Source organism: Vanessa tameamea, chromosome 5 (assembly GCF_037043105.1).
Source record: "Vanessa tameamea isolate UH-Manoa-2023 chromosome 5, ilVanTame1 primary haplotype, whole genome shotgun sequence".
NCBI lineage: Eukaryota > Metazoa > Arthropoda > Insecta > Lepidoptera > Nymphalidae > Vanessa > Vanessa tameamea.
Genome location: NC_087313.1, coordinates 10,038,141 through 10,099,088, shown reverse-complemented (window position 1 = coordinate 10,099,088; position 60,948 = coordinate 10,038,141). Strand labels below are relative to the sequence as shown.

The following is a 60,948-nucleotide window of genomic DNA, read 5'->3' as shown; positions in this document are numbered from 1 at the left end:
TAATAGATTAAAAAGATTCCCTTATAATCTAAATTCGAATAAAAATCGTCAATATCAACTATATTGTAGAACTATAAAAATAAGACACTGAGATATTGAAAATAAGAATGATATACTTGAAAAATGTGCAAATTCGTCACCGTTATCAATGAAATGTTATGAAATATAAAAACTTTTTTGTGTGTGTGTTTTTTTTAGTATAGTAGTTTAAAATTATAATAGGGTTTAAAATAACGGTCGGATAAAATATGCGAATTTTTTAAACAAGAACTTACGAGAATTACGTAATCTATAAAACCGATTAAGTCTAAACTATGCGTTTCAAATAATTTGATATTTCTTTCAAAATATTTAAATTTTGTATACCCGTCAAAAGAACTTTTGCTCAGACACCTACTACTGTTTAAGCAGTGACAACTAGTATACTCCCGAGGTAAATCCACAAGAGGAAGCCTTAAACATTATTCATTTCCCGAAGGGGAGCGCGGGTGTTGTAGCAAGGGTAAGTAGTTCCACTTAATTTTTTCCAAGAAAACCAGCAATTTTTTATCATATTAATTAGGCGCTACATTACATGAAACTCGTAATTATTTTGCCGCGCATCGCATCCATTGTGCTTCGTATCTGAACGTTATTGAAAAAAATAAATATTCGTGATTTATTAATTTTTGGTAATCCATTACAATCATTTAACTGTTTTAATAATAGAAAATGGTAAATAATTTCCCATAACTCTTTTTGTTTTTCAATCTAAGTTTGTGTGAGAAAACAGCCCGTGAGGCAAGTTAGGTTGTCTTAGGTTTCGAAATCAAATCGTCAAAGCCTTCAAAAATTAGACCTCTATTAGGGAAAAATAAGGAATTCGTTTATTTCGTAGATAAGCAAAATGCACCATTGTAACAGATACACTGGAAGAGGAATACCAGATATCCGGTTTCATTTGCCTTGTGATGAACCTTATGATGATTATATTAAAGAAGAATTATAAATTATATCATGTAAAATACGCGGCAGGAGATATCTCATTTATATGTTTTATTTGTAATTCAGATTAATTTTATATATTGTTTTAAAAACATGTATTTTATGCGGGTAGGTATACCGAGATGGTTGAGGTTATGATGGTTGTTATTACAAAATAAATATATGAAGTGACGGAAATGGTAACTGGAAGACTGATTTAATATTCTATAATTATTATTGTTAAGACTACTAAGGGCTTTGTGTAGAATTATATGACCTTTTTACGATTTCAAATAATAACAACAACTCTACATTTCCATTGAGATAATGTCATCTATTTTTAACAATATATGGGTATTATATATATTTTTTTCTATTACACCTTATAATAATTAAGATGATATAGAAATTCGTTACAATTGCCTCTCTTAGACCGAACTCTTTGATACCTATAAATATTGTAACGCCAGTTTCATACAGTATGCGTATTGGATAGGTCACTATGATTGGATTGACAAAGAACCCTCCATTTACGTGCCTTGACAAAATTGTTTGTTGAAAAAAAATGCATTTAAAGTATAATATGTTTCGCAAACATAACTAGATAGTAGAAATAATTAAAATAAAAACTTTTTTCAACAAGATTTTAAATTAAGAATACAAAAGTCGGTTACAATAGCATAGTGCTGTACTTATTTACAATATGTCGTGCGAATATTACACTAGATACTTGTAAAATAAGCGAATATATTCATTTCCTCAAGCGAGGAGCGGGAAAAAAATATTTTTCGACGTTACGATACATTTGTAAAGTGGATCGTTTCCGAGCTTTTGAGGTGATCAAATCGCGCTGTGCCAATTATAGCCAGGCAATTTTACCTAAACTTTAATTTTACCATTATTCTTCGAGTTTATCCAAAATAAAACATTATTTTACTGACATCTTCTATTTATTTTGAAGTAGGTTCCAAAACTAAAATACTAAATAATATATATAAAAAATATATTATATTCGTTTATCATATTTACTTATGACTATAATATTACAGTAAATACTCTTTGTACTTAAGGTATAGTAGGCATTCGTTTATCAACCATTACTAAACAGTAAAGTTTATTTAACTTTAATATATCCATATGTCATTTAAACGAGTGAACTTTATCCATATTTCAGACATACAAATTGCTGAGTATGGAACACGCTAGCCTCAATTTGGCCGAAGCGAACCAATTACGAGTGTATAGTGTCGCCAACTTTCAGTAAAGCGCATCGTAAAGCGCGATATCCCGCAGCGAGATCGCTTTATTTCGCTATAAAAGCGTTTTATCCACGTATAAAAGCTTAAATCCGCGCTTTCTCCCGCGGCGAGGCAAAAAGAGCATTAGCGCGGCCCTGAGCAACATGGCAGCGGCACGCCCCGAGCGCGCCGTCGCGCCGTTGGCCGCCGCCGCGCCCACCCGCCCAGCGCCCGCCTCCGCCGAGTCGGCCGCGCGCGCCCGCCTCAGTCGCAGCCGACACCTCGCGCCGAACGCTTGCGCGTCGCTAGCTATTACGAATCTTTACTTCCCCGCGTACACTGATCGCAGCGTCGGATCACCGCCGTTTTCCACGTGATCTGCAACGAATAAATTTAGAGTTTTGTGTGTTACAAATATTTTGGAAACCGTACTTACTGTTTTAAAGGGTGAACATTAAAGTGAGGTGAAGGACGGCGATGGTTAATCGGACAATCGGCGAGTATTAAAGTTATAAGACCTAGCGTCAAACGGGTGTCGTGTGATGTGCCGTGTGCGGTGACGGGCGTCGACAGCAGCGGCGGAGACGTCGGTTCGGACGTCGAGCTGGGGGCTAGCGAGGTGGAGGTAGCGGTGGGCGGGCGGTGGCGCGCGCGGGCGCTGGATGCAGCAGGAGCGGCGGCGGCGGGCCAGGGCCCCGGCGCCGTGGCGATGACGGTGCAGCGCGACGAGCGCGACGCGCGCGCTCCACGAACTCGCTTCATGATAACAGACATACTCGACGCTGCGCCTAGGGACCTAAGCGCACATAGAGATTCCGATTCGGACAGATCGGCTACAGACTCACCAGGTTAGTTATTATATAATTATAATAAAACTTACGCTACTCTTGTACCGATGCATATATTTTTGACGAAAGGATTAGAATATGAACTTGTAACAACTTTGGATTATTTAAAAGTGTTTTAATAAAAGGTTGAATGAAACTATTGATACTTATATTTTAGTATTGAGTATAAATGATTAAGTATGTAATTATTAATAATCAATACTTAATTATGGAGGCTTTCTATGGAATATATTTACAAATGCAAAATTATTTTAATTATAAATATTATCGTAAGATAGAGGCACGTACCCGCTGCGTCTAAGAAAAGACTTCAACGGGTCTGACGGCATTAATAACATAGAGTTTGCATAATGTAATAGTAGCGTTCTAATTAGAAAAACGGCCTAGACATATTTAATTGTTATTCATACTATATTATTTAAATATTATAATCTATTAATTGCTTACACCGGCTGTTTGATAATGCCGAGAAAGACGATAATGATCGTCACGCAAATGAATTCGTTTAGAATTTTCTCAGAATTTTGCAACAATGCGCTGTTTTCTAAGCTATTAAATTATTGAGTGACAATTATATAACAGTTAACTGGAGCAGCCTCCGCATAGACTTACTCACGCCTTGAAATAATCACTCATTGTTACGAATTCAATGATATTAAATAATGAAAAGACACATATCTGCGTATGAAGAAATCACTGATAGAGAGAGATATCTTATTTAATAAGGATACATATATTTCTAAGTATCATGGCATTATGCGATTTATTAAACATTGTATTCTGGTTCATTTTTAGCCAAAAGCATACGAATTGGGATTTAACGAAGTCATGATATGTACAGTAGGCAATAATATTTTTCTACTTGTATAATTAAGGCTTTCATGTTAATAATTCTTGTGTAAATATAAAAGAAGTATCCTATTGATAAATATGAATATATAAACAGCAAATATAATCACGTCGTAGTTGCGACTCGTAATTAGAAATCGTCCACTCCGACAATACCAGTTCTTCTTAAGGTCTACAAAGCATGTGTTCAACGCTTGACGTGAGGAAGTTCTTTATACAAAACTTCTATTGAATCTGAAATGACGCGCCATCGTGTGTAATGAATTTGTAACTTTCCAAACAATGACAAAATTATACAATGAAAATTCTAACTGTTTTGTATTAGTTTTCTAATTACATTTTATTATATAAAAACTATTGTTTGAGTACATTAAAAGTTTAATTCCGCTTAATTAAGTGGAAGTCATACTAACATTATAAATTTAATGAATAAAATATTCGTTAACTTAAAAGATTATCTCTTCATACCAAGAGAAATGACATTTTATTGTTAATTTATAGCATACATTACCATATTTAGTTATGCTAGAAATTAGGAGTTAAAAAATAAAAATTACTATTAAACAAACAAATGAATGTCGGCAATTAATTATTGAGACAAATTGTTGATACCACCCAGCGTCTACAAAAACAACAAATGCTTACTTTTGTTATGGAGATTAAATCGAAGTTGTGTGCCCGCGGGCCGCGGTCGGATCGCACTAAATGTATTATGACAAACGTTAGCGACATTAGCTAGAACTTAGAATATTGATTAAACTGCTATCTACAATTTGCGATGATATACATATGTTTATTACAGTAAATAGTCTGAGATAATACAGAAAAAATTGTGAATAAAGACAAACAAAAAAAAAATAGATGCTATAAACTGTAAATGTATTCAACACGGACCACAACTAAAGTAAATCTATATCATAAAAACAGTCGAGTTGAATCGACATCACAGCCGATTGTGTATGGGACGGTATCCGACCTACAAAAGGTCTTGCGTCGGCTACGGATGCAATTTCATCCGAAATAAAGGTTTGTCACAACGAGCGTCGGGCAATCACTTGTAACAAATGCTGTGCGACTTGTTCATGGATAAACTTTAAGATTTGATGTGATTGATTTAATCACTATTAATAATTAATAGTACTCAATGTTATATTTTACAATAGATTTATTTATTTAATTTTGATATTTCTTTTTTGTATTATAAGCAAAAGAGATAATATATTTTGTTTAAATCGTGCATGATGCCCTAATCTGTCTGTTCTGTTGAACTCATGATGCGTTTAGTTTTTTAAATTTATCATGATTATTACTTAAAGTTTTATAAAGTAATTGTATTAAAGTTGAAAAAAGGATCGTTTTATTACATGCACTAATTTACAAACAAAACCATGAATTAGTTCTCTATGAGGTTTTAATAGCAAAAATATTTTTATAATAACTACCTTCTCTATATTTGAAGATTACTTAAATATTAATGGCCTATTGCCTGCAGCTTTATTCGCTTCTAATTCGTACTTCTGGTTCTGTTTTGATCAGGGTTCCAGTAGTCGTAGTATCCGTATAATTTTCTATTGGTTTTAGTTTTTTTGTTACTATCAAATTTAACAAAGCGGTGAGCCATGAAAGCAGAACGGACGAATAAACAAAAAAAAATTACTTAGAAATAGTTGTACAAACAGACTGTTTAATAAACTTAAGAGATATAATTTACATATAAGCATAAAACAGCAATAGGATATAATATAATTTATAAATTATCATTGAAATAATAATAGAATTCATATTAGGTATTTGAATAAACATATTTCTTAATTTTTTACCACGTACTCACGGCTTAAAACATTTTGGTTAATATTATAATAAAAAGATTGTAAGCATGATTCAATCTCCTTATATAATAAATTTAAAAGATAAAAATATATCTCTGGTATATTATAATCACATAGTCAATTCATCATTATCCTTTTTAAAATCAGATTTATATAATTGTATATCAATTTAGCATGACACATTTGTTAAATATATTTGTAGGTGCTTATTTTTACGAAGGATTAAAATGAACAGAAATAATCACAAACTACACAAGACTTTAATTTGAAAATAAACTATAAATCCAGCTTGTCTAGAAAAACAAAAACGTTAACTTAAAAATAATAGTCAATTGAATGCTAATGTTTGATAAATAAATGACTATTAACGTGAGTGTTAAACAAATCGACTCTATATTTTATCGTAAAAAAAACATCTGAATAGCTGACCCGTTGTCCGTCTAGGTTCGCCTTGACTACATTAAGATAGCAACACACTAAACTACTCAATATTTCTTTATTCTAATATTATACACGATAACACGTAATGAAAGTAAATTTTACGTATTTGATTAGACATAATAGATGCAAGTGATCTTGCGGTTGAATGTGGTACTGTCCTAAATACTATGAATAACATTTAGAACGATAAGACAAATGCAAAACACATGATCATAATTTATATTCAAGAATTTCAATAGGTACTTAATATAATCAATGAACTATCGAACAAGTATTGTAATTAATAATATTCAATATCCAATTTAATTACAAACAATATTGTGATAACACAGATAACAAGACATTGTTTTATTTAACATTGTCCTTTATTGTACCTAAGTATGCGTGGTTGTATATATGTTACGCGTAATGTCGCAATTCTTGTAATATGTAATTCGGGTATATACATCTATCCTATGATAAAACCGGATTCAAATTCGTCACACTCAATATATTTGTATAGACGTGCTCGAAAAGCCACTATGTAACGGTTTCAATGAAACGTAATTTTAATTTATTTTTTAATTGCCCTTATCAACTAACTGAAATAGTGGCACTAATAAATAAAACGTCAGAATATTATGAAAAAAAAAACTAATTGTCGCATAATTTACGTCTAAGTTTTTTAATAATTTCTGATGAAACTTCAAGAGCATTGAATATGATTTTCATTAATTAAATGGCTGCGTGTAATCTCTATTGTGATATAACTTCTCATTATTTTATATTTATCCGAACTCGTAACTAATTATTAGTATCTAAGGTAATTTATCAGGAATTCGTTTGTAAACCTCATGTTTAAAAATGTATTATAAATGCATTTATTTTTGAGATAAATATACAACAAACATAAAGTGAAGTAGGTACTATTATTCATAATAGTGTTACTTAGTCAAATTTAAATGATAAAGTAATTTATTTTATCTCAATGATTTCGTTTATGATTATGATTTAAATTATTTGTAATTTATTTTAAAATAGACTTTGACATAAATTGTACATAATCTTTAAAATAAAATCATTTTCACACAAAACAGGTTCGAAATATCGGCTCTCTCGCTCTAATGTGTGGTATTAAAAGTATAGCGATATTGTTATTTCTATCAAATTCGTTTAAGAGATCGGCATTAATGTTTCTTCTCCTGCTAAAAAAATGTAGATCTTAATCATCCTCGCTGCTACACTGCGGATGTACATACATACGTTAAGAGCCCAGAATTTCTTTCTTCCCACGCAGGCTCTTTCACGTTTTTTTCTTCCATCGCCGATCGTAAGATAAATTTGTAAACACCAACTCGCGACCGTCAACTATGTTCCACTTGTTCTGTATTACACCTCTCAGATGTTCGTCTCGTTTCGTATTATATTTAAAGAAAAACTTTCAGATTTGTTTTAAACTTAAAACTGATTTACTGACGAATACTTTCGATTTTTAAATATTCACATTCATTTTATCTCTATTTATATAGATATATATATTCTAACATTTTGGCACAATAATTCTTAGATAATCTCTCGAGATACATTATACAGATAATACAGATACCATTAAACTAACGGTATCGTTAATAGAACTGTATAATTGTTTGAGTTGAGTCATTTCAATTAATTTAAATAATTATTTCAAAACACTTTAGCCTTTTATTTATATTTAATGTTTGTGTATCAATTGAGAGAATTTATGTGTATTTAAATAGTTCACACACACATAAATTACTTTAAATATCTCGAATGAATGTTTAGTTTTCAATCGCATTATCCCGTCGACGATTTAATAGACAAGCTGATAAACTCGAAGCGTTAAATAAATTAAATAATAAAACGTATAATGGCCACGATAAATACAACTCGTTCGGAACACTCGGTTCCGAGATAAGTAAGCCCTTATAAAACGGACCAAATTAATCCTGGCTGAAAAGCCTCTCCTGGGCCCGAGGGAAGAGAAAAAAAATGACGTCATAATCAGCTTTTTGTCAAATGTCAAGTTCAGTTCGCTTTTTAAACTTTAAATAGCTCACCTAATTCATAAATGTTCGTGCGATTTACAGTTGGTACAGTTGCGTGCAAAAGTCGGTATTAAGTGCATATAAAGAAATTGCATAATATGAAAAGTCATTATATTCGGAAATGATCGTTAATAACGTTAATCTTTCCGACTATATGCCTTATTTAATGATTTTAAACCTGTCAATTACTGTACTCAACCTCCGCCGGCAGCAATTAAAATGTCTACGTACAACTGTAAATACAAAGCTTCTTGCATTGTAATTTAAAAAACCCATTTACTGAGAATGTGAAAAATACAGCGTTTATAGCAATTAGTGTTCATAATATAAACTGACTGACAATTTACTAAAGTAATTAATCTCCACTTAATAATAGAGACGCGGTCACACAATTAAATCGATTACACAGTAAAAAATATTACTTTGATTTTAGCGCTTGTCAAACGCGATTTCCTTGACACTCCCTTGACACTTGTAATTTTATAAGGTAATATGCACATTTAAAAAAAATGGTAGCAAATAGCGTTTTGCCATTAAGTATACCTTTACGAAGCCACTGGTTCGTTACTTGAAACGTCAAACCTTACTTCAAGCGAACACCATCGTTAAGCTGCTTAGCATACCTTGTTTTGGATCAATTTATGTTATACAAGATTATACTCTATATTAAAGGCCATAAAGTTCATTTTACCAAATTGGACACCGTCGTGACTTTTGGCATCTCGATAAGCGTGAGGTGACAATTCTTTCATCGCACCAAATGATAAAATCAAAACTTTTTAGTGTGACAATAAATAGATTATCATTGATATAAATAGGCCCAGTTGAAATCTCTCATAATACGGCTCCTATTCGCGGCTTTGTGTCGCATTTGACAGGCGATGTGAGCTGTGAAATTGAGTTCGATTTAAAATATAAAAGTTCGTCTTAAGACTTTGTGATTAAAGTTTTTTTTTTTTGTTAGGGATTATTTACAGTCTTATTTGTTGTACTAATGTTGAATTTTCAAGCCACTGGTTTGTTTACTGAGCCAAATTTTAATGAAAAAAAAACTTCTTAATTTTCAAAACACATTTATAATGTGTGTATATACATTAAATAGTAAATTTCTTGTTGTTATTTTAAATAAATCAGTCAGTGACTCAAGTTTTGTAAGCATATCATATTTTTGGGTAAAGTCATGTGAAGAGACCGTGTAATAGCTTCTGAAATCTGAATGTCGACTTGAGCGGTTTCACATAGAGTAACGGAAATAGTATAATTTTTCATACGATTTCACATTGATATACCCGAAATCGTCAACTTATAAGTTTGATCTATTTTATCCGATACATTTAATTTTATATGCTACTTTTAAAATAAACGTTATACTTTTTAAGAAATTCACATTTAATAAAATCAATTATCCATAAGTACGTACCTCATAGGACAGTGTGTTAATATGTTGTGTACTAAAATCTTAAATTAAGAAGTTATATATTACGGATTACTCGAGTGAAACAAACATAAAATCGGTCGTGTAATCCCTATTAAATAATTTACGTAGAAAATCTTAAATGTCAATTAAATAGCTTTTAAGACTTCGTACAAAAATATGAATAGTTTGTGCTAACCCTAAGAGATAGTCATTATATGAATTAAAGAAATCGTTGTATTGTAATCTTGTTTACGTAAACATATAATTACACAGATTTTCTAATTGCTATCGTGGCAAAAATCAGGCAGCTCGTTCCAGTATTGTTTTACGATTAAAGTGAATGCAAAGATTAATTACGGGAAAACTTATGTTGAATTCATAACTAACGCTTCTTAGAATGTTATTTAGATGATTGTTCATTGATAAATTATTTTTACATTTATAATTTTTAAATTGAATTCGAAACATCTCACAGATAGTATTAAAATAAATAATTAACTTACAATTTGAAAAGGAAAAATAACGATTTTACATTTTACATTACAGCCGTAATTTTATATTATTACGTAAATATTGGCATAATACAATTTAATTTACGAAAAAATTATATTCAGTGTAACAGAACCTTATAAGTATCACACTTTAATTAAGTCATTTAACATAGTGAGCAAAGCCCAAAATGTAGCAAATTAAAATGACATAAAATGAAAATATCATTCATAAATAAGTAAATGTTCATATTATAATATATATTTCGTAAAGGTATATTACAAAAAAAAAGTACCAATATAAATTTTAAAATATTAACATTATGCATATATACGTATGTTAAGGACAATGTTGGGATACTAAATAAAAAACCTATTATGGTTTATGATTTATAATTCGTGAGTTTTGTTAGTGAATTATATCAATAATATTATCTGTGAAGTGTATTACGACACACTTATGATATAACGCCATCTCATTGAGCGCATTGTTCACTGCGCTCGCGCATCTAACATGGCTTCCACTTACACGATCATCATTAATTATATCACTGCGTGAAACAAATTATTGTCTTTAAAAGGTATGTGTGAGTAATTTTATTATTAGTTAAAACCACAATTTATTTTAATATTTAGAATATAAATATTCTTTATGTAACATACTAGCTGTGCCCGCGACTTTGGAATTTGACAAAAAAGTTATTTTGTTGTAGCCTTAGTTACTCCTTCTTACATCAGCTATTTGCCAGTGAAAGTCCCGTTAAAATCGGTGCAGTCGTTCCAGAGATTAGCAGGAACAAACAGATAGACAAAATTTGAATAAAATTTTATTTTGTCATATGTACATATGCATTTATTAAAAAGCGGTTATTTTAATTTTACAAACAGACACTCCAATTTTATTAAATGTAATCGATAATAATAGATAGGCCCGACTATATGAATTTATCTTAAAAATTTCTTTTATTAAAAACAGTAAGGCTACATAGCAATTGTAGGTCATTTAATAAACATTATCCGTTTAAACAATGATTTGGTGCATTTCTCTGCTCAGAGCGTAGAAGTTTTCTATAGGTATGTATCGCCATGAGGAACTGTTAGTTCGATACATCGTAGTGTAGTTGACATTTATATATTTTGTATTATTAATAATAAAGACAAAACAAATAAAACATTAAATATGATTTACAGGACATAACAAAGCAACGATGCTTCACGTAATTACGAAACGAACTTTAACTGGAACGATAACATATAGTTAAATTTATTAAGTTTTTAACGCAATTGTTACGTGTTTTTGTTCAAGTAATTATAAACTAATAAATGAAAATTTTGCGTTGGAAGTTTTTATTTCGTAATTATGACGGACATATTTTATCTACGCTGGCTACTTGTATTAAAAATGTTTTACATGATTTTCCTTATTGAAGAAAATGTACATGAATCATTAGAACATAAGCTAACTTGAGAAGCTACTTAACAAATGTATATACAAAATAAGAATGATAGCATCTATTCAAAAAATACCTAGGAAATAAACGCAACGAGGGTATGACGCAAATATGCTTAAAAAAGTTTGCTAAAAGAGATCGACACTCAGATCCATTGCTTAAAATATAATACGAACTATTATTATAATAATCAATACGAATATATTTAAAGCCTGTTTTATAAATTAAACTTTCGTATAAAAAGTCAATGTCAAATAAACTACACTTTTTTGTTATTAAATTTAAATGAATGATATTACTTAAATTTAAATTAATAATTTAGTTAAAATATAAGTACACATTATTTTTTCCGAAACAAATAATGTGCTTTATCTTAAAATGACTTTGATAGAGTTAAGATATTTATGTAATTATTGTGATATGTTTCATGAATTAATTAACCATTTTGGTAAGGAATAATAATGCCATTTTAGGCGCTAAAGCTCGTTGTAGTATAAAGAGGTTTTATTGTTTAACTATGTAGAGGTATTTTCTTAATTATAAAATAATTGATGAAGGCTGTGAAAATAATGGTCTCCCTGATCAAATCTTTATCAAGAAGGTTAATCTCAAAGAGCCAAATTGCACGCACGCTCTCGATATTACCCTCATAGTTCGATTGCAATTCCAATAAGATTTTGAAGAGATCAGACGCAAAACATCGTCGAGGAGATTCATCGACGTGTGTATAGCACCGGGCTGCTATTACAATTTTTTCACAAATTCCCAATATTTGTGAAAAATATCACTAGACGGTCCCGGAAGAATTGCCTGGAATTCGGCATCTTTAGCTTTTTAAGGCATAATTATAAGTACTGGTAACCAATTGCTTAATTTACTTATTATTATTTTAAAAAAGACCCATTATACTATCGAGTTGTGTTGACTTCAATCACAACGCTCCCCCGGGACGCATACCTTATATGTAAACCCAATTTATGCATCTCGAATTTCAAAATTGCCTTTGAATTGAAACCATTGATCGAGACTATAACAATATTACGTAGATAATGTTGTAAAAAGCATAAAATATTACTAAAAAGACTTGCTTCTAATGTATATAATTGTTCTCGATAGAATTATTTCTTCGTGGGTTAAAAAAGTAACTCTTAATGTATTTTTTGAAATTCATTTCGGTCAAATATTTAAATATTTGACCGATTTTCAAAGCACCTGTTTATACAAGTTTATTTAGTGCATGGTATTTAAGTCGTTTGAATAAAACTAACCTTCGCAACAAAGACAAGCCAAATCACAGAGTGTTAAATTAAATAAAGCGATATCTATTCATGAGGTCACCTTGTAAATAAATACTATTAAAATTGTATAAGCGTTTGACACATTAAGGTCATTTAGATACGCAATTGTAAATGTAATTGGATGAAAGTATTGAATTATTTTAAATCTATTAAAATATTAGCATATTTTTTTCTGAACTATATTTTGCCCTCAATAAAAAGGAAATCCAGATGAGGGAATTTTTCAAGCTATATCGTATTTTGACGAGTAAGTGTTAGATTTTATTTTAAGGTTTCTTTAATTAGTTAAACGTTTAGAATTTATACCACCACGCTGGTGCAATGCGGATGCATTTTTTATTTACAATTTTGAGCATGAGATAAACGTAAATACATGATACCGCACTTATGCTATCTCGGCTTCAAACTATATTTTTTTGAACTAACAATACCTTTAATTGTTTTATAATTATGCTTTAATTGTGATTTTTGTTATTTAAGATAAGATTTATGTATTTTTTAATTTGGTACTTATTGAGGACATATTAAAATATGTTTGAGAGAAAAAGGCGTGGGGCGTGATGTATTAACATTGGGAGCGGGCGGAGAGATCCCTTGAACTGATAGTGAGAGGCTGTGTTATAATATTCTAGTAGTATCTATATTTGAAGAAATATGAATACGACTGATCAGATGAGTTATTTATAATAAACCTAACTTTAAAATAATTATCATGTTCTTTCTATAAAACATTGCTTAGATAGCTAATTGATGTGAGAGGACTTTAAAAATATAATTACATAACTAGATAAATATATATTTTTTAAATATAAAAAAATAAATAAAATAATTTCGCCATTCTTGTATGGACGCTCATATCTGGTTCTCCTCGCTACTTATAATAATCGGTAGCCACATAACCGAGTACTGACCTTAATCTTACAGATTTATTCTTGTAGCGATTGGAGTGTTTATTAATCAATTAAATATTCTCCGAATCAATCAAGCGCTCATAAGTAACTTAATATTCAATTAACGGCTTAACATATCTAATAGATACGTGGGATGTCCTTTGGGAGTTATTGCGGTGACAAACGAACGAGGTCGGTAACGTGTTGCTCGATTATAAATACATTAGACAATCTAGCACGTGTATTATAAGCATTCATTATCTTTTTTAATCCTCGTTAAATAAAATCGAAATGAAAAGTCTAAACGTAATTTATAGGTCGTAAAGTTCATTAGAGTTCTTTATATTCGGAAACGGTAGTGGTTCTTAATCGAATCGTAAATTATCAAGTTTAATTCGTAATTAGGTATGTATGTTATGTTATACCTTGAAAATAAATATCGTTAATTAATTTAACAATTACATTGTAATTATAATAAATTATGTTTTTTTTTATAATGAAACAGTTTAATTACTATGTTTACAAAATAGTTTCGTATCGGAATAACCCTTTGATATTTAATAATTATTTTAGTTTTATTTACAATTCATTTTAAATAAATTAAAAAAATAACATATTATCATTATATATTATAATATTATTAGGTAAATTTTTAAATTAATTTAAATTATATTCTATAAAATGATAATGAGCTCATACACGTATACACAATGCACTTTTAATATCATTTTTTTCTACATTGAATGTAATTAATCCTTTTTTGTTTTTATGAACAAGCAGACTGAATAATAATAAATTGATTACATTACACGCTTTATATAAGCTTCACTATAAATAACTAAGTTGATATTAATATACTTATACTTGTTTTTATTTTACTTTGCATGATGTTAGGTTTACTATGTAATTCTGGCGACAAAAGATACAAGTCATGTAAATCTGATCTGTGTAACGGTTGAACTCTTGATTGACTATTATATTAATAAACCTAAAACATAATATAAATATAAACCTGAGTCTGGGCTCTCTCATGATTTCAACAAATCCGTAACACTGAAAAAACGTTTTTGTTTTAATTTATTTACAATATTCTGGTTTTATATAATAAGTCGTATAGCTAAGAGCTGTAATGTTTTTCGATTTGATAGAAAAGGCTTATTAATAAAAGTTTTTTCTTGATATATGATTAGGATATTATTTCATGATTCACATTATACATAAGATTGTTTATGGAAACGATATTTTTAAAAAGTAATTAAAGAAATCTATGATACAGATACAATACATTATGCTTAACATTATTATATATGTCGAAAGCTATGCCAACATAGAACCTGTCATAATTAGTATTTTATTTATTGAAATTCGATAAAGAATAATGAATCAACACTCAATTAAAATTAAGCGAGCACTTGAAAGCCGCGAGTCCGTTGATATAGACATCTCATAGAACTGTTATCATTTATTAGGACAAATCTTCATTTCTCACATTAGGAACTCATTTTTGAAATCGTATTGATAAGGTTAATGGTAGTTTGACGTTTTATGGTAACATTATTGCCCACTAATGATAATAATTTTCACGGTCGAGCAAATGCAGTTGGCAGTTGGACCTTATTATAATAAATTAATGGCGGCGAACCCTAATGGGCCTCGCTCGGTCATAATTACACTCGATATTACAAACTGGAGGGGCGTTAAAAAAATCGCCACTTCGTAGCGTTCCGACAATTTGTAGTCAAGGTTGTTATGTGAATTTGTAAGGAAAATGTTTACATTAAATACTTTTCCAAGGGTTGCTTCGCGATTTTCGTTGTAAAAAAATTGTACCATATATACTAAATTATACTATTGTTTTTAGAGGAAATAAAAATATTCAACCGTAAATATGTTATAAGAAACGCTCTATTCATACAATCTTTTCAAGTTTATAAAGCATTTGTTTGTTTTGAATGAAAATCTCGAATGGTATAGGAATTCAGTTAACGTAAAGTACAACATCAGATTATATGTATAATGCGAAGGAATTAGCGCAGCCGAGTGTAGAAGTTGCGGTTTACCACCCAGGCACTAAGCGCTCAGACTGCTTACTGTCCCCCTATTAACTAACATGCTTGCGAATTGTGAAATACTTATAATATTACATTACTAGGTGTCTAGATTTTACTTAAAAGTAATGTCTTTGAGAATTCATAAAACGGATTCGTGGAATACAACATTGCTTTAATATTTAATTCCGATGAAACGCTGCTTCTATAATTCTATAATACTTTCTCGAAGAATACTAAGATTATAATAATACTATTACAATACTTTATAAATATAATAGTAAAAAATTTAATTGAGCCTGCTTTAGACAGTGATAAGTTTAAGTAATTTTAACTTGTAAAATGATATATTTGTTTAATTTTAAAGGGTTTTTCGTTTACCTAATATGGTAAAGGTCAATATAATTAAAAGACAACAAATGAAACATGAATCGAATCTCCTGATCACTAATAACCTAATTTGATCTTTACATTTCGTCTCGTACCTGAATTGCTTTTAAATTTTGCCGAATTATCTTTCAAGATATGAAAACCACTTTAATTAAGAGTCATTTTACGATAAACGTGTTAATATGTTTGGGTCGATAATAACCATCAAATATTGAACACCTTAATTCAAGATAAAATTACTTCAAATGAAATTTTTGTTTCTGATATTGATATTCTTTTAAAATTAAAATGTATGTAGTGAATAAATAAATAAGAAAAATTCGACACATGTAGTTTGTTCTAATTGCACGATTAGTACTCGTTCAATCTATTATTTGTAAAATAATTGTGCACCGAAAAAATCTCGTTTGCAAGGTAAGTGATCAACGTCCGTGTAAGGAAGCGGTGCTGACCGCAGAAGCCTTACAACAGGGCTTCATTCGAGACAACTTGCTTGAGTTACAAAGCTCTAGATAACCCTGTTAATATGACTGACTAACTTTATTTATAACTTGTTTAATGTATAATGTTTATGATATTACTAGTCTAAAGAGTAAAGTATTCAGTTAATTAAAAAAAACCCAATCATCAAAGTTCAGTCTTCAAATTCTAATCCTTTCGTAAGATGTATGTATAAAATTTCAAAGTGTATATTTTATATAACAATGTATAAGATTAGTATAAGATTTTTCAATCGTTCCTTATAAAATCTATTTCAATATTATTAAAAAAACTATAAATTTCAGAAATACATTTCACAATAAACTCATTTATTGATATGTTTTTCTACGTCCTGTCCAGGAGGTTTATAATTTAAATAAAATATTTATATTAACATTATAAGATCAACAAATTAATTAATTGTCAATACGATTATAGGTGTGAAAGATGATTCGGACGACGTATCCAGTAAATCCTGCGGCGGGGACGCATCAGGTCTTGCGAAGAAACAAAGGAAAGCGCGCACTGCGTTCACAGACCACCAACTCCAGACCTTGGAGAAATCATTTGAGAGACAGAAGTATCTCAGCGTGCAAGACAGGATGGAGCTAGCAGCAAAACTTGGTCTCACCGACACGCAAGTTAAGACGTGGTATCAGAACAGACGGTGAGTTTATTTTTTCATATTTTAATTATTTCTTACTTGCAAAAACAGAATTTAGTAACAATGTTAACTACGTAGCCTGTGTTAGCGCACCCACTTATGGACTATAATATCTATTGTGCAGTTTGTAAGTTTTCGACATTAGTCACCGGTCAAAATTCGCTTGAAAGACACATTTTGACTCCTCTATATATATATGTACCATTAGTCAATCTATTTCGTTACTAAGTTATCGTATGATATTATATTAAATATACAGGGTTATTGGTAATTCGACGTATTCCCGTTAAGAGGTGAGGGGGGTGACTATTTGCGATAATTTTAACCCCCATATGCATTATGCAAAAGTGAACCATTTTTGAGTTATCGCGTTTTTTAGATTTTTTCAAAATAAGTCAAAAATGCAACTTCAAAAATTTATTTAAAAAAAAGTATCAATTAAAACCTATTTTTTTCTTCTGATTTATAAAAACGATTTAACACTGGATATTTTCAATATTTAAACAATAATTATCGGTCCTAATTTAAAAATGCGAGACGGAAAACGATATTATTTCAATATATTTTTTATTTTTTCACTCAAATATGCCAGAAAAACAAAAAAAAACATTATGAAACTTGTTCTGCAGATTATTTTAAATACATAATCGTTTATTTAGCTTTCCGAAAATGTATAAAAACTAGGAATTTATTTCAAAGCAACCGAAATAAAATGATCAGAAAGGACGCTGGTGGAAATTCGTATTCGAACATGACCGAATTCGTACTAAGGGTCGCTCTTTAAAATTCCTACAAAATTGATTTAAAATAATAACCAATGTAAAAAAACTTACATATTTACTTAACTTACTTACTTAATACAAATTTAAAATAAAATTTAGATACATAAACAGTTCAGTAGCTAAGTTACAATTAAGATATTTTGTATTATCATTTTAATCCTGTGCACGTTATTTACGAAGAGGATGCTGAAAGAAGAGTTGCTTTCTGTAGATTCATGCTTAATGAGGATTTAGAAGATGCATCTTATTTGAAAAAAATCCTCTGGACCGACGAATTCAAATTTTATCAAAATGGTATTACTAACTACCACAATAAATATTATTGGAGTGAAAAAGTGGACAAAAATCCTAATAAAAAGAGGCCAAAAGGATCACAACGCCGTTTTTCGGTCAATGTCTGGATGGCAATAATTGACGACAATTTAATTGGACCATATTTTTTACCAAGCAATCTAAATACTGCAACTTACGAAGATTTTTTGGCAAATAAAATGTTTGGCCTCCTCGAAGACGTACCTTTGGCTACTAGGCAAAATATAATATACCAGCAAGACGGATGTCCTACATTTTGGTATCAATGCTAGGCGATGGCTTAATAGCCATTTTCCTAATCGTTGGATAGGCCGAAATGGACCCATCCCGTGGCTCACGAGGAGTCCGGACTTAACGCCGGTTGATTTCTATATTTGGGGTCACATGAAATCCCTAGTTTATGACGTCTCGCCTGTGTCATCCGCGGAAGAAATCAAAATAAGAATTATGAACGCTTCAAATATAATGCGGAATAATTTGACTAGTTCGGTAGTTAAGTCACAACTTAGAAAAAGAATGCGACTTTGCGTTCACAATAGGGGAAGTCACTTCGAGCAAGAACTAGGCTAAATTACAAAATATCTTAATTGTAACTTAGCTACTGAACTGTTTATGTATCTAAATTTTATTTTAAATTTGTATTAAGTAAGTAAGTTAAGTAAATATGTAAGTTTTTTTACATTGGTTATTATTTTAAATCAATTTTGTGGGAATTTTAAAGACCTTTAGTACGAATTCGGTCATGTTCGAATACGAATTTCCACCAGCGTCCTTTCTGATCATTTTATTTCGGTTGCTTTGAAATAAATTCCTAGTTTTTGTACATTTTCGGAAAGCTAAGTAAACGATTATGTTTTTAAAATAATCTGCAGAACAAGTTTCATAATGTTTTTTTTTGTTTTCTGGCACATTTGAGTGAAAAAAATAAAAAATATATTGAAATAATATCGTTTTCCGTCTCGCATTTTTAAATTAGGACCGATAATTATTGTTTAAATATTGAAAAATATCCAGTGTTTAATCGTTTTTATAAATCAGAAGAAAAAAATAGATTTTAATTGATACTTTTTTTTTAAATAAATTTTTGAAGTTACATTTTTTATTTATTTTGAAAAAATCTAAAAAACGCGATAACTAAAAAATGGTTCACTTTTGCATAATGCATATGGGGGTTAAAATTATCACAAATAGTCACCCCTATCACCTCCTAACGGGAATACGTCGAATTACATATAACCCTGTATATGGATATTTCAATGAATTAATAATTTTCACGTAATCATTAAATTAATTATTGAATTAATTCAATTTACGGTAGGGCCGAAGATATGATACGTGTAAGGCATTTCAGTGTTGTTTAAAAAAGTTTCACCAAAAGGCACTCATTTAATTTAGGGATAAAAAAAATCGCTCAAAAAAATATATAAACAGAAAATTATAAAACAACAAAAATATTTTATAGTGTAGTAAAAAATGCTAGTAACATTTCGAAATATTTATTTTCAAACAGTTAAAGAATTCTTTTGAGAGCTCGCGTATTGGTCGAAATTTATTCATAATCAATATTGAAAACTTGAGAAAGCGTTTATGAATTTGCATTGATTAATTATCAATTTATTTTGTGGTAACACTTAAGTTCGTCAATACCAAGAAAAAGGTACTAAACTCTCTGCCTTTGTCTTATTATAGAGATTAACGAGTCAAACCACAAAGTTCATAGTTTAGGACTATCAAAGTGATTGAGTTAGAGAGTGAGTCCTAAACTATGAACTGTGTGGTGGACTGTTAGAACATCATAACGAAAATCGATTCCGACAGATCGGTTGTCATTTTCTCCATTCGCTTTATATATTATAGAATATCCATCGTAACGAATATATTAATTATGATCTAGGCATTAAGGAAATGTGATAGCTGATGCTGAAACAACTTAAAAACTTTTAAATATATATCAGACCGTATCAACCGTGGCCGTATAGAGTATAAAAAACCAAGTATTGAATATGGTATTTGAGGAATAGCTCAAAATTATGAAGAGAAAATAAAGTCAAGATCAAATAAATAAGCCAGTTATGTTTTATATTACGATAATGATATATTATTTCCTATAAATGCGATCTGAAAAAAATCCGTCTCCTGACTACAAATTTCCTTCGAGTTACATGATAATTGTGAAGAAATGCTATTAAGTATTCCTACCTCCCACATCGTAATGGGTTTATAAGACTGAATACGTGTAAGACGGCTCGAATGAAGAAAGCAATTATAGCTCGCTACTTGATAACGGTCTAAGTGACAAGAGAAGTAATTGAAAGAAATTAAATGACATTTTTTATTACTATAAACGAAAATAATATTTCGTATGAAGTGCAATATTAATACGTTATTACTTATTGTTTTTACGTACTATTGAAATATTGCAGCTGATTTTTAAGCCGAGTTTCTGGATGGAAACGGTTTAACTGTTGAATTGAAATAAACCTAAGAATATAATTTTTTCGATATAACCAATCGTAATATCTTCGTTTGGCAAATAGAATAATATATTACTATGCTATAACATATTGGTTTATGCGCTATTAGTGACCGTGTAGGTCGGATAGGTGACGCTGTAGACAAGATTTATAATTTTGGCCCAAAATACTTATATTTACTGTATGCGTAGTGGCTAAAAAGAAAAATGCTAATTATTGAAACTGATAAATGGATGAACCGTTGTGGTCGAGTGAATAATAAATTTTGTCATTCTTATATTTTCTAAGTTGATATAACTATATAGGTAGATATATATGTATATAATATTAAGCTGCTTCAAGGTAATAAGTAAGATATTTGAGTCGACATTTTAATTCGCATTCGCTTTCAGTTATAAATTAAGACAACAGTAACTTGATGTACTTCGTGAGATAGTCGGCGAGTCACACACAGACAACGCTGAGTCAGCGTATTGTCATACTGTAGCCGCTACTCGCTCGGTGTATGGATCTCGATTAGCCACAATGATATATATTACGAATAACGTTACCTTCGCGTAATAAATCAATGTTAATTTTAACAATGTTCATATTTTATTTATTCGTAATATAGCTATTACACATCTGTCTTTTAAATGAGTGTTATTTAGAAGGTTTATTGAGTTATGTCTACGGCTTTTTCGTAAACATTTTGAGAATAATATTAGTTTATATGATAACAATCATATAAACTATAAACATGATCAAACTATAAAAGGTTCCACTGATGTTTTTTTAATAAAAACAGTGCTTACTCTATACAAACAAAAATAAAAATGTGTTATTATACTTTTATAAACTGGGTATCTTCTTGGTATTTTTTATTAATAAAAATATACAAATAATAAAACATTATTTACCTAATGCTAAAATAAATAAATAATTTAAACAATAAATATACTCTCAATATTCAGTTAAAAACACATGATGTTAATCATCTTAAATCACTTAACGAGTTTCGTCGTCGGCTGTACCAAAGCGGTTATTTCAAAAACAAACGTCAGTAATTAGACCTTAGCTGCCGCCGACCATGCCACCTCTAGACGCTTCATAAAAACGATGGCAGCCAAAAAACTGACAATCTCTAGTTTTCTATTACGATATATTTTTTATAATAAATAATTGTTGTTTTACGTACATGCATTTATTTCGTATGGTAGCATTTAATGATTATTATGTATAGTTAGTATCTAGTGTCTGAATAAAACGAGTAATTTAATTGTTGATTGATTAAACTAGTTTTGTGAAATCGCACTATTAATATATTTGCATAAATTAATGCTCACGCGCATTGGTCCAAGATTTTATGGAAAAATTTATAATAAATGTCATATAGGTACATATGTATCATAGACATAGACGATCAATGATAATGGTTACATGAGGTGTTGCGCAGGCGCCGCGCCGCACAAGTTGTCGCCCGCCCCGTCTGGTGCTTTTTTCTATCGATGTAATTTTTTGCTTATTCTTTGTTGGTTTTCTATAATTTCGGTGAAACCAATGTTTGGTCTTCGATTTTTCGGTTCGTGAGAGGGTGTGAAATTGGAGTTAATTGAAGATTTAATAGCTTTTGTGTGCGGTCATTTTCTTATCTTCTTAAACATTTCATGGAACCCGTCTATGTGCATGTGTCGACGCTTTATGTTTATAATTGAAAGATACCTTTAATTTTATTGGCAGGATACAGAATTTTATTAGCAATGATAAAGATTTTAAGACATTATGATCTTTATTACATTAAAATCATATATTTCTTTTGCGTTTAACCAAATTAAAATACAAAGCTGTTGTTAAAAATAATTTTCTGGACGTTTAACATTAAACGATTCTTATCAATCAATAGTAGACTCGTTACAAAAAAGTTAAATATTTTTAAAATTAACTATATTTTTGTCCTAAGTTGACATGACAAAACTCCAAAACATACAAGACATGATATTGCAAATAAAATCGATATTGCAAAGAACAAATGCTTCGGATTAGGATTGAGGACCAGATTGTTGGTACGTGTGAATCGAAGACGGTCGGCACTTGACCATCCACAGAGCGCCTGCAAGTCATGGCCCAGCCGGCGCCGACGCACCGTTTATTATAAAGCTTCCGCCGACCAAATTGATACTTTTTTACAACCATTCAACGGTTTATTTACTTAATTGTTTTTAAATGATTTCTTGTGTGATCACATCAGAGCGATGTTTCTGTCCCTTTTTGGACAAAACGAGAAGCACTCGTGTTTTGGCCGTTTTCCATCATTGATACCAACTTGTAATTACATTTTTTTCAATTTAGTACAATTTTCAGTGGCTGTGAAATGAAACTAAAAGCTTTGTTAATATCCTGGAAATAATTATGTATCTACTGTTGGTTCATAACACTTTTTTAAATTTGGTTCATTAGTGGATCATTGGTAGATAATGTTGTTTGTTCTAATGATTTATTATGTCTAATACATATATTATATTGTATATATAGGTATATGACATTATATATTTTATTTTGACTTGTTAATTTGAGTTCAGTTAAAAATCCCGTCACAGCATATTACGAAAAAAATTGTCCAAAATATTATAAAAATGTTTATTACCAAATTTAATATGTAGGTATAATTTACGTTTTATGATAAATACATAATAATAAAATAGTATAACATGTCTATATAGTATTTGTATATATTTACACGGAATTATTATTTTGAATCCAAAAAATCACTTTGCCGTTTTAAATGAATCATTAAATGAGAAATATTATTTCGCTTGTCCGTCGTGCACATATAATAGGCCGGGGGCTCTCGAACAACGTTTATCGCCGTTTAGTCGTCGGCGACGTGTAATCCCCGCCGATTACCTAATGACGCATCGTATAATGCCACACTTATAAACGTACATTCGCAAAGGAAAAACGTAGAAATCGATCACAAAATGTTATAAAAAATATATTTTACGTTTGATCAAATTCATTATAATATTGTGAATGGAACTTTTGCTATGAACATTTCCCGATTAATTGTGTTAAATACATGAATTTCATAATTTATCTAAGACAGTATCCACACGTACTACAAGTTCCTCCATCCATCTTCCATACAGCAGTAAAAACGGTTCCGAGTTTGTTCTTATATAATGCTTCTACAATTTCCTCGTATCCGTCTCGCAAATACTTAGCACCATAATACTGTAAGTCGATTTTCAACATTTTACGATCAGGTCGACCATCAAGGGTCCAATTTGTTTATCATAAATAACTCTCTTGATTAGTTCAAGTACTTCTGTATCATTACCGACTAAAATTGTTATGATAAGTGGCAGTTACAGATATAGTAAAGATATGTATTTATAAACAATAATTCTAGATCCTAGCAGATGACAGAATTCCACAGTGATTGCAAATTGTAGGAATCAAAGTTTTTCATGCGGACCTAACTAAATGGAAATTTAATTTTATCAAATTAACTTTAATTGAGTAATGGTATAAATTGTAGTCCTAGTTTTTATGATTAACACAGCCGATTTGTTTTGCTATTTTGATAATGAAATGAAATGATATGAAAAAGTATTAAGTGTTCTTTCGAGTAAGCTTCCCAAAAGCCAGTACACACAGTGTGAAATACAACACTTTACACAATATGGCAATACACAACAACACCTAAGCTACAAATAATAGTAGATGTGTTTATGTATAGTAGATACAATAAAATTCACATACAGACACATACCTACATATGAGCTAGATTTTGTTTAAAAACGATGGAAGAGATTTTTTTTTTTAAACTGGACCAATTTTATGTTTTATTAACTACTATTTTCTTCTCGTAATGACAGCTTTTTACAAAAATCTTATGTATGATGTAGTGTATGCCTATATACCATATACCATAAAATGTTTCTTCTCACTGAATCGCATTTACCTTAACCTTTATAGTTACGGAGAGGTAGGCAAATGTATTTAGTAATAAAGTATTTAAAAAAAAATGAATAATGCTCTATTTGAAAAGTTATGTTAAATTATAAAAAAACAGAAACAAAAAAGAAAACATAACAGAAAAAAAAATTGTATTAGGAACATATAATAGTTAATAACAATTTTTTCATTTAATAATAGAAGTAAATCGTACAAATTCTTAAATAAGCATTTGGAATGTTTTCTGACTCAGATACTGTTTTATTATATAAATATTTCCCATTGAATCATTTTATTACCCTAATTGTTGAAATATTTGTATTGATAAGAGGAAAAAACGTGTGGAAAGGCAGCTTTGTATCATTTATTTAATTTGCCTGTAGATAAATCCGCTAAAATGTGATTGCTTGCTGTTTTGTGCTCAGACACACTGGTGGAAAAAGATACGCAACCGCGATAAATACCGTTTAGGTAATTATTTCCTTAAACGAAAGTAATAAATAAATGATTATAAACTTATTAGGATACCTTGTGTATATATAGTGTCATATATATTTTAAATCAAGTTAGTAGTATATCATAAGTTAACCTTTTTCTTATTTATTGAAACTTTTTTAATCGCAATGAGAACAACATTTCGAATTAATTATTTTTCTTATGCGTTAATTTCCCATCGTTTTAATCTTATCACGTGTGTTATGTTTACCTTTTTATTATCTGTATTTAATTTAAAATTGTCAAAAGAGTTTTTACAAGTAAATGTAACCACAATCATGTGGTACATTTGATATATTTCTTTTAATTGATGTTTTATTTATTTATAATTGTATGTATGTTTAATCTTACTGTTCTAAAAATCATATCTGAAATGCAATACGTGTGAGTGCACGTCCCTAATGACATAATGTAAGGGTTGCGCGGGAGCTACCAAGAAGCACTAATCGCTTATAGCGAACCACTAAATTACACCTCCAGAGACACGGGAATCGAACCAAGGACGCGGAGGTCGCCTGCTTTATCATTTAGAAACTAATCATTATACTGCAGATGCCATTTCAGTTTTGGCCGGTTCATAATATAGGATTTCTCGTCCTTTTAATTCGTAGTATGCAATTTATTGTTCTAATTTGGATATGCCGTTCAAAACGTCAATTTAGTATAGACATTTGCGACCAAATACGGTCTGTCTGTCAAAAGTAGTCATAAATTAGACTGTAATTTGTGTATTTAATTTAATTATAGCACATGTATGTGCGGTCCGTTTTTATGAAACGTATTTGCATCATGACAAATCATTTATTATTAAGGACTATTAAACTAATTTCGAGGAACCGTATTTATTATTATCAGTTTTTTTGCGAAGTATTAAAATTATTTTCCATTGAATTCTATTATCCCACCAGATGTAGTTTTTTGTTATAATTAATATAGTAACGACTACGATGTATTTGTCTTCAGTATCATTCAAGATTTCTTAGAAATGAAAAGTATATAAGTAAAGTTGTACCGTTGAAATGTTCCTTTGATCGCAACTAAGTCGCTAAACAATTCCCATAAGAACATTCATACAAGCGCGTCTTGAAAGTTTCTAAACAGCGTATAAGTAACGTTCGAACAACAATCAAATTGAGCCCAACGCCCCACAACTTAAGAAGCTTAAGCACCAAGTGTAAACGCAAACAGTTTGGATCGATGAATGTATTCCTTGTTTGTCGACTATACAAGCGGAATTCGCATCACGTCTTCCAAAAACTTAAATCGAGATAAACAACCTCCTCCTCGGAGAGGTCGTAAGCAAGATCGTTTTAATGGACGATTTTCGTCTCTAAGTTAAACACTTAAGGCCCGTTTTAGAGCGAACATCCACGAATAACAATTGAATCAGTTCACGCAGCATCAAATCACTAAACCACTGGGCGGAGCGTAGACAGACTCCACCGGGGGACCGAGGAACAGAGACAGTGAAGACTCGTTCTTATGACGTTACGTGCGTGTGGGAAAGAGAAAAAGTATCGTCTGTTAAGAAGTCTCGAGATGGCAGGCCGAATTTAAGTGCGCTCGGAGAGCTTTTTGTTCGTCGTCCGCGGTAATAATAAAAAGAATAGTGTCACTGAGCAGATTGCCTCTCTTTCAGCACTTGACAATTAAATAAGAGCTCTTGAGTGTTCACTCCTCAGTCCGACCCGTCATAAACATGATTAATGTAAGCGAAGCCTCTTTCTATTCATCAAATGTCGGCTACTGATAATTACGGAGCGGTATTTAAAACAAAACAACTTATCTCAGGTTGCATTAAAGCTTCCAACACTAGATATTTACTACAGATATGATTTTTATTTTATTTAGTAAAATATATATGTACTTCAATTTAATATATTTGCATATTAATAACGGATCCAACTAATGGCTTAGTATTAGATAAAAACATAAAGCGAAATATTTCACATTGTTTTGAACTTTTATTTCATACATATCGAAACTAGCTTTACAGAATAAACATTAATTTCCCACAATAACAACAAGTTATAACAATTAGTCACAAAAAAATTAACGAAATTCAAAACTATTAAATTCTCAAACTACGTACAAAAAATAGTTTAAATAAAATATTTAATGACATACCATAAATAATTTTATGAAAGACGAGCAATAAAGCATTCGAACTCCCCCTCATTTACATTTAATAAAATTAAATGATCCATTTAAAGAAATTAATTAACGAGGTAACCAGTGAAGCGTCTTCTAACAACCACATCAAACCACACAAAGGGCTCTTCCCTAACAAAATAATAATAGCAATGATAATAACTCCCTTCGTATTAATATAAAACTCACTCGATGACAATAACGGCTCTTCAACTAATCGACAACTGCAAAATGAAATTAAATTTCACAATTGGGGATGTTTTCGGTCCTTTTCAATTTTGTGGGTGAATAAAAATTACTTGTTTTTTAAATATTTTATAACGTTGCTTAATTAAATATATAACGAAAGCGCTCACATTAAGAAATAATAATAATAATATATTATGATGATACGGAAACACATTAAAGTGATAATACTGTCTCTTTAGACAAATACTCTTCTAAGAGTTCTCACAGTTCCCCTAACTTATCATGTCGATTCTCTTCTTCTTTATTTCAATGTCTTTACCTAAATGCTTATATGTAAATGATACATAGGAATTCGTATCATGTTGTTTGCATCCTACAAATTGAATATGTCTAAATTGAAATTAAGAACGATGGAATAGATCATTTTTGAAGTATGTTTTATCCCCATTGCGATATCTTGTAATTTATACTGGCTTACCCTTTTCGAATGAAGCAAATAAATCAAATTAAATCACTAGACGACGCTTCGGTGAACATACGAGTGCCCAAGACGTTTTGTCAAATTTATTATTTTATTTATATTTTTTTATTACTAACTCTATTGTGGTTGTCTCATTGTATTCTGGAGTGGTCTGTGACAAATTTGATGACGATTGGGGTCACAGCGCTGAATAGGGTTAGTGATCTATAGGTTTAGGGTTCGTAAACGACAGTTTCAAAAATTTTAGAGTTGATTTTTAGAGTCGTTTTGAGCTCGTAATGTGACGTAAAGTGCTCGGCAAAGTTTCTTATGGTATTTGCAATAGATCAAAACGATTTATTTGATGATTCAATGAACCGATATAAACCGAAGTTTAGTAATATTTTTCGATAATAGTTTTCCGTAGCCCCATTTCACGCTTAATAAAATACTTAACAAAAAGTTTTTGCTGTATACATGATTTATAGTGCTATTAGAAATACCAAATCAGTTGAATTAATTATTAAATATTCTTCAACAGAACGAAATGGAAACGTCAGACGGCAGTTGGTTTAGAGCTACTAGCCGAGGCCGGTAATTACGCAGCGTTCCAGAGACTATACGGTGGATACTGGGCGGGAGTACCGGCTTACCCCGCACAGCCTACACCTACTGCCGACCTGTATTACCGACAAGCTGCTGCTACTGCTGCTGCTGCCGCGTCAGCCTCTGCTAACACGTTGCAGAAACCCTTGCCTTATCGGTGAGTAGTATTAATAATAAAATATTATTGTTATCTATTTTTTGTTGATTAAACTCCAATATCAAACCAACTGATCATATTTTTGAATTAAATAAATTTACCCTTGATCGTAAAAATCGTAAAACATTTTCAGATCATGTCGTTCTAGCTAAAATGAGTTACATTTACAGGCTGTATCCAGGCGCGCCTTTAGGGGGCGTTCCACCTCTAGGCTTGGGGTTACCCGGTCCTTCGGCTCACCTCGGCTCCCTTGGGGCTCCGGGGCTTGGAGCTCTAGGTTATTATGCACAAGCAAGACGTACACCCTCCCCTGACGTCGACCCGGGGAGTCCAGCCCCTCCACCCCGCTCTCCTCGAGAGCCTTCTATAGAACAGCGTTCTGACGACGAAGATGACGATGAAACCATACACGTGTAAAGTCAGTGAATAAAAGACAACAAAGACATAATTTTGCAAGTTTGGTTCGTGTAAAAATCTCAGTTGTGGTCGCAAGAAATGACTTACAAGTGACTATCGCAACTGCCAAGACGTACAAGTGCGTAACTAAAAGTTATCCTGTGAAGTGAAAGTCACGATTGAGTTTCGTTACCTTTTGTTGAAATTCAGAAGAGACAGTGCATATTTATTAGTTGCGTTTAAAACATTTCTCGAAGAGACGGTTCGTTGTGATGTTGAGAATTGTTTCGAAGTGGACAATGCTTGTCCGTAATAATTATGTGATATTATAAGCTCGGATAAATATTATTAATAGTAGTGACAAGTTATGTATAATATAAATACATTTGATGTCGTATAACTCTTGCTATAAATATTAATTATAATGCTTTCGGAGTTCAAAATTAGCAGCAAGCTGGTCTTGATCATATAATCTTATTGTTTACAAAGATGGGATACTTAATTTGTATAAAACTATTGATTTTACAAAAAATATATAAATCTAAATTCATTTTATGAGCCTATGAAACCTGTATGTATTTTGTTTCGTATAAATTGCCACTATTTAAATTAACAGATTATAACAAACGCATAAAACATTTTTATAATAATTTATCTATGTATACTAAACAGTATTAACTTCTTAAAAACAAATAAATAATATATCAACATTAATTTCAAACAATTGATACAACGTGCAAATAAATTGTGTATAAATATAAATGTATAATTATTATTATAATGTACGTATTGTTAGTATTAAATACACAAGTAAAAAATAAGATTAGGTATACAGTATTGTACCTAAAGCTACTATAGATATATGGCAATGTACTTAAGCAATCTAAAATGTGGCATTTTATGTCAAATAGATTTTGTGGTGTTTTGTAATTAAAATGTTGTCAATTAACTCAGCGGCTTTTATTGTTTGAACATAACGCTATTCCTTTTTTTAACTGAAATCATTGAAATGTCAGTTGACTGATATATAATGAGAACTATGAAAATGAAATCAACTTTTTACCATTCAAAAAACGTAGTTCGTTGCTAGTTAACTAAGATGTAATCTACCAACATGGGATTTGCAACCTTCTCAGGTCGGAAAATAACTGTGTGCTTTATTTTTTTATGACCGGGCTACATAAAATTATTTTTTCAATGTGCTACTGTTATTTTTTACATCACAATATAATCAAATTAATAATATAATGATTATGCGTATTTTATATTACAGATGGTCAAATTACAAAAATGGAAGTCTTTACAACTAGTTTTGTATTATTCGACTGAAGAATTGCACTTACAGCAATTTGGTAGTTAGTATCCGTAACAAAAACGGTAGAAGCTAACACCCAACAGTCACGCTAACGCGAGCTATTAGACCATTGTTAAATCGTGTGTACTATCTCCATTCGCCGCTCGGACAAGCCGTTGGCTACTGAGAATTAAAAAATTGTGTAAAGTAAACTTAGTTGCAAAAACATCTGTAATGACTGCTTACATTAGTCTCAAGTCTACTGGAGTCTTAGACACGTTTTTATGCTCCGTGCATGTGCTTCGAAAACATGTGATAACTTCACGAAGATTTAATGATTTATATTACTTTTACAATGTCTATAAAGAGAGTAATTACAAGCTTACGTCATAGATTCCGGACGAAAAGGCGGCTATTTGAGTAATTATGTTATTAAATTCAACGATTGCATGATTTTAATTATTGAAAAGTAAACGGGAACGAGTGAATAATTACGACCGATGTAAGCAAACGAGGTTGCAAACGAATCGACTAAATTTAAGTTATTACGAAGGCCTATTCTTCAAAAATTCTGTGCTTCATTTTTATAAGTCACGCTCGTCAAATAAAAATAACGTTCATTCTCACAATCATATTGGTGGGACTCGTGTTCGGGGCTTTTCTTTGATTTCCTTCAATTTTAGTAGGCATAAAACCTATTTAAAAAGCAATCAGTCAGAGTTCGCTGATTACTCGCGTAGCACGCCACTGACCGTGTTCACAAAACGGAGCAATTAACATCCCCTTACCCTCTCGCGGCCGCTGCCGTGCTGATCTAATCATAAAACGACCGTTTTCTGGAATCGCCTTTACAAACTATTGCGTGTTTTATCGCGAGGGCGATGTGGTCAAGCTTCGACGACAAGAAATACGAATAATGTTTAGACTACACAAGTCCTTTTTATTTATTCACGTATTTCATGTTAACGCTTTTTGCAAGAAAAATTAAACAAATTTACACTCGCTTAAATTAATATTTAGACTTAAATTTAATCTTAAGCTTTTTGTCGGTGGAAATTTTCTAGTAACAATTATGCATATCGTTAATTTATTAATCAATATTTAATGTCAAATAGCACTATCAGTATTTAATATTTTTATTTACATATAGTTGTTTGGTGTTCCAAGGAGGTTAACAAGACACGAATTTATTGTACATTATCACAAATAATTGCAATAATAATTGTATCATTATTGATACAAAAGCCAAAATAATTATACTTCTTACCTTTTGTAACATAACCGTTTTTTAGCGATAGTACATTTTATACGTGTAAGATATAACAAAAAGTTAAACACTTCGGTAACACGCTAGAACATTGTCAGTATAAATATTTATTTAAGTAAAACTATTCTTAATGGCCGGTCTCAGGGTTTGTTTTTCAAGAGCTCTTGACTTCGTGTTTGTAAGCAATACCTATCAATAAATGTATTATTCCTTAATTACGAACTTCTATATTAACGTTACATTTTATGAAATGCCGCGCCGCCTGTCCGTTTAAAAGAAAACAAAGTAATTAATTTGTTTGTACAGTCAATTTCAAGAGTTTGTGTTGAGTATTAAGAAATTCCCATCCAATTCAAGTTTTAGTTTAATTAAAAAGTGTAAACATTTGTCGATTTTTGATATTTAAATGATTTGAAATAGGAAACAATTATTTACGCACAAAATAAACAATGAATAAACATAACTGCTGTGATATTTTATAGTTTTAATATTACAAACGTTGGTATGTATTAAATCGAATTTAAATACGTTTACATATGATGCAGTGATTGAAAAATCATTTTAAACTACATATTTGTTTTTAATTCTCAATTTATTTGACTTGTATTTAATTTTACTGACTTAAAATAAATGATTTATAATTTTTTCATTCGAATGAAATTAGCTAATGACTCAATTTAACTTTACCAGTAGTTTTTAAAGAAGTAACGGTTGCAGTAGTTTTCAAACACGAATCATTTTTTCGGTTACAAATCTTAATAAATACAGCACATATAACGTAATAAATGCCTTTTCATTAATTGAGTAATTGGCGGTATTATTTTCAGTTTCGTAATGAATTTTATTGCTTGCGTTAAATAGCGTTTCCGGGATTTTATATAAGTAAATCGCTTATTAAGTTAATGTTGATTTAGATTAATTTTTATTGCGAACCATTTATAATAATAATTTATTTTATTGTTTACTTGTATTTCATTACGAAGATGTGAAATTTAACTTCTATTAAATAACATAAAAAGGCCTTTCTATTTAACAGCAATAATAATATGAAATTATGAACCTACGTAAGTGCTTTCGTAGACATTTCTGAGATTCTGCTTTCAAACTATAATTTTTCGTGATCCATTTATAATTTTGTGGCTAGTAAGGTAAATATTTTCTAGTTAGAAGATTTTATAATGAAGATCCAATAATTATTATTCTTTACAAAACTCAACGTACTGAGGTCCTGGGCTTATATTCATTCTGGAATTTTTGCTTATGACCTACTTATAACATGCTAACTTCTAACAAAGTCTGGTGCTAAACCATTTTATAATAATAATGGCTTAATAAAATAACTCTTTATGTAATATTTTTAATGCACTGGGTTAATTTATTATTTAAAGATACATGTTTATTTTAAACGCCAAATGTAACCAATAACCTTTACCTAAATTATTTAATTAACTATTAAAGACGAACATCAAAATTTATTTTCAATATAATAATGTGTACTTATTTAACGGGTGTTTAGCACTAAATCAATGGACAGACCCCCCTCGCTCTGTGTAGATGTATATCGGCTTCCGGTCGCGCCGTCGAGCGCTCGTAATTACTCATTACCAGCCATTTTAGCCTTTTTGTCCACCGCGGCCATTAAACATCACAGATAAAATATTCAAACACTGATGTTGTGATTTTAATCAAAATATATGTATGTATATAAAACCGCTTGGTACCCACGTATATCAACATAAAATACTTATTAATTTTTAGTATACCTACGATTGTCTTGACGTGCTCGTATGTCCATACTTTAGTATATTACATAAATATATAATCAACATTTTTACTAGTACGTTGTTACTGTGTAAGCATTTTGATTCTGTTACCGGAATCAAGTAACAACGTACTAGCAAACAAAATATAGCAAAAAATTAAAAGGCGATTTTAGAACATGAAAAATCTTACTTATATCTAAGGAAAGAGAAGATAACTATTTTAATTATTAATTTACATATTTTGAGGTGTAATGAAAAATATAGAAATATACAGAATGAATAAAAAGTATACTAAGTTATTTATTGAAATATTTGCTGTTTTATATTATCATTATTACGAGAAGATTAGACAAATATTAGGTATTACTAACAGTATTTAAAACGGGATATTTACCATGTTTTTTATTTTTATTTGGTGGAGCTCGATATTTCGACATTAGCTACGAATGTCTTGTTCACGAGACTCCTAAATACTGTTAGTAATAAAAATAACCATGTTAATTTAAAATCTTAAATATTAGGTATGTTGAATTAAGTGGCCAAAAAATACTCGTAAAATACTGTTTAGACATTTCATTAAAAAAACCTAAATATTAGGCGTGTTGATGCTTCAACCCATTTTACAAATGTATATTAAGTATATGCGTTTGTTTAAAATATTTTGAATAATAATTAAAACACACATGTCCATAATAATTACTCAACCTGTGTAAGAATATTTTTTTGACCCAATTATTTATATAATTTTTTATTTCTTTTGTTATTTTTTTCTTGCTTTATTTTTATCTATTATTAATAGATAAAATAATTGTGTTAATAATTATATGTAGGTATATGTACCATAACACTGCAATTATTACACGACCTTATTATTCATGATGAGTAATGATATTTTTATTTGATATATAAATTCATAAAATAATTTACTACAGATGCATGGATTTCTATTTCAAATGCATCTGAAACCTACCTAGATTTCTTAGTTATAACATTTGATTTATCTGATTTAACCAAAAACATGAGTTACCTTTTAAACTTTTATTGTATGTTAACTTTTAGTCTGATTTTTAACTAAGACATAGCTTCTACGAATAGGTATATTAAAGCAGTCGAAGGACCTTTTTTTCAACATGCAAGTAGCTATAGTGTATATAGTTTTATTATTACATATACAAAAATATTAACAGTAAACAATTACTTAATTATTTCTTATTTGCGCAAATAAAAGCAAAAAAATATAGGTGTATTTCTTATCAAAATGCATGCACATTAATTTCAAGTATCATAACCGCTCATAAAAAATCTGTTTATACTTTCGAAATCTTCGATCAATTCTTTATATATCGATATTAGAATATGTTTGGATGAATACACATGAACATAAGACTTGGCAGTAAGACGAATTACGTCTAAGTACGGTAGAGCGCTTTTATTTAATAAAAATAATATTATATCTCTGGATTATACCTTAATTGAATTTGCGGAAATTCAAGCCGGCTGACTAGAAATATGTACTGTATTATTAACGTTTTTATTGCAGTACTAAATTAGGCGGATTTATCTTAGATAAATTGCGAACAGTTACTAACGTATTCCTTTACAAAGATAACTACATATAAAAGGGCTATAACAGCCGTTAGTGTATTCGTATAAAGCTTACAAATGATTAACATTAAATATTTTTTATGAGCCGTAATACAAACATATTGTGAACAAGCGGAAAAGACAATTAAAATTATATGTGAGTAAAAAAAAAATAATTGTCCAACTACTGGGTAAGAAAATAAAGGAGAAGGTTACTCCGCTGAGAAACTAGTGAGTGGTAGCCCACTAGGTCTGTCTTTTTAATTTAAATAAAACTAATAACAACAGATACCTTAATTATAAATGCAACTAGCTGTTACCCGCGGCTTTGCCCGCGTAGAATATGAATATATTTACAAATTAACTTAAAACATTACGTTAATGTAATACCTCTTTGTATACCACACTAGAAACGCTTAAATGCGAATCAACACATTTTAATCGTTAGCCCAAAAATAAAATTTCATGCTTCAACCTTCAATATGACGGACTTCCATACTAACCTGTATACGAAATGTCAACCCCTATTTCTCCCTTTAGGCGTAAAATATCCAGAAACGCTTAAATACGTATCTACTTCTTTTTTAGTCAGTATCCCAAAAATAAGTTTCATGTTTTTAATTAAAAAAATGACGAACTTCCATAAAAACTTTTATACCTTATTTCACCCTCTCAGAGGTATAATAACAAAAAAAGCTTAAATACGTATCTACTCATTTTTAATCAGTATCCCAAAAATAAAGTTTCATGTTTCTATCTTAAAAATGACGGACTTCGATACAAACTTTCAACCCTCATTTCAGCCCCGAAAGGGTAGAATTTGCAGAAGTACTTAAATAAGTATCTACTCCTTTTTAATCAGTATAACAAAAATAAAGTTTCATGTTTCTAACTAAAAAAATTACGGACTTCCATACAAACGTTAAACCCCTATTTCACCCCTTTAGGGGTAGAATTTCGTGGGTGTCATGATATGTTAGTTTATAAGTGTACAGCCTAAAATATAAGTTTTATGCTTCTAGTTCTAAAAATGACAATACTTTCACCAACTTACAACCTCTGATTCCCCTTTTCAACCCTTTACAGCACTTTTTGCAAATAAAAAGTAGCCTATGTCCTTTCTCAGGCTCTAGACTATCTGTGTACCAAATTTCATTTAAATCGGTCCAGTAGTTTTGGCGTGAAGGCGAGACAGACAGACAGACAGAATTACTTTCGCATTTATAATATTAGTATGGATTGTTTCGAGAACTTATAGTTAAATGCTTTTAAGAGATCTTTTGCTGGTTTCCTTCACTGAACCACTTCATGAATATTAGATAATTATTAAGTATTATTATGCCTCGTTTGATTTAATGATTAGTTTTAAGGCGGCAGCTACTTTTGGGGTTCAAAATAGTCCCAATAGATAAAGAACACATTGAGTTTTTTTTTGTAATAATTTTATCAGTATTTCCCTTTTACAATCTAAAACAACAATTAATCAATTTCTGAAACAACAATTATTGTTTCAAAAAGCATGTACTGCGGCTGTACCTGTACCTCCTGTACCTGTACCTGTAGTACCTGATCTGTCAAATTTCTATCCTATCGGTCTGATATCTGGTATCTCTGTATATATGTATGTCTGTCTGTCTGTCGCTCTTTCATGGCCAAACTACTAAATCGATTATAATGATTTTTTTTATGAAGCTAGCTTGAACTCCAAGAAAGGTAATAAGCTACCTCAAGTTCCACCTCCAATACGCGAACGAAGACACGGGCGACAATTAGTTATTAATAACAGTTACATTTTTTACACGACAAATATACCGAATACCCGAGCATTAAATGTTGTGATTAAAAAATTTTAGGTACTTTCAATACGGTAATTGGTTTGCTGTATGCTTTCCTATAAAATATGTAACTTAACTCGATACATAGAAATAATTTTTAACCGGTATAATGTAAATTTATAGTGAACAGAAATAAATCGCAATTGTTTAGGCCGTTAGTCTCGCCACGATCGTAATTAAACAGCCGATTTGAATAGCAAAGCGGAGCAATTTTTATTTTACACGAACACGATGCTATCGCGTAATTAACCATGCCGTTTAGTTGACGCAGTAAACGATTTCAATGCCGTTCTGTAATGTAATACTTGTAGAATATTATAGTTCTAACATTTCTGGAATCTTTACTATATAGAAAACCAATTTAAACGATGACTGACACAATATTGTGTTTGTTTATTAATTCAGGACTAACAACAAAATATGCACTAAAATATTCAAAATGAATGGGACTTCAATTAGCTGACTTAGTCTCGATTCAGAGTTATCACGACGTGTGCAATACAAAATTAGAAATAATCATAAATATTGCGCTACGTCTCTTAATTGATAAAATGAACTAAAAGCAAATTAGTGTTTAATATAGATGTTAACAAAGTATAAGATGATTAATTTATAGTATTGCATCGAAAGTCGTGGTAGTAATGAGTGTGACTGTTATGATATATCACCAGTTTAAAAACCCGGTAATTACAAGCGGAATTAAAAATAAATTCATGCGGCCGATCATTAAATGAATGCTAAATTTGTAAAATATTTAATTATTCTGATTTTATAATGATAACGAATTAAATTTATGTGTTCCTCCAGCCCTAGTGCCTATTTAAAAAGTTAGTTACAGATAAAAACTAAATACGTATAAATAACTGCAGTTAGATCGCCACAAACATTAACATGATAACTATTGACGTCAATGAACGAATTAAAAAGAACAAACGATTATATTCAAAACTTTATTCACATAGATAATTACGAAATAATTAAATCATTTGTATATATTAAAATTTTAAATATGACTATACTAAGCTAGTTAATAAACAAAACATACATTGGCCGCATCATAGAATATTGTTAACAATAGCGTGTTATAAAAAGTAAAAGTTACAACTAATTCAAACGTTGACTTGTGTTTTATATAATTAGCACTTAGTATATTTTGATTGAAACTCTCTAATAATATAATAAACATTAATTGCATATCAAAAAGATAATGAAAGAAAAAACCTTTTAAATGCATGTCATAATTTTATATATTATACTAGTTGTCGCGCGCGGAGCTCACGTTTTAAGGATTGATAGAAATTCCTATAGCCTATGTCTTTCCTTGGTGTTCAAGCTTACTTAATGTTAAATTTCATCAAATTCTGTTCATTAGTTTGGCCGTTAATGGGCAACAGACAGACAGACAGAGTTGCTTTCGCATTTATAATATTAGAACTATATGACTTGTAATTTAATTTGATTGGATAAAAAATATTGACAAAGAGGTTATGTGGTGCAATACTTTTTCCGATAATCATGATATATGTCACGATTTATGTGACGAATATCTGTCAACAAAATTCACACAATATTAATTAAACTAAGAAAAAAAAAAAAGAAATAAGTCACATTAGTCTTTACATTAGACTTTACATTAGTCTATTCAGAATATTACATATTACTCGTATAATAATTCTTTCGTCAATCAAATCGACGACTTTAAAACAAAAAGTAAAAACAGTCAACTGAGCGTGTACTGCGTATACTCACAGAGTATAATTCTGCGATGAAGCCACAGATTACTATCGAGTGTATTAAAGTGAGCAATTACAACGTGTATAGGCAGATATATCCTCTATTTGCCCGTTCATGTAGTGTTGATTTGCTTTTTCTGTCGCTATCGGTCCATCGGTACATTCATTTGATAGTATATTTACTGAGCTAACTTTACTATGATTGTATCATAAAAAATCTTTCATTTAATTTATGATTGAATTGTCATGAATTAAATATTTTATAGGGAAATTTGAACGCATTATTTTTATATGTATTTTTATAGACTGCCTTCTTTATTTATTACACAAGTCTACCACATAAGTATTTCAAGAAGGTTAAAATACAAAATTAATAAATACGAATAAGAAGTTATGTATTTTAAAAACAGGTCAATATTTGTGTATACTCTAAGTTCTTTGGTAAATGATGATGATGAACTATTTAAGTACTACAGAAATAGTAATTATAATTTGTTTTGTTGATGAACATTCATTATCTTGGTACATACCTAGATAGTATTAAAACTTAAATTTAATACTAACTGAAAATTATGTATTTCATGTTTATTTGAAAATTAAAATTATTTTACATTGCATTGTCTTAAAACCGCATCATCAAACCATGCTATTTACATTCTAACAATTTCACACTACAATAAGTTAATCCAGTTACCCTAAAGTTATTTTTATTTTGCTAAATAAAACTTGCTCTAAAAGAAATCCATCAAACCATAATGAGGTTGTTTTCATTAATATATAGACGTGTCGTATAAAAGTGTTCATAATTCGTGCAGGTGTCACATAAGCTTATATTTTTAAATAATAAGTCTAACATAATTAGTTTGACATAGAAAATAAAGCGAACGAACATCACTGCTACGCATAATTACAAGTTACACGGCTTAATTAACTCGGCATTTCGTATTTATGTGTGTCACTTTGATTTGTTCGCAACAATGTTACGATATGTAAAGGTAAATACATAATACACACAACACTATGAAACATCGTTTCATTGATTTTTATCAATTAATGTATAAGTACTGTTTGTATAGCATTTTTATAAACGCAAAAGGTTATTAAACTTGATATAACGTCAGTTTTGTGTTTAATTAATCTTAATTTTTAACAAATTATAATTACTTTGTCAGTTATATGTTCATAAGTTGTATTTTACAACTGCCCTCGATCAAATGCCGATACAATACTCAACGTTTTATAAACGTGCGGCTTACTACAGTCTTTTAGTTAAGGTTGAAACATTAACTATTCCTAATTTTATATGGATTTTACCAAATCATATGTAGTACTTAGATACTTAATAAAAGTTATTATCATATATAAGTGAAAATTGACCTCTTTGATCCAATTTTAAAAGTTATTAAATAATATTGATTTAATCGCGGTGATTCCTTAAAAACAAATTTATTTCACAGAAAGTTCCAAAGTAACACTTCAAGTATAAGCTGGTATTATAAAAAACTTTATACTTCATATTTTAAAGCGTTGATGTGGAGTTCATTGTAATTTCAAACCGATACATGTATATTATTTCTATTAAAATCATTAACGTAGTGGTTTAAAACACACCGTGTGTTGGTAAGGGGCGAGATCGTATCGCGAGCGACTCGTAATTAGTCGTTTCATTTTACCCGAGCTCAGTCGCGATAACGCTGCACGCTTTGTATGCACTTTTTTATAATTAATTCCTTTGTATCGATTGATTCGTTTTAATGGTTACTTCGCTTGCGTGTATATAAAGCATTTTATTGCATTTTTTCCATACCTTTACACGGTGGGCGACAGCTTTGATTGTCATCTGTGATGTTGCATAGTAACCTTTATATTCGTTGCAACAAGATTTCAATTGTTGATGTGATAAAATAAACGCATTGAAATCAATCATTAATATTCTTATTCTCATTATGAAAGTTTGATATTCACTTATAACTGAGGAAATAGTATCTGACGTCTCGCATTAGAACATTGGTAGAAAATATAAAAGCAGAATTATTTAGTTTTTGTTATTGCGTTTATACTATACACAAAGCCACATCGCGTTCAACAAGCGCAAGCGCAACATTTTTGACAAGCTAATTGAATAATGCGGGGAAACTCGAAGCAACACATTGTTCTGCCACAGTCACTCGATTGTCAGCGGCGTTTTTGAATTTTAATCTGCCATTTTGTGAAATTATAGATATGTAAAGGACGTTTCGCGGTTAGCTACCTCTGAGCTCGGTGTAATTTTGTAATTTTATTGTTCAGAAATAGACTATTCAAAACTATTATTTTATGTAATAATTATACAATGCCTTTGTATCTAGTCTCACATTTTGAATATGAAATTAGTAAAAGTAATTCATACTTTTTTTACTTTGTAAACTTATTAGGTAGATAGCAGACTTTTTAGGCTATTCTTATTATCTTTATTCTACTATATTAAACGATACATAATTTATAAAGATATTATACTTAATTAAAAAACGTAATTATAATCAATACACATAATCGCTTCAACATCTAATCGAAGGCGGAAAATAAATCGTTATGAACAAGATACGATTTCAAGGCTTAGGTCAACGTTTCTTTCACGAAGGCGCTAAAGTTAACAAGATAAAATCATTTCACGATCGCTGTTAGCTGAAAAGGTAAGTTCATAAACATTCCATTATGCGGGTAGTTGTCGGTAATGAAGGCGATATAGGTCGTTTTGTAGCGCATAATCGCGATGTTATCGCTCCACCCGGCGCGGTCGGCCGCGTCCACCGGACTTTCGCGCCAATTCTCTAAAATTACTGATCCTAAATGCGGTGGTAACAGAAGTTTCTTATAACTCGCCTCGCGTCATACTTGCTAGCAACTAGATATTGTTGTTTTTGTATTCATTTAATTATGTACTACAAGTATGTGCACATTCATTAGTGTATTATCTTTTCGGACAGGTAATTCTACAAGACCACAAAGTCGGGTGCCCGGCCCGGCCCGGCCAGAAACTTAAGTGTTTGTCGCTATTGAGAATTTTTCGACAAAATTACTTAAACCCAATATTTTCTCATTGACCTGACCCGGGGCTTAACCCATGACCTTGAGTTCTGCTGCGGCATGCGTTAGCCACATGACCAACGAAGTAATCAATATCATAAGGCAACGAGGCAGGCAAAATGGAAATAGTATACCTACTCTTACTCCTATGGCATACTTTACAAACCGTGCCACATAGCACATCTGCTCATAGTTGAATATTCATGTAAACATTTAAAAAAAATCGATACTCATAAAATCTATCCAGTCTCTAAAGTGTTAGTGTAACAAACATATAACTTTCCCATTTATAATAAGTCCACCCTTTATTTTGGCTACGTTACTGTTACGTTTGCGTTACGTTAAATTATATTGTATGATAATGTTAACCCAAAAACCTTCCGAGACAATTTTTTCCAAAATTTTAATGTCATAATAATCAGCGATTATTGCGCGATACGTTTAAAATGAGCGTCAAAGGAAAGTAACTTTTTATTGATATATAAGATTACTTCATTTGAATAAAAATTGTCACTAAAGAGTAACTATTATTATTAGTAATAATTGCCTCCCCACTAATTTAACAGCGCACTTCATTATCATATTATGAACTGGTTCTGTTTTAAGTCCGAACACATCAAAATTCTTTATGAATAATGAGGTTGAATTTTAAGCTTCGTTACATCTTGTCAGTTAAGTGAGCTTTAGTAAAAAACGTTTGTATAAACTGATAATAATTACAGACTTCGTTGAATATATAATTAACAATAGGCTTCGGCGTGGGACGCATTAGAGTTCATAATGAGGGCCAACTTTATTTCGTTCACTGATTTCATGTTTATTTACATTATTAATTATTATTTATTTATTAGCAAATTATATTAATTGCATTATATAGTATTGTCATACAATCTATTCTGTAGGGAAAGTAAGATATCGATCTTTTAAAAACACCTTTTATATGAAAATGTCACTAACAAAAAAACGTCAAAAGTGAATTTAAATTGTATTGAAAATTACAGAAAGATATTAAAATAAAAAATTTAAAAAAATAGTCGAATAAGACTATCTACATATTATTTAATCAATGGATTTTTTATGAGAGAGACAAATGTTGTTTTTAATTTATTAAAAATGAAATGTATTATGGAATGGAATTTATTTTGTAATAGTAACGGTTGTTATTTTATATTTGAATCTCATTACCTAATTTAATACAAGGAACAATAGGCACATTAACTTTGTAATTGTCACAGCTAGGCAGTGCGTGTTGTGTGCGTCACTAATTGGCGCGTCCGGCGGAAGTGGCCGGTTCCGAGGCTGGTGTCAGGTGTCAGGACGGTGTTTGCTTGTATGTGTGTAACAACATGAGAACTGAGCATGTGTTAAGCAATACAGCTAACAAAAAAGCTAAATTTTTATTTACTAATAATATATCGAATGCACAGTCCGATCATTTTTTTTTAATTGTAATGTTTCCACTAATTATAAAGATTTTTAAATATTAGTTATTCAAAAAATAAGATAATTAATATCCTTTAAAAGTAAAAACAAATACGAAGAACGTAATTTTTTGTTATAATAAAACAGATGACGTGAGATGAATAAATACTTCATAAATATTTATATAAATAATGTTAATATGATGTGACGTAGGTATTATAATAAAAAGTAAGTTAATTAATTATGAATTATTTGTTATATAACAGTATTTTACTATATAAACACGTTGTGTATTTGCTATCGTAGAATCAAAAAGGCTTTTTACTGTGCCAATTTACCTCTTTGTATCGCATGACTGTTTCAAAGTTAAACACTGGCCTCTAGAAAAACAGATTAAAAATAATTAATAACCGTAATTAAAAAAAAACGTTTCTCGCAAAACATAAGTTAAACATTTAATTTTATCTCTAAAAAACGCGTACAATCGTCCTTATAACAATACTTATTTAACCGCAAGCAATGTTTTTCAGAGATAAATCAATAACGATTCTCAATAAGAAGTTATAATCTTACAAATATTGGTTTTCGTTGCAAAAGTTCATCTCGGGTCGGATCGTGTAATGATTGAAGATACAAAATCGTTATTTTATAAAATATAAAAAATAAACTGCTTTATTTGTATTCTAATATATTTCTCACGTAAGATAAACGCTAAAAATATGTTAAGATCTTTAAGCTGATTATAATAAAACAAAAAAAAAACACGTTCAAAAATTATTAATTGTTTCTGTTATCTCGAAAATAATTAACTAGTTAGCTGTTTTGAATTCATAATTGGTTAAAAATGTTTATTTTAAGATATATGTATATATATTAGAACATTTAATTAGTTGATAAAACATATTTATTAGTAAAAAAAGTTTAAAATATACGTGGTAGAATATTTGAAAGTCTTGGAGATTATTTTGCAAAAAAAAATTACATTATATAAATCGTCGTGAACTAATGTGTTGACTCGGTGCGACGTTCAGAATGCTCGCCATTTTATTTTTTCATTCTCCCCTATAATTACGTAATTAGTGTCGATGAATTGGAAGTACATTAATGTTGTGGGTCCTTTTGTCCGCAATCGTCGAACGCCCGCGCCGACTTTTGTTTAACGTTTGTAACAGCTGTTCGAGGGTGTTTCTCTTTTGCGACTTTTAAGATCATTGTTTCTATTTTCCTTTTGATTCTTAATGAAAACAAACAAAAATTACCTATTACACGAACCTTGAATTAAATACTGCAATTGTAGTCGAACTATATTAATATTGTGTATTAATTAACATTATCAACAACTTTTTTTGTCGATGTTGTTTTTTTTCTGAATAGCCTTAATAAAATAAAAAACAAATTATAATTTATTCAAAAACACTACTTTCAAATAAAGAAACTGACATAATATCTTTATGTTTTTATAAATAGTATTTTATGCAATGTTAGATGTTATTATATAACTATTTAATATTAATACCTACTTGAAAGTAAAAGTAAAGTAACACTAACAGTTTTTTTTTATAAAACAACAACTGTATTCGGATAAATTGTTATTAGAAACACACTTACACCCAGAAAAAAAAATTAAATTTATCAAATTTATTAAGTAAGATTAGAAATTATATTAAAAAAAAATTGTAGTTTATGGATACTCAATATACCTAATCCATACAGTCATTGGTTTTTTTTAGGTCAGTCAGAAACTCACGAAGTAACTTATTTTTTTTATATTTATCTTTTATTAAAGGGTTTTAACTAAACTATGTAGCAAAATATTATTTTTTAATTTCTGAGAGAATTCGCACCATATTCATACCACTGTGGCTAATCCATAGCTATTGGTTCTATTAGACACGCTCGCTGTGAAGGGTTAGAATGTCAGGTCGACATTTGGCGCTGCAGGGCTGGCCTGCGGTCGCACGCAACTCAGTGCCGCAATGTTGCTGCCTAATTGATTACTTAGACTATCGCTATGTAAATTATATTTTATATTAACTTTGCTTTAACACAAATTGGATACAATTACATAATGACAGAATAGTTGTTATTTGAATGTGGGTATTGTATTTTGCCTTGGAAACATGACTGTACTTATGTTTGAAAATGTGGTTTTCTCGTTACATACCTCGGGAACAAATGATGTTCGGTTCGAAGCCAATTTTATCCATAGCATAATGAACTGACTAGATTTTCATTAATTTTGCTTCGTGGTTTTTTTCAATACAAATGTAGAAGTCGAGAATTGTCTCTATGACAGTCAAATAGGAACATAAGTGTGGGCAAATACATAGCACAACAGATACAGATAGTGAACAGCGATAAAAATATTATTAAAATTATTCCACTAATAAATTCATTATTTTTAATTCATTGGAAATAAAAGATAAAAAACAACAAAGTCATTTATAATATAGTAGCCACCTCAACATGGTTAATTTTAATAATACCAAATAAATGCAAGGGCCCAATTTAAAGTACAACTTTAATTAGGATTTTTTTCTAGTTTTTTTTTTATTATTCTATTCTTATATACTTCGCAGTAACTTGTAACAAAAATTCCGAATCTTATCTCAAATTCGCATTTAAAAGCCTTATGCTGGTACATTGGCGTGCGTGATGCGCCTTCACTCAGAACGCACAATCAAATGGTACAATGTTTTCTAGAGCAGCTTTATAATAAGCAAAACGCATTTTTTATTAGGTATAGATAAATAATTTAAAAGATATTTGAGGTTATGTTTTCATAACAATTTATTTTCTTATTACTACAGAAAACAAACAATGATAAAGTAATAAAAATAATGAAAGTATATTATTTATTACGTGACCCTTTACTTTTTGAGCTATTTAATATATAGCCCGTAATATAATGGAATATTGTAAATTCAGTTTCTCTATTATAATATAATTTACAATAACACCATGCAAGATTTACGAGTGTACTTCTTGGCGTTAAAAGAAGATGCCATAAATAGATTTCGTCGACTACGTCCGCCCCAGTTTATATTAAATTTATAGTAGGACGCGCAATAATAATTCCTTTTCAATTAGCGCTCAATGAATATCTTAGTTGTGTTGCATGCGTTCGAGCGGTTTCATGATTCGATACGCAATATCGACGCGCGTACAACAGCCGATAGATCCATTCATCATTATTATAAATGTGCTACACTCACTTATTTACGGAAATCGATATTTTTTTCGGTATCGGCAATGAATGCTCGATTTCAACGCGTCGATAAACGTGACGGTATTGTGTGGGATGACCCCGGCTTTGTTACCGCGGTAGCCTGCTGAGCACCATTGACTTCCAACACCACACGTCACACGAAAGTAGGAACACGATTAGATCCGCATCCATATGATATCATTTTATAATTATTGATTATAAGGTTACGCTAAGCTTCATTTTATTTTTAATGATAATAGCCAGTCGGGCACTCGTACAATTTTATTAATGATTGAAATTATCTAACAAAGAAAAAGCCATTATAGAACAAGATCGAAATATAAATAGCATAAGCCTTATAGGATGTCTAGTGTAAATTCATGCGGTGCTGAACTAGAATATCGATAAACGTCAGTGGGCAATCAGTGGTCGGGCAATTTGCGAGCGATTGTCCGTAGCGGGACGCGAGCACACGCAAATTGGACGGTAACTATTTACCTACAAACAGAGCTATTTGGACCTTATTCGAACGAATAGCTCTTAGTATAACGGTTAATACGTATTGAATACTTATAAGTAGGTACATCGAAATTTAAAATACGAATTGTAAAAATTGGATACTTTTTACTTCAAGATAAGTCATTATTTTACAATGTATCTAAAATGAGCAAAGATATACGATACCGGTATTTATGGTGGACATAGCCGTAGGCTTTCAAGAGAGTCACACACACGCATATAATGGAGGATACTGTTGCCCAAGAAATTGATATCGATATCAATTTTATTCAAGTCAATATACGTTCCAAAGCATGCAATCACGAAAACAAATTTGCGTTCATTTCCTTTCTCTCGAAACAAACCCATTCGTAGCGGATCCGAGTAATATCTTTTATAAGGTACGTAATGGAAACCATTTCTCATCAATTTTCTAAATAAAGGCGCACAGAAGCCAACGGATAAAACAAAGCGCGAGCGCTCACGACATAGATTGAGCTGAATTATCGCTTTACCGCAGAACACAATCTGCCGGGTTGGTAGGTAGGGCTATACGAGTATACGTGCTCCGTGCGCGCCGTGTGCGCCGTGTACCGCCTATCGCCCGAGGCCGAACCGCCGTGTGCACTCCGGTGCTCTGATAACACGTGTGAATTATGTTAAATCCAGACAGTTTTTCTCTTTTATCAATTCACTTCACATCTGCAGCGTTTGGTACTGATTAAATTCAAATCGCTCGCCGTTTTCTTCGGAGCGTTTAAAGGTTGAGATGCTTATCGAGACCGAGTACTTACCACTTTCACGACCAGCATGTTCGGTTATCTTTGAAATTTATCTTTGTTTTTACTATAAATAAAATAATAAAATCGAAGGTATCGCGTTATTGTGGATATATTAATAACATACGTTTATTTCCTCAAATATAAAAATAATAAAATAGTGGCGGTAATTTCAAAGCCGTAGCAATCAAAACGTCGCGTTGCAAACTACCACAAATTGGGTGAAAGTGTGTCGCAAATAGGCGCACATATGACAAATGGCTCCCATCTTGTGCCCGTACGCCGGTCGCCGCCGCTTGCCGCCTGTAATAAGGCAAATTGTGAACCATTGTAATTTGCATGTCACAGGATTCATTAGACCGTGACCGATGGCCTTTAGATTTGTTTTTAATAATATTAACGTTCAATGAAATTTAGAGATGACATCAGAATGTAACTCGTATTAACGACTTAGGTAGTAAATATGTGAATGATTTATGAGACCACAACATTTTTAATTCTTTAAGCAATTTTACGAAATATTACTTAAATCACAAATAGGGATGTTTTGTTTCGTCTATGTATACCTCTACTTCGATTATGTTCAGCCAGAACTTGAATGAGTCGTGACTGTGCAGTGTTTCGAACACGCGAGTCTTCACCGGAAAGATCACCAGTACGGATCCGTACAATACGAGATTTTAATGAAGCATTCATTTGTGTTGGGCGATGAAGGAAAACACCTTTATGAAATCTGGATAATTAGGATGAAACTCTGCCACGGCAGTTCCAATTTACCGCCACTATTATATATTAAAAAGATACATAAAGGAAACTCATTATAATAAATCTGAAATATTTCTTATATGACTCATTACGTATCAGTATAAACGAACGAAGCTTCTGTGATCTGTTCAGTAATTAGATACGTTAAATTTAGGTTTTCATATTATAAGTAATAGATATACGTATTCCATGTTTCACTGACGTCACTAAAGAAAGTTGACGTGCGAGATAACACATGATCGGTAATATATCTGTTGCTTGTAGTTATAGCTAATCTCTATAGATCGTCGAAAAGGTTCAGATAATTCTATCTCGACCCCTATGTCAATATCATATCTATTCCTGTATCATATTTGTATATTATTTGAGCAGAAATGTCAACTCTCTAGAATAAACTAATTAACTATTATTTACTTTCATGAGAGCCGAGATGGCCCAGTGGTTAGAACGCGTGCATCTTAACCGATGATTTCGGGTTCAAACCCAGGCAGGCACCACTGAATTTACATGTGCTTAATTTGTTTATAATTCATCTCGTGCTCGGCGGTGAAGGAAAACATCGTGAGGAAACCTGCATGTGTCTAATTTCAACGAAATTCTGCCACATGTGTATTCCACCACCCGCATTGGAGCAGCGTGGTGGAATATGCTCCATACCTTCTCCTCAACGGGAGAGGAGGCCTTAGCCCAGCAGTGGGAAATTTACAGGCTGATTATGTTATGTTATGTTACTTTCATAACTACACTAATCTTTATGTCTTAAATACGTTAAAACAAGAAATCTTTACTGCACAAACCAAAACCGCATAGAATGCTATCAGCATTTTTTTTTCAATTGTGGTACTATAAGTAATAAATATACAAAAATGTTTTTATTTAGATGGAATAAAATATATGAAATACTAACAACAAATAACAATCTTCCTAAGCTAATTATTTCATACACGGAGTACACACAGGAAATATAGTGCACAATTATATCTGCAAACGCAAGAGCCCCATCTAATTCTCATAGTTCAATTGGACGGAAATCTGGCTCTATCACATCGTTAAGCCTATTTACAGGATCTATAACTGTATAAGCTTTCTTATATACTGAAATTTTCTACCTCCATACTGCTATACTTATTAAATAGTAAAAATTAAAAATTAAAACCCTAAAAGGAATATGAAATTATATAATGTATCTGAAATTCACATTTCCGTAATAATATTAACTGTCTACAAAGTAACCTCAACTAACCGCCTCCAGTCCCGGTAGCGTGTCTAACGCGACACCTGCGCCCGCGCACCTAATGCTCTCTAATGCCCTCTGTCTTACTCTAATACCGTGACGGATTCCGCTCATTGATGTCCTTATATGTTTACCGCACTCTCGTATACGTAATATGAAGCCTCAATAGCTAGTGAAATGGTAACGATCAAAAGGAAATGAACGAACATCTCCGCTATATTTAACGGAAATCATTATTATATGACTCAATTAGGCGATAAATTGTGTTTAATAAACTAACTTAAATAATTAATGTATAAATTTAGCGACAAAACAGTTTTATTATTTACCTACACAAAGAGTAACAAATTTCACGGTTAAAGTAGTATTGATTATTTTATTGAAGATAAGTAGTACCCACGATTCACTAGCTTGAGCCGAAATGGCTATGTGAATAAAACCTATTATTCGATCCCGGGCAAGCCAGACAAAATTTCATGTAAGTATCTACTTAATTCATACTGGAGGAAGAAGGAATACGTCATGAATCTATACATCGGATGAAAGTTTTTGCAGTAAAAGAGCATGCTAGAATAAGCTCCACCCATTCTACTTAGAGGATAGAAAAAGCCTTTGCTAAACAGTAGGATTTTACGGCCTGCACCTTACTTCACTACTGACTACAGAAATACGACTCTACCTTTATTAAATTTTATTAAATAGACTAAAAACAATTTATTATGTTTAATAAGTTATAAAATAATACTTAACAAATAAATATTGAGGCATATTAAGCTTACATTGTCCTTATAAAATGCAATCATTAAAGGAAAAATTCATTTTAAAAATGTAATCTCGCCTAAAGCGCTGGGTAATCAAGAGAGCCCGTATCTAAGTACAACTTTATACCACGTTATCATCGGCGTATAATGAGTTATGGTCCATTGGTCGTTTTGTGTCCGTCACATATCGAAGGGCGTCATCCATCATCCCGACGACTAATTGCCTGCTACCTTGCTTCACTCTTATCCTTTTAATTCGTCCTCCGTCGACCTCTCTAGATGAGGTGTAATTGCCTGCTCATATTGCCAGCTTGGTTACAACGTAAAAATAACATTACATATTTCTTCCATTTCTAATAAGAATTTTAATTTTATTTCTACTATTATTAATATTATACAGCAAACTACAGCGCTTAATCTTAACTCTATTCTTAATCTTGAACAAATTAAGATTTATAAAATCTGTGATGCTATAAAATTATACTCCTCTTTGACTGAAAAAAAAACCACTATTATATATTTTATAATATATCATTTCTAATCATAATTCAAAATAATAAACGAACCTTTATATTTAGTAGTACTATTTAGTATTTAGTAAGTTATAATTAAAAAAAAATAAAGTTTCCAATATAATCAACGAAACAAAAGAAAATATAGTCATTACTAAAAACATTAAGCTACAGATATACTAACATCTGCAAGCGTTGGAAAGACATTGACAATCACGCAACGATATGAAAACTTTATACAGCAATCATACAAAACCGTAAACGATCAACCATCTAGTCACGAACGTGTGCAGTCGCAAATAAAAATATTTCGAGGACATACCGCTCCATCAAAAGGGGTAGCTCGATTAAGTGTCGGTTTGAGTTTTATTTGGCGGGGCCCGGGGGCTGTGGACGTGTGAGCGGCGCCGCATTAATCATTAACGCAGCCAGCCTGCCTGCCTAATGACATCGCCGAAATGGGCCGTCTAGTGATGTAACGCGTTATTATCGATGATTCTATTGTAATCGCCGCCTAACCATGTTATTTGACACCTACAGGTGAGACTTGTAATTGGCTACCGTTTCATTCGAAGCGTCCATCGCTTTTAAGAGTTAAGTGTCAGAAAAAATAAAATAGAGCTAATATCTACTTTCATATACGCGGTAGTTCGATCACCTGATACTCTACTTTGATATATGGTTGATATATTGTTGCAATCATTTAAATATTAACCTTATTTAGTAATCAATAAGATATAACTCATTATTTTCCTAAATCTATTTGCATATTTTTATTGTTATTTTTGGCATATAATTTTGTATTATATTTGTAGTTACTAACGAATTTTTAGGGATTTAACCGACGGGAAGGATACACTCGTATTCATTTGATATTTAAAAGCTAGTTAATTAGGCAGGCACATACGATTTCTATGTTATGTAGAATTTCGTTATATTGACGGCACTGGAAATAAAACAATTAAATCACTTATGAAATGTACCCGATGTATACGCAATGAGGACTCCATATTAATTTTAAACATGTGCTGTGACCAATAAGTGAGTAAAGTAAAGTTGTTTATGTTGTGCAATGAATGGATTTAAATGACATACATTACATTACATTAGCAGCCTGAAAATTACCACTGCTGGGCTAAGGCCTCCTCAAATGACATACAGTATCGAGGAATTTGTCGTGAAATAGAATATAATTATTAAAAGTATTTTTTAAATATGTTGCTATACACTTTTAATCAAGAATTACGAAAGTTTAATTCACGCTCTGCGAAGTTCGTGTGACAAACATTTAAAAAAAATATCAATGTAAAATTGACCACCTTTCATTTTTGTTAACGAACTTGGAAAGTAAAACGTTAAATATATATTGTTTTCCGTTTCATATCGAGCTATCGGCTCTCGTCACTAAAACCGATATTAGATGTCGCTATTAACTCCGCAAAACGTAATTAATCGAATAAGTTTATGATTGATATAACCAGTTTGTGGGGCGCTTAATTCACTTTCCCAATTTCGAAGGCTCAAGCGCTTTTATAAAGTTATCCTTTCAGAAAATCTATCGGTTGCATTGTATAACAGATTCTCTAATATTTCATTAGAATCTATCTGACTGTTACGGTCAAGGAAGCGTAAATAACTAATTTAATGGAATTAAAATAATAAAATTCGGTACACATGTACGACTTAGCTTCACCTAAATTACGCTAATGTGATTATAATTGATGGTTTCGTAAGAGTTTAAATAAATAACTAGAAGAGAAATTCACTTTAATTTGTTAACGTATGAAATTGTGTTCAGTCACATTTGGGTAGTTCGTGGACATGGGGGGAGTTGAACAAACTTGTCTTGTTTTAATATAACTTCTGGCCGTGGCGTAGATTTTTATTTTTATAACATTATTGATGATTCAGATACTTTCTGAAATGATTATTTTCTTCATAATCGTAAAGCCAATTAAAAATAAATGAAGCTAAACGCGAGAAATAAATGAATAAAATTTGTATAATTAGGTTTGTCCACACTGTCTTCTTTATATTAAAAAGAATAGCTTTATCGAATGTAACGTAAACTTATGTAAACATTACTCACTATGCGATTACGCGTTACGTTAAATTTTATTTGAATTAAGTCTTGTACACAAAATATAACAAAATAATATTTTATAACATACTATATACTTACGCACACGATTACAAAAACTCACAGGCTAATAATGAATATATTTTAAATAGTAATACCTACGTTTTTAATCTGAACATAAGTGTTATAACACAGTCCGCAATGCCACTGCGGGCCTTGGGTGGGTCAGCATTACATTACCGAAAAAGCCTAACAAAAGCCGGCTCGACCTGACACGTAAATGTTCGGTCAAAGCCAGACGCCTGACAACCTTACACCAACGATACTACTTACTGCCATTGACAAAGTAACAGACATAATAGAAAGTGAATTTGGACGTATGTAGGAACATTAAGTATAAATGAATAATAGAAAAATAATTCAAAAAATTTGTCGTTGAAAAATTGATTAATTAATATAAAATAATAGGATGTAACACCTGATATCTTTTCGACATCCATTCAACACGGTTACAGTTGTTGTTAGGGTCACTTTTACCAACGCACCAATTTGAAAAAAAACGAAAGTTAATTAAAAATATCAAATGCGAATAAAACCTTTACACGCAGAAATACAAAGGATAATGCTTCAATCAAACGCATGTATAAACAGGCGTTCACTTAACACTTTGGGGCTCGTGTACGCCTGATGAAGTAGCATGAAAAAGGCAATGTAAAAAGTGGGAGGGAGAGGGAGAGAGGAGACGCAATTTGTAATATTTCACGAGCCAGTAGACGCTTATTAACTAGGCGTGCAAAAAACAAGCAGATGCTCGGAACCTTTGGTGACAATGACTAACGAGGCTAATAAAAATAGTTATAAATAAAAAAATGGCAATAAATTACTTTTACATTACTATCCAACTTTTATTTGAATTTTATAAGTATTTGTATTTAGTTCAATTGATTAAAATTGTTTTATGTAATTATAAAAAAAGAAAACATTTATATTTTTAATAGATTATAATTATGAAAAACAAGCCACGTTTAAAATATTTGTTAAAAAAGAAAATTTTATTACACGAAAATGTGCAGCGCTCCTGACTAATGCAAAAAGTCATATCTACTCAGCTCAGAGTATTGCAAGATGAAAAATCCAGGGTCGGATTGTAAAGGCCAAGCAGCAATACTTAGGATTGTTGTATTCCAGTTTGAATGTCAAGTGAGCCCGAGTAACTACAGGCACAAGGTTGGTGGCACATTGGCGATGTAAGGAATCGTTGAAATTTCTTATGTCTATTCAATGTCTATGGGCAGCTGTGTCCACTTACCATCAGGTAGTCCATTTGCCAGTCCGCCTACATAAGCTAAAAAATACAACATTTGAACTTACTATAGAAGAACAAAGCATAACTGTCAAGTTAGTAAACTAAACATAATTCGAATTATCTTAAGAAATATAAATCATAGTATTCGTCCTAATTTAACAATTAATCTAACAAGAAAAGCTTTAAATGTAGTTCACCAATAAGAATTCTTTATCAGAAAGATTTTACCAACTAAGGTTTTAAGCAATACGTCATTCTCAAAATCCATCCCTGGACCCCAACTTTTACGGAGAGGTTATTAATCGCTTTCCGGGGGAGGAGGCGACACTTAGCCGTCCGCTTCCAGCGTCCAAACGGACCAAATCGATCACTATACCCACTTCATACAAAACCTAACCGCATTGGAGATTTATAATTACGATATATTAATCGATTAGCTAATGGTTTCCTTGCAATGAATCAAGAGATTTATCTTATGAATTAGAACAATTCTGTCTGATTAGTAATAGGTTTAATTAAATAGTGAGACATTGTAACTACATCCACAAATGATATAAAAGCTCCAAATGACGGTGGCGCATTGGCGGTATAAGGAATGGTTAACGTTTCTCACAGCACCAAAGTCTATTGGTGGTGGTGACCACTTATATCAGGTGGAACCCTCCCCGCTCTGCCTGCCTGTATCGTAAAAAGATTGAATATAAATTAGATGTTAAATATATAAAGTATACCTAATCGTTTTAATTGATATATCTATAAAAAAAATGTCTATTCTTTACCACAGTTTACATAGCATATTTAAGGTCTTTCTAGTGAGCATAATACACACTCGTGTCAGAGGGACACACTCTTCCATAACATCGTGTGTTATATAAGCAACTAAAGAATAAAGAAACTTTTAATTAATATAAGTAAAATAAAATTTACTAAAATCTATGACAACGACATCTTTAGATAATTACGTAAATTTCAAACTACTGGTAATACTCTACAGTTTATTTACTACCAGGATTTAAATAAGTACAAACAAATTCAAATTAAAAAATCTGTACAAAATATATCGTATAAAAATCATGGCCACGTGAAATGGTGACAAGAATACTAGCAGAATTTCCCCATTGAATCGCAATTCCGATTCAATGAAAGTAATTATTATTTATTTGTAATAATATAGTTCAAAAACTTTAGTAATTTGTTTGAGCTGTTATGATTTTAAAGCGACGCCAGTTTATTTAGTTACACTTAGAGTTACAGTTCATATAGACAACTATTATTTGTTATCTATAAAAACTTATAGGTTTTCGTGATCTTATTCTATAGAACAATCAGAATTTCATTGAATTAAGTCTACTTACTCTAGTAACATTCCAGTCCTATTCCTGAGCCTCGTCTCCTTTTTAGGAGTAGGTTTTCGGAGCATATTCGACCACTGCACAAATAGGGAGTGGTGGATACATATGGTAGACATCCGACATATGTAGATTTCCTCATATATTTTTCATTCACCAAGTACAAAATGAATTTAAAACACTAATTAATCAATGTATATTCAGTGGGGCTTACCTGAGTTTGAACCCACAATCTTCGGTTCAATATCACACGTTGTAACTAGTGGGTCTTCTTGGCCTTATATTTATTTTACAATATCCATAGTAATAAAATATTTATAGCACGTGTTTTACATAATACCGAAAGAAAAAATGGAACGAAAGTTTGTACTAATGAATATATTGATAGTACCTAACATGTAACTGTTCATTTGAAGGACCCAAGTATACCCATATTTGGGTCTATTGGAAATACCTATACCCATTTCGAAAAAAAGCTTACATAACGAAAAACAGAAACGCCCTTCTTAATAACTAAACCGTTTAAACTATACGTAGAGACATTATAAAATATTTCCTGAGACATAGTTCCATAAGGATTATATTCACATCGTAATGTCAACTTAAATATATCGCATTTAAAGTCTATTTTCGTTTAACTCATTTTGTGGGAATCGTTATGTCGCTTCAAAGAGCTTAGGGCGGGCCGCCCAAACGTTTAGCGACCGTTTAACTAAAGCCTGGAGGTGGTTCTTAGGACACACCCACGAGGGCGAAGATTGTTTTTCGTATATTTTCTATACCCTAATATATTTTCCCTGATGTACATAAAATTTATAATAAATAATAACATAATGCACGTTGCATTGCATGTACCTACTGTACATTGTATATTGATAAACTTTTTCGTATTGACTCTAAACGAATAGTTAGCGGTTGTCAACTTTTAAAATAAAATACAACCGATATTGCACAGCATCGTTCGTGTATTTTAAATGTGCTTTTTAACGGAAAATACTTTGAGACACGATTCGAGTTGACGCAACTAATTGTCACAGCCAAATTACTGTCCCAGTTTTTAATTTCAGAAAGGTAAGCAGAGCCTTGAAGATTTAACAGTTTTCAGATTACAGGTACAAACCAATACCTATACTTAAATGCCGTATGAGGTAACCGTACATTAAGGTAACCTTTATCTATCAACATTAATACTTAGGGTTTATCTTATCGCACACACGCAGTCTTAGATGAGCCTGACATTAATGAAAACTAAATGCTGAGAATGCGTTTCATACTCATCCTTAAATAAAAGGAACTAGAAACTAATTACATAGAAACAATACAATAAAGGCCTTGCTTACTATAGAATACGTATAGAAAAGTATGAATAACAACTAAACAAAGGTCTCCACTCATGTTAAAGAGAAGGAGATAATTCCACCACCATGTTCATCATCTATTCCTGTCGGTACCTATAAATATGGCAGAATGTGACACAAACAGATTTTCTTACATTAGGTAGGTTGACTAGACTCAGTTGTGCTGGTCCGGATTCGAACCGGCGAATTTCGGTTAAAATGAACGTGTACTATCCACTGGCCCACCACTGTGGTATGTATAAGAGTCATCAAATGGAATAAATATAATAAATATTTATTCCATTATTGAGAAATTTCAGTAAGAGTACGAACGTCATAATATTAGTTGTTTTCGTAATTCCTGATTTTTACATGTGGACTACGAACTTTATTTATTGAAATTAGTTTATTTATATAATATGTTATTAATTGTTGCCTTCTAATTTTATTAGTAAATTTATCTTTATATTATACAAAATGCCCTAACTGAATCTGACATCTGATATATTTGGGGATTTTGGAATTGAGGAGCTTAAGCTCAATAACTTTTTTAGACATTTTCTAAGCAAAATCTTGTAAAATATTAAAATATATAGAATAAAATTATATTTTTAATATTATATAAAATTTCAGACTTACATAGGTTATTGTTTATTATTAGACAGTGCTTTATAATATGATATCATATAAATATAATTTATATTTTATATCCTTTAGCGATCAAGAATAATGAAGCTTTATATCAGTGAAAAAGAATTGATTCAGTAGTTCCGGAGATTACACCCAGTATACAAACAAACTTGACCTTTTTATTTTTTATTTATTTTAATTTATGTTTTAATGTTGTTAAATACATATAGTTGTATTTATGTTTCAAATAAAGTTTTTTAAAAAGGCAGAAAAAGATTTCGACAGTTATAATAAACAAGAAATAATATAAGGTAACAAAATTTTATCTTCTTTGAAGTCGTGTAAAGCGAGAGACTAGTTAGAACCAATTTATGCCACTTCTGTCGCGATACAATAATCTAATTTTAATATTTAAAAGTAGCAACACTAACCCAAGCTCGCTCTTCTCCGTTTTCATGTTCTGAATACGAAATTAAAGCGGGAAGTGCTCGAAACGGCAGCCATATTGCTTTTAGCACCCTTTAATGGAAAATATTGCTAAATGAAAGACTTTCATTAAAATATTAATCAAAGAATTGATTTATGTTCTAATGTCTATTTACATAAAAGTAAATAAGGAGCTTTTTGTTATATAAGGGAAATAGGTACCTCAAATTGAAAACTAAACTTGTATGAACTTGGTTTGAACTACAATGGAATTCTGTACAGTAGATAGACGTTAAAATAATTTGGTTTTAGTAGTTGTTGGTTGGAGTTTTTAAATTTAATTCTAAACACAAACAATATGTTTACATCTTTATAAATCAATCATGAAATATCTTCAACAGTGAAAACTTAATATAAGATAGGCTTACCAGTTTCTTCAAAGCAAAGCTGACGGGTTCGTGTTACAAATCCTCAATTAGTAGCATACAAGTCAGTTTATGCCGGCGTTTAAATTCGTTAGAAGCGGGTAATGTTGTATTCGTTCGCGGTTTCGACATAGACTGAAACTTACAGATGTGCTATTGTTTTATACTGAACATAAATCGTAATTACATTTTGAAGAAATCGTGATGAAGAAAAGGGACACCTGAACTACACTATCGAGCCCAGAGATTGGCTGTAAGTAATATGATCTATTCATAAAATAAAATCATGAAGGTGTTATGTATATCACTACTCTAGTTCATTCGACCCTTTAAAGGTTAAACCGAAAAACAATAATACAAAGTAGGTATTGGAGATTGATAAAATAAATTAAGCACTGTTATCATAACAAACAGGTATATTATGTCGTAGTAAGACCGCGTTTGGAAATAAAATCACATAATATAGGTATAAATGTTATAATTAAGTCCTGAGTATAGTAGTAAAGTACTCAAGGTTGATATTTACCAATATCAATAACTTTTAAAAATAGTATATAAAATATAGATCTGTCGAACATAACATAAAACCAGCGTAATTTGCGCTCTTAGGGTAGAACACTTTTAAACAATATTTTAGAAGGAGCTACACTACCAACGATAGTTTTAATTTTAATTTTATTAAATTTATTGTAACTTTAAATTCCACAAAACATGTAACAAAACATCTGTAGTATTTTTAATCTGTGACGCCGCCATCAATTGCGTATGTGAGTTGCGTATCCCGCTAAGTGGATCTCCATTTTAACTCCTGAAACAAGCCGGTTGAGGCTTTCAGTCGGATCTCGGCATTTGCATGATTGGCATTACGCTGATTATCCCCCTCCGCCCCTTATCGCCTTACTCAGAAAGTGACGAAAACGTATGCAAATAAACCTTTTAGAATTTTAACCGATCATTACTTTTACTAAGATTTTAATAATAGAATTTATTTATATTATATTTCAAAAATTTAATTTTATTAAAGGCTTTATTCATAATACATTTTTCATATTTTAATACCTTATTGACGTATTATCAGAAATATATAAGGAATACTTAATTTTAAATTTAACAGTATCGTTTAAATTTGAAGTAGGTATAATGTAAATATATATTGGTATGTGTGAACTTCATGACATATTTTAAACGCAGCGACGTCGCAAGAGATAACAAGTTAACGGATTTTAATAGTACCGCCCCCGCGACCTCCACCTACCCTCGCCTGAAGTGCTACAGAAGTGTCGTTTATTTACTCAAAGCATATGCAAATGGATGTTTTAAAATTTTAGGGAGCGAATGCCGCTTTAGTCCCCGAAGCACTTGCGAATATCAAAATGTAAATTTACCCTTTTATGTTTACAAATCATGTAAATAAAAGCGTTCGTTTTATTGACTTTAGCCTGTTTCAAAATGATGCGTCCGTTTCAAACGAATCCAGTTAAAACGCTTTTAAGATATACCCCTCTTTTAATTGTAATTTATTACGATATGTACATATCGGCACCCTATTTTGTTACAAGTATATAATGTAGTGCGTACTTTAATCAATATATGAGTGAATAGCTCAATGTTACATTAACAGTGACTAACCAACCGTCCCGATGGTTTGCATAAAATTTTCATAATATATACTGCAGACGATCCTATTTTTTACAACTAATATGCTTAATAGCTGAAATGGAATACGTGAATCTTAACCCGAGATCGCCGATTCAAATACGGAAACGACGCCATCCTTCTGTTTGAGTTTTTACGTACTTATTTGTGTTTATAAATTATTTGATGCTCGATTGTAAAGAATACTTTATAAGGTAAACTTGTATTGAAAAAATTATATTTATTACAAAAACTAAATGGTCACCACTGCTCATTGACATTGATGCCGTAAAAATTTTAACCATTCCTTGCATCGCAAATGCAATACCAACATTGGGAACTTCGATGTTCTGTCCCCTTTGGTTAATATGGCCAATATCTTTCAGGTAAAATTTTTGTATCTCCTCGGTTTATGACGTACAACATATGACATATCCAGACAAATAGAAGATAAACACTTCGACAATATTTACAGATTTAAAATATATAGTTGTGCAATTAAGTGTTAACACTGATTTGGTCAATATCCATTGGCTGCACGTAAAATGAGAAGTAGGAAGACGGTGTCGCTCGCTCCGCTGCGCCCGCGCCGATCGCGCGCGACGCTCTCAGCTGATCGAGTTACACAGCTATGCCAACTATCTCTAATAGTAGGCAATGTTGTGAGAAAATCAATCGCTAAAATTTAGAAACTCTGCGGTCAAGTTGCGGGTGAACGAATAAGACTTCAAGTAAGAAACGT

At 31.0% G+C, this 60,948-nt stretch overlaps 1 protein-coding gene across 1 annotated transcript; it reads left to right on the top strand.

Moving 5' to 3' along the window:
• The first annotated feature begins 2,458 nt into the window (after positions 1 to 2,458).
• LOC113392525 (homeobox protein B-H1-like) lies at positions 2,459 to 30,246 on the top strand. The gene is made up of 4 exons (XM_026629011.2): positions 2,459 to 3,049; positions 17,114 to 17,342; positions 28,680 to 28,901; positions 29,072 to 30,246. Exons 1-4 carry the CDS (start codon positions 2,911 to 2,913, stop codon positions 29,316 to 29,318), a joined length of 837 nt encoding a protein of 278 aa, XP_026484796.1. The 5' UTR covers positions 2,459 to 2,910; the 3' UTR covers positions 29,319 to 30,246.
• The last annotated feature ends 30,702 nt before the right edge of the window (positions 30,247 to 60,948 follow it).

Coding starts and splice junctions, on each gene's coding strand:
- LOC113392525 (XM_026629011.2), top strand. CDS start 2,911: ATGACGGTGCAGCGCGACGAGCGCGACGCGCGCGCTCCACGAACTCGC. Junction 3,050..17,113: donor ATCGGCTACAGACTCACCAG/GTTAGTTATTAT, acceptor ATACGATTATAG/GTGTGAAAGATGATTCGGAC. Junction 28,902..29,071: donor CAGAAACCCTTGCCTTATCG/GTGAGTAGTATT, acceptor TTACATTTACAG/GCTGTATCCAGGCGCGCCTT.